The following is a 72,089-nucleotide window of genomic DNA, read 5'->3' as shown; positions in this document are numbered from 1 at the left end:
TAGTCACAGTGGTACTTCAGCCGTGCTGACAGTATGGAGCGGGTCGAGTGACACGTGACCACTTATCACTCTCAACAAAGGATAGACAGTAAGAACTTAAATATTGACTCTATTTCAATAACTTCGACCCGTTCACTTACCAACCGGGTTCACTTATTTGCATAAACTATCTTATACTCTGTGCATTTGATAATAGAAGCAAAGAAAAGAAAGTTGGTTACCCTCAACAGACTAGTTAAGACTCTGTAATTATACCTAGACCCTGTCTAGGTATTTTAAATGTAGACCCCGTCTACAGAAATCACCTTTCCTTATCTGAGTCTCCCTGAGACTCAATGGAGTATTCCCAGAATACTCCTGTCAGTTCAGAGATCGAGAGTTTAGTCAGAGCCCACGGACAGCCAGACAGACAGATTTTGTTTATCTTACCGGGTGACCGCAAACGGGTTGACCTCCCGATCTCGGTGGGACCTCCAATTGAAAGGTTGTCGCTAGCCCTTGGCTATCTGTCTTGATCAGTCTGTTTGAAGGTATGGACGTCCAGAAGACTAACTTCACCTAAGTAATAGACAAGTGCACACAGTGTAGGTGAAATCAATCTACATTTTTTATTAGCGGGAAGAGGATTAATATAACAAAAAAGAAAGGTGGGGGGCACAGAGTATCTGGGAAAAACTTAATTGTCAGTAATTGATTGGCTGAATACAAATACAAGCATTTACGTTAATCCTGAATAATGATGAGAAGCAAAATTTAACTTTCCCAGGAATAAGGAATGTGTCTATAATATTTCAAAAAACTTATCTGCTACATACAATAGAATCTGGCTAGATACTTGTCAAGGCTGTGAACATGATCTTTCTCAGGCATTGTAATCAGTTATAAGCGGGGGCAGACTGACAAATCATGGGGCCCCAGGGCAATAGGGGATCACGGGGCCCCTGTGTCCTTGCCCAAACTCAAAAAAGCCTATGAAAAAGGTACCAGGGGCATCTCATGGGGCCCCCTATTGACCCCGGGCCCTCGGGCAGTGCCCGAGTTTCCAAATGGTCAGTCCGCCCCTGGTTATAAGTAACAAACAATTATTTTCTCATGGGACAGAAATATTTGACATTTAATTGTATCATAACAGAAACAGGTGCTTGTTAATACAAAGAAATAATTGGATACTATTTCTCCCTCTACCAAGGCTAAGATAAGAAATAGAATATTGTGAGTACAGTTCTGTAACACATAACTGACAGCATATTTTCATTAACTCATTCTGGTTATAATACAAAACAATTAATCAACATGGAATATAAAATGGAGTGGGGAAAAACAAAATGACAGACCTAAAAGACATACATTTCCCTTCAACAGACACGCACACAGACACGCACACAGACACAGACATACATAGAGAAGCATTTTTCTTGAGCTCTTTCAGGCACTTTTTTTAATGCAAAAGTGCTTCAAAAACTCCTCCGTGTGAACGTCGTCTTGCAGTAAAATAAATGCTGTGTGATTGCAGCAATAGGTTTATTATAGTCAGTATGTTGGGGAGTGACTAATATTACATCTCTTCTGCTTTTCTTTTGTAGGAACGATACTTGTGATAATTTCTCTTCTATTCATCAGTTTTATTTTATTAATGTTGCTTATATATTGGATACGTTTCTGGACAGATTTGAGAAGAGGTAAGTGTCTGACAGTTTATACAACCAATATGGAGTGTAAGGGTATCAATAGGGAGAGATTTATTAGATTAATGGGGATCCAGCCATCCTAAGGAAACAAAACATTTACCATCTTCTGTATATATCATATATAAACTATTGCAGAAATTGTGGGAGGTTTCCGATATGTTTGCCGACATCCTTATTACAGAATTCAGCCACAAACCCCCCTATATAAGTGTGCGATTTGTGAGGAAATGGGATTATTTATTATTTTATTGAGTTGCACCTCTTTATAGATTTCTGTGGGGGCCGTATGGTGAGGATGACTTACCCAGCTGAGGACTGTACAATATTTCATCCTTTCCCCTCTATTTGGGTGTTTTGCGTTTTCTGTCATCCAATCCGGTGGGATTAATACATTAGTTTGTGGTTTATATATATAATAGACATAGACAAGCCACACCTTCTGTCTCTCTCCCCTCTGCTGGTCTCTAGGAGGTGCCAGTGCTTACCTGCGGTGATTCCCGGGGGGGACGTGGAGACCCCTTTATTTTCGGAGGGGGGGGGAATTCTAATGTGGTGTTGTTTGGTCATACTGCTCTCAGCAATTCCTTATCTTGATTGAGCTGTGAGTACTATTAACCCCTCGCCCTCCAGGGGATTTCCCCCCTTCCTGATCAGGCCCTTTTTTTGCAATACGTGTTACTTTAACTGACAATTGCGCGGTCATGCAACGCAGCACCCAAATTAAATTTATGTCCTTTTCCCCCACAAATAGAGCTTTCTTTTGGTGGTATTTGATCGATCACCTGTGCGTTTTTTTTATTTTTTCTATAAACAAAATAAGACCAACAATTTTGAGAAAAAAACTATATTTTTGACTTTTTGCTATAAAATATCCATTAAAAAATTTTTTTTTATATCAAATTTCATCATAAATTTCGGCCAAAATGTATTCTGCTCCGTGTCTTTGCTGAAAAAAATCCCAATACGTGTAAATTAATTGGTTTACATGAAAGTTATAGTGTTTACAAATGGCGGTATATATACTGGAATTTATTTTTATAATAGTAATGGCGGCAATCAGCAACTTATAGCGGGACGGCAGCGGGCATTCTGACACTAACTCACACTGACTAACTGCCACTGACATCCCCAGTGACACCAATACAGTGATCAGTGATAATAACAAGCAGTTTGCGAATGAATATTTACACTATGAACATTATATCTAAAGGAAATCCCTCAACATTCAATGCAGTTGTGTTTGATTGTCATGTTGCCGAAGTCATGTCATCTTAGTGGCATAACTAGAAGTTTCAGGGCCCAAGCAACCATGAACCCTGACCCTCAGCCGGGGCCCTTCGGTACGCCAAGGCCTGGTCGCAAGTGCGACCTTTGTGACCCTGGTAGTTCCACCACTGCTGTCAGTAGGTTTTTTTTATTTTTGTTATTTTATTTATTTGCCTATTCATTTATTACCATTGTTTTAATTTGTTTATTTTTGTTATTACATTTTTAAAAAATTATTTATTATAATTTTTTTTAGAAGCCCTGTTGGGGGGCTTTGGTGACACAGACCCCTGATGTTCCACCTTTGGGACCAAGAAAGGAGATTGAGGACACAGTCCTCCTGACTCCTGCCACTCCTCCTATCCAGGTGTACAGGGGGGATGTAAGAGCCCCCTGCATCATGGGGCCGGGTCACAATTGTGACCCCTGCAACCCCTGTAGGTACACCCCTGTGTCATCTGAGTCATGTCTTCTCCATCCATAACCTATATACTGTATATAAATTATGAGCAACTTTAGTGCAGACAAAATCAGGAGGAATGCAGTTCCGGCACCTCCAGCACTGAATGTATCTATGCTAAGGTGTGCTGGAGGGACAGTTGATACTGGCTGCTGGGGGATCTATTGTTGCTGGAGATCTATTTTTGTGGTGGGGGTCTATTGTTGCTGGTGGGAGAACTATTTTGTATGGAATGGATCTTCTATTGCTGGGGGGGTCAATCCTTGCTGGGAGGGATTTACTGTTGAGGGAGGAGTCTATTGTTGCTTTTGATGGGCCTTATGTTGCTGGGGGGTTGATCCTTGCTGGGAGGGATTTACTGTTGAGGGAGGGGTCTATTGTTGCTGTCTGCTGGAGGTTCCATTGATGCTGACTGTAGGGAGTCTGTTGTTGCTTGGATGAATCTATTGTCACTTGGAGGTCCATTGTTGGGGGGGGGGGGGGTCTGTTGTTGCTATCTACAGGGGATCTATCTTACTGCCTTTCTTGTTTTTTCACTATCAAATCCCATACAAATTTATATACCACCTCAAAATGATTCTTGGTTCTGTATTCTCTTAAAGGGGCAACACTGGGAGGTGGGTAGGGGGTGGAACCAAGGAACAGTGCTCGGAGGTGAGTAGGGGGCGGAGACATGGGGGGGTTGGAAGGGGGGAGTTCCATGCTTTGCGAAAAAAGCTCTGGTTGTAATAATACTCACATAATCACTCTTTTCACATTACAGAGAGGTCCACCTTTTATCATTAGAAAATAGTCCAGTCAGGGACTCTGCTTAGGCTGTGATGATGTCAAAAGTCATTCTCCTCCCCCAGTGATCAGCCTGTACATTGTAACTTTGTAGAAGGAGAAGGAGGCATTTCCTCAGTCTCTCCTCCCCCAGTGATCACACTGTACAGTGTAACTTTGTAGAAAGTCACAAGGTGAGAGCCTGAAGCAGGGGCTGATGTGTGTCAGACATTTGTGAACACAGCCAAGAACTGCACAGGATTTACATGACTGTGTTGGCCCGAGTCGGCAGATGAAGACACTGTCAGGAGGAGTCATGTGATCTCTGTGGGAGGTAATAAATACCTGGAAGGGGTACACAGATGGCATGCTGCACATTTATAATATATCTGGTGACAGATCCGCTGTATTTCCCAGCAGTTACACAGAACATTTTAGTTCTGAAGTATCAATTATCAATGAATGAATTAATCAAATAATGTGAAGAGCATATGACCACAAATATATATGAAGTGCATATCAATCTACAGTGAGGAAAATAATGATTTGATTCCCTGCAGATTTTGTACGTTTGCCCACTTACAAAGAAATGAAGGGTCTATAATTTTTATCATAGGTGTATTTTAAATGATAGAGACAGAATATCAACCACAAATCCAGAACAAACAAATGATATATAACATAAATATGTCCACATGAGCTGGTGCCGCTAGAACCTGGACGTGGAAATGCACAAAAAAGAGATCCTCAACGCACTCAAATGTGTGAAGCATATGGCAATAGATATCCATACAATGCAGTTGTTGGTGTATGGTGCAAGTCAATTAACTTACATGGGGAACCAGATGAGATGTGGTCTGTGGGAAAACCCATCAACTGTATAGGAGGCCCCAAAGCTGTTGTGAAGGACCCAAGAAAGCTGTACTGTATATTGAACATGAAGCAGGTGTTGAAACATTATGCTCTACCTATCGAGTAAAGAGAAAAACATGTATGGTGTGTCATATCCAGAAGGTGTAACAGGTAGCATTGGTTGAGGAGGGCTACAAAGTGTACACCAGATGGTGCCTGGTACCGGAACACCTCACCAAAATGTATCCGGGCCCCTCATCCTCCTGCTTTCGAGGTTGTGGCCAGGTGGGAACATCCCTCCAAACATGGTGGACCTGTCCCAAGGTTCTCCACTTTTGGACAAGGGTCCACTCTCTCATACATTCAGTCACCATGGTCAATATTCCCAAAGATGCTTCACCAACACTGTTGAATGCCAAGTGGACTATATCACAAGATAGACGCAAGCTTGATTGAGTGACAGCCTGGAAAAGATCGACCTGGCCTCGATGAAGTGTAAGCTAGCCTGGATCATGCTCAATGAAAAGAATGTGAGTGTCTTATGGAATGAACAAGCCTTATTCCATAAGATCTGGAACCCCTATCTATCTTATCTACAGGTACCAGACACCTAGGGGTGGCTCCCGGCTTTAAAGGCGATGGATTCCTGAATGGACGCACTCTTGCGTTTTCCTTCTTTTTTTCATGTTCCTCTCCCTCTTTTTTCATTTCTACTTTCCACATTTTTTTCCTCTTGGTAATGCAAACTTGTCTCTGGTGTCAGGACACCTACCCCGACTCATGTTTATCCATTTGGTCACCACAAGTGATACTTTTTTATATAGAGAGAGATGCGGTCTAATGACCCTGCAGGACTGCTGACCAAGATGGATACCCTTCATGCATAGGATTTTAGTGTCCTCTTTAGTGGAGATTAGAGTAGAATTTTTTTTATCTTACCCGCTCTTTCACCTATGTGGATCATGTTTAAGGCCTTGTTGTCAACATCCCAGCGACTGGTGTTGCTATCTGCAACCTTTACACTCAATGTTCTGTAATGCAAATCTCCATTCTATTTTTTATCGCTTGTTTCTTATTGTCAACCTAAAAAAAATTATTGAAACAGGTGTAACAAATCCACACCTCACATCTGACTCACTGCTCGAGAAAGGAGGTACCATCTTTGTTGCCTGTGGCCCCAAATGAACAAAGGATGAGAGGATGGATGGATCAGCCGGGAGGAAAAAATGCCAATGGTGAATAGTGTGTATTCCAAACCAATAAGAGCTGTCAACCAGACTGGAAATTACATTACATCACAGGAAGGAACATCAAACCATCAGAATCCAGGAAGCTGGTTTGAAGGAGGCAAACAATATCGGTCTCTGTGGCAACATTTGGAGGCTCTGCCTCTTTGTCAAGCCAGGAGACCAAAAAAACCAGCATTGAATGTGTGTATGCAGATATAAGGGGGGCACAGATGGAACCTTGCTGCGCTCCCCTAAAACCATTAACCCCTGAGTAGCCTGTCAAAGTCATGTAAGATGCATTGTATAAAATTGTAATTGATTATTACAAACCGAGATCATTAAAGTAAAGCCAACACACAGCCACAAGGCCACACCTACAAACACCTTTCTGCCTAATCTACTGTGTATATGTCAATATCCTCAGTAAGTCCATTCAGGGTGTAAGTGTTCAGTTTGTGTATCCAGTACATTTCTTGTTTACACAACTTTAGAAACTTTTCCTTATCTGTGAGGTGGCTGGGCATGGCCTCTATAACAAACTTGTAGTCCCCTGAAATTCTTATTACGTTTAAGTGCTGAGGCACACTATGCTTGGTGGAACCCTCTGCAATGAATCTCCTGTGCTCTCTCACCCTTTTTCATAAAGTGTGTTTTGTGTAGGCAACATAAAGTAAATTCCTTAAATCACATACTGGCTTGAGCATGTAATACACGGACTGTAAGGGATCGCCCGGCGGTAAAACTAGCACTCCACTGGTCAGGTGCCCCCAGAGCATGGAATCAAAGTCCCAGAGTACTTGTTCACCAGGGCCCCTGATGGTGGGGATGGACTTGGAGCACCCTGAGACCAGGTCGTAGCTACTGAGAACACCTGTCAGTGGTAGGGGTATTCGCCAGGGGCTCCCACGGGGAAGAGCCTGATATGAGGAGGTCAGGTGATCCCGTTGGGATGGATGGATGGATGAGCAGATGCGAGGTCAGACAAGCCGGGTAGGTAACTGTGGGGACGGTGCGGTACAAAGCAGCGGGCAGAGAGTAGTCAGGTCACACGCCAGGTCAGCAACAAAAGGTCAGATCTAAAGTGGGGCATCCAGAAGAGAGGTCAGGCAAAGCAAGGGTCTGGGCAGGAGAATACAGCAAGGTCAGGTACAATCCGGGTCAGCAACTCACAGAATACAGGTTCGCAGATACAGGTAAGACCAGAGAGCACTGAATGACAGCCCAGGGCCGTTTAAATATCGCGCCCTGTGCTGTCATTGGTGCCAAGCGCGCACGCGGCCTCTACTGCGCATGCGCGAACTCGAATGCCGCGGCTGGCCAGGACCTAGTGCCCGTGTCCCTGCACAGGGCGGTGCACTGCGCCTGCGCCGGGACCAGCGCCGCGGGGATCCCTGACACTGACTTATTGTGTAAATATTGCCTACTGAGTCTTTGAAGATGTTTTTAACCTGTTCATGGTACCAAAACCCAAGGGGGGGGGGGGTATTCGTCCTATCCTGGTTCTAAAATCCCTCAACAAATTCCTTCAAATTCCAAAATTTTGAGCGGAATGCACAAAGTCAATAACTGAATCTCTGACACAAGGGGATCACCTGGCATCCATCGCCACAGCACAGTCACGGTGGCGGGCGCAAGCGTGCACCCCCTACCCGGAACCACAGATCACATACTAGGTACATGATCCAGGGAGCCCGCTTTGCCACCGTACATCCATGTGATGCAGTCAGCAAGCAGTTATAGTATACATGGGTTGGCCATGGGAGATGTTTTAAACATATCACTACTCTAACAATGCTTGGACTGTAATTATGTATTCTTTTATCCTTTCTTTTGGCTCCTTTTACACAGGTGGACCGGTCAAGTCCGTCTGTCCATTTTTCAAGCAGACCGGATCGGACATCCATTTCCCTTTTATGGAGCAGTGGATGTAAACAGACTTGTGTCCATTTATACCAGCCTGCATCTGATCCACTAAAAACAAACAGATGGGGGATCCATTCCTGTCCATCTGGGTGGCTTGGATTAGATGACAGTCAGGTGTAAACGGACAGGCAGTCTGTTTACATCTGACTGCCCACAGAGGAAAGCTTGCTGTGTCTGCTCTGCATAAGTGGAGCAGACATGGACCTGTCATCTGCCTGCTCAGCGGGGATCATAGGACAGATACCTCACTGAGTCGGTGTGCTAAGAGAAGTTTATTTGACACTATATACTGTATATACCATATTGCCAAAAGTATTGGGACGCCTGCTTTTCCACGCACATGACCTTTAATGGCCTCCCAGTCTTAGTCCGTAGGGTTCAATATTGAGTTGGCCCCGCCCTTTGCAGCTATAACAGCTTCAACTCTTCTGGGAAGACCATCCACAAGCACATTTGTGAGGTCAGGCACTGATGTCGGGGGAGGAGGCCTGGCTCGCAGTCTCTACCCTAATTCATCCCAAAGGTGTTCTATGGGGTTGAGGTCATTCAAGTTCCTCCATCCCAAACTTGCTCCTCCATGTCTTTATGGACCTTGCTTTATGCACTGGTGGATATGTTGGAACAGGAAGGGGTCATCCTCAAACTCTTCCCACAAAGTTGGGAGCATGAAATTGTCCAAAATGTCACCTTAAGAGTTCCCTTCACTGGAACTAGGGGACCAAGCCAAACCCCTGAAAACAACCCCACACCAAACCCCGCCTTCCACCAAACTTTACACCTGGCACAATGCAGTCAGGCAAGTACCGTTCTCCTGGCAACCGCCAAACCCAGACATGTCCATTGGGTTGCCAGACAGAGAACTGTGATTGGTCGCTCCAGAATACACGTCTCCACTGCTCTGGAGTCCAGTGGCGGCGTGCTTTACACCACGGCATCCGATGCTTTGCATTGCACTTGGTGATGGAAGGCTTGGATGCAGCTGCTCGGCCATGGAAACCCATTCCATGAAGCTCTCTACGCACTGTTGTTGGTCTCATCTGAAGGCCACACCAAGTTTGGAGGTCTGTAGCTATTGGCTCTGCAGACAGTTGGCGACTTCTGCGCACTGTGCACTTCAGCATGCGCTGACCCCGCCCTGTCATGTGACGTGGCCTACCACTTGGTGGCTGAGTGGCTGTTGTTCCCAGTTGCTTCCACTTTGTTATAATCCCACTAACAGTTGAGCGTGGAATATTTAGCAGTCAGGAAATGTCACGGATGGACTTATTGCCCAGGTGGCCACCTATCACGGGACCACGCTTGGAGTCACTGAGCTCCTGAGAGCGACCCATTCTTTCACAAATGTTTGTAGAAGCAGTCTGCATGCCTAGGGGATGATTGTATACACCTGTGTCCATGGAGGGGATTGGAACACCTGAATCCAATGATTTGAGGGGCGGGCCCAATACTTTTGGCAATATAGTGTATGTATTTAGCAGTATATATGCGTGCTTTTGTTACTCCTTGAAAGGGAGCACCTTCAATAAGTCTCACTTTTTTTTTCTCTTGTGAAAACTACAAAAATAATAATCAGGAGGGTGCAATGCCTAGTGCATTACCAATAATATATTGTTCAAAAAACATAGATGCCAAATGGATACTCACAGAAATAGAAAGTAAAATTGCATAAAACACACAAGATGCCACAGCAAGAGGAATCGCTTGTATCCAGCAATTCAGCTGGACTGTCAAGCTGACGTGTAACCAACATGATGTTGGCTAGCATAGCTCTGAGGAAGAGTAAGCCTCCGAAACACGTCAACTTAACCTCTTGCCGCTTGGCCAATGGCCGATTGATGGCCGGCAAAATCCCTCAGCATCCCGGGTGGACGCCATATGGCGTCCTTCCAGGAATGCGAGGTTTGCGCGCCTGCAGAGCCGCGCAGTGGCGCGATCTGTCACCGGCTGTGTTCCTCGGACACGGCCGATGACAGATCTGAGTACCGGCCCTGTTGCCAGTACCATGTGACCTGCTGTGACCAATCACAGCAGGTCACATGACAGTTGTATACAATGGATGGCTTCATTCATGCCGTGCCATTGTACACTACTGCCTAGCTGTGAATGGTCCCAGCAATCACATGCATCACAAGCTGGGCCAATCACAGCCCAGCTGTGTCATGTGATTAGCCGTGGCCAAATCACAGCTAAGCACAAAAAAAAAAAAAAAAACCCCTGAATGAATCGGTCATTCTGGTAAATGCTTGCCTATTGCAAAGTAATTCTTTGCTATAAAATGTGTAACACAAAGAAAAAAAAAATACTGATCACTTCCACAAAGTAGTACAATGTTACTATGGTAACGTTGTACTACTTTGGTTATAGTGAAATATGAAAAAAAACATTTAAAAAAAAAAGAAAAAAAAAATTAAAAAGAAAAAAAATGATATATATTTTTTTCATACTGTCACCAGTCAGTGTCCCTGATCACCGCCATGCCAGTTCTATGATGACGCTGTACTGCACTGGTGACAGTATGTAAAAAAAAAAGTGAATTTTTTTTTTTAATTTTCTGAAAAATTATGACAAAAAAAATACAACTTCAAAAATCTCGCCATGCTTGTTCTGAAATACATTGGACTGTCAAAAAGGGGTCATTTGGGGGATATCTGTACTGTTCTGACATTTGGGGGATATCTGTACTGTTCTGACATTTGGGGGATATCTGTACTGTCCTGACATTTGGGGGATATCTGTACTGTCCTGACATTTGGGGGATATCTGTCCTGTTCTGACATTTGGGGGATATCTGTCCTGTCCTGACATTTGGGGGATATCTGTCCTGTCCTGACATTTGGGGGAAATCTGTACCGTCCTGACATTTGGGGGGATATCTGTACCGTCCTGACATTTGGGGGATATCTGTACTGTTCTGACATTTGGGGATATCTGTCCCGTCCTGACATTTGGGGGAAATCTGTACCGTCCTGACATTTGGGGGGATATCTGTACTGTTCTGACATTCTTGGACCTCAAGAAATTAGATTGGCCGTCAGTACTTCAGGATTGATCAATATTCAGATCTATACCATAGTTTGTGAACTCTATAACTTTCCTACAAACTAAATAATACATCCTAATTTGGGTTATTTTCACCAAAGACATGTAGCAGAATACATCTCGGCCTAAATTTATGAAGAACAATTATTTATTTCCAAACTTTTATAGCAGAAACAAAGAAAAAGGTGGGGGTTTTTTTTCAAAATTTTCGGACTTTTTTGTTAATTTAGCAAAAAATTAAAACCCCAGCGGTGATTAAATACCACCAAAAGAAAGCTCTAGTTGTGTGAAGAAAATTATAACATTTTAGTTTGGGTACAATGTTGTATGACCGCACAATTGTCATTCAAAGTGTGAGAGCTCTGAAACGTGAAAACTGGCCTGGGCAGGAAGGGGGGTAAAAGTACCCGGTATTGAAATGGTTAACAGTCCAGTTGGGGTTCATGGAAAAATGTGGTTTCACTTGCTGTGGCATCTTGTATTTTCTTTTGGCGATTTTACTTTCCACTTCTGTGAGGATCCATTTGGCATCTATGTTTTGTGAACAATAATTTGTTGGTAATGCAGTAAGCATTTGCGCCCTCCTGATTTTTCCTTTTTGTTGTCTTCCCCGGTTGAGGAGAGCAGCATCTACTACACATTCCTGGTGAAGTTCATGGTCCATTGTATATCATACATCATTTGTGGTCATCTTCGGTAGACCTTTGAGCGCTGAAATGTACAGAGTTTTTCATGTGTGTTGTACACATCTTTGTATCTCTTGGTTGACATTTGTCCTATAAGGGAAATGATGAGCAAATTATCCATCAAGATGCCCTTTAATACATTCATAAGGCTTATAGAGTAAGATGAACTAGAAATGTATTTGACTTCTTCTCATTGTTTTATAGGTGTTCTTACCATATCTGAGATCTCAGGGGATCATTGTATGACTCATATGAAGAAAACAAATCTAACTTGCCGGATAACACATTTCGGACAAAAAGAAATCCAGATAAATGTATTTGTGAAAAGACGTAATGCCATAAAAAAACAGCTTATTGCCTCCTGGGAACCTACAGAACTGACACCATCCAATAATTCTATTGTTCTGCCTCTTCTGGAAAGAGAGGCTAAACATCATACAATGTTACCTGTTGAGATGACAAAATCCTGTATAGGAATGTACGAGTATCTCTGCTCCATTACTATCACCCCGAGTGCAGATATAGATGACGGCGCCGTGCTTGGTGTAGAGGTGGAACACGCTTCCCTAAAACTGCCCATCTCTGCATGCAGGACTCTGAATGTGTACAGTACAGTAGCAGGTAAGTAGTGGGTATGCTGTAGGTACTGAAAAAGGGTTTTATACCTAGTGTTCCTAAACCCAGGACCCCGCATTCACTATATCCGGTCACCCCGGACCCTGCATTCACTATATATGCTCTCCGCGGGGCCTGCATTCAATATATCTGCTCTCCCCGGACCCCGCATTCACTGTATCCGCTCTCCACGGACCCCGCATTCACTATATCCACTCTCCCCGGACCCCGCATTCACTATATCCCCTCTCCGCGGACCCCGCATTCACTATATCCGCTCTCCCCGGACCCCGCATTCACTATATCCGCTCTCCCCGGACCCTGCATTCACTATATCTGCTCTCCCCAGACCCCGCATTCACTATATCCGCTCTCCCCGGACCCCGCATTCACTATATCCACTCTCCCCGGACCCCGCATTCACTATATCCACTCTCCCCGGACCCCGCATTCACTATATCCCCTCTCCCCAGACCCCGCATTCACTATATCCGCTCTCCCCGGACCCCGCATTCACTATATCCGCTCTCCCCGGACCCCGCATTCACTATATCCGCTCTCCCCGGACCCGCATTCACTATATCCGCTCTCCCCGGACCCCGCATTCACTATATATGGCCCCCCACAGTACACAGAACATGGAAATGCAATTATTTTAGTAAATATAAACTGCTAAATCCCTTTTCTCATCAGCAGTATATAGCAGTTTTGTGACTTCTATAAGTTTCCAGCAGAGCAATGGTTAAAGCTTGTTGGAGGAGTTTTCATTTTGCTCTAGGAGGATGCAGAACCCCTGACCTCTGTCTGGACAGTACTGATTGGCCCTGTGCTGATGACATGCACTCTCCCAAGAAAAATAAACCTCTCTAGCTACACATCCCAAACACAGCATGTGCAGAGTAACTCCACACAAAATGTCTTATTAGGATATAAGAGGGGGACACAAGAAGGGGAGGATCAGAGAGGACAGGATCAAAGAGAGTTTTTACACAATTAACCCCTTAGGTTCCACAGTGAGTATAACAAGCTTTCTGTAGTGCCTATACAAACTGATTGTACTGTTGTAGGTTTAGTAATAGTGATAAAGCGATACTAATGGTGTTATATGATAAAAGATGTTACACTTACCTGCTTTATGTAGTGGTTTGGGTCACATAGTTAGTCTGGTGAACTAAAAACAAAAGTCCATCCAGTTCAACCAAAAAATTTTATAATCCTACACCCACAGTTGATCCAGAGGAAGGCAAAAAACCAACAAAGCACGATCCACTTTGCTCCTGCAGGGAAATAATTCCTTCCTGACCCCCCGAGAGGCAATCGGATATTCCCTGGATCACTTTCCCTATAAATGTTATATCCAGTTATATTCTGTGTATCCAAGAAAGAATCCAGGACTTTCCTACAGCAATCCACTGAGCTGGCCACAACCAACTCTGGAGGGAGTCTATTCCACATTCTCACAGCTCTTACTGTGAAGAAACCTTTCCGTGTTTGGAGATTAAATGTATCTTCCTCCAGACGTAAAGAGCGCCCCCTTGTCCTCTGTGATGACCTCAGGGGGGATAACTACACCGAGTTAACTATATGAACCACTGATGTATTATACATGGAGATCATATCCCCCCTTATGTATTATACATGGAGATCATATCCCCCCTTATGTATTATACATGGAGATCATATCCCCCCCTTATGTATTATACATGGAGATCATATCCCCCCTTATGTATTATACATGGAGATAATATCCCCCCTTATGTATTATACATGGAGATCTTATCCCCCCCTTATGTATTATACATGGAGATAATATCCCCCCCTTATGTATTATACATGGAGATAATATCCCCCCTTATGTATTATACATGGAGACCGTATCCCCCCCTTATGTATTATACATGGAGATCATATCCCCCCTTATGTATTATACATGGAGATCATATCCCCCCCTTATGTATTATACATGGAGATCATATCCCCTCTTATGTATTATACATGGAGATCATATCCCCCCTTATGTATTATACATGGAGATCTTATCCCCCCTTATGTATTATACATGGAGATCATATCCCCCCTTATGTATTATACATGGAGATCATATCCCCCTTATGTATTATACATGGAGATCATATCCCCCCCTTATGTATTATACATGGAGATCATATCCCCCCCTTATGTATTATACATGGAGATAATATCCCCCCTTATGTATTATACATGGAGACCGTATCCCCCCCTTATGTATTATACATGGAGATCGTATCCCCCCCTTATGTATTATACATGGAGATCATATCCCCCCTTATGTATTATACATGGAGATCATATCCCCCCCTTATGTATTATACATGGAGATCATATCCCCCCTTATGTATTATACATGGAGATCTTATCCCCCCTTATGTATTATACATGGAGATCTTATCCCCCCTTATGTATTATACATGGAGATCATATCCCCCCTTATGTATTATACATGGAGATCTTATCCCCCCTTATGTATTATACATGGAGATCATATCCCCCCTTATGTATTATACATGGAGATCATATCCCCCCTTATCTATTATACATGGAGATCATATCCCCCCTTATCTATTATACATGGAGATCATATCCCCCCCTTATGTATAATACATGGAGATCATATCCCCCCCTTATGTATTATACATGGAGATCATATCCCCCCTTATGTATTATACATGGAGATCATATCCCCCCTTATGTATTATACATGGAGATCACATCCCCCTTATGTATTATACATGGAGATCACATCCCCCCCCTATGTATTATACATGGAGATCACATCCCCCCTATGTATTATACATGGAGATCACATCCCCCCTATGTATTATACATGGAGATCACATCCCCCCTATGTATTATACATGGAGATCACATCCCCCCTATGTATTATACATGGTGATCACATCCCCCCTATGTATTATACATGGTGATCACATCCCCCCTTATGTATTATACATGGTGATCACATCCCCCCTTATGTATTATACATGGAGATCACATCCCCCTTATGTATTATACATGGAGATCATATCCCCCCTTATGTATTATACATGGAGATCATATCCCCCCTTATGTATTATACATGGAGATCATATCCCCCTTATGTATTATACATGGAGATCATATCCCCCCTTATGTATTATACATGGAGATCATATCCCCCCTTATGTATTATACATGGAGATCATATCCCCCCTTATGTATTATACATGGAGATCATATCCCCCCCCTTATGTATTATACATGGAGATCATATCCCCCCCTTATGTATTATACATGGAGATCATATCCCCCCCTTATGTATTATACATGGAGATCATATCCCCCCTTATGTATTATACATGGAGATCATATCCCCCCTTATGTATTATACATGGAGATCATATCCCCCCTTATGTATTATACATGGAGATCATATCCCCCCCCTTATGTATTATTCATGGAGATCATACCCCCCTTATGTATTATACATGGAGATCATATCCCCCCCTTATGTATTATACATGGAGATCATATCCCCCTTATGTATTATACATGGAGATCATATCCCCCCCCTTATGTATTATACATGGCTATAGCTTTGCTTAAGAGAAGTCCCTCATGCAGATCTGTCTGGTTAAATTATTCCTCACTTCCATTGGCCTGTGGATGGTATTGTGGTGTTAAGATGTACTTTATTTTTTTTATTTAAGGAAAGTCTCAAACGCTTGAAATAAAAGGTGGAGCCTTGCCAGTAATGGTTTCCAGTGGTAGTCCCCCTCCAAACAGTGATCACAGCTTTCATGGTCATACATTCTGCTGTAGCCTCCGCTCTCCACTTTGAGTACAAATCATAAGCTACCAAACACTAGTGTTGGGCAGAACCCCCCCCCCCCCTGTTCGACTCGCAGTCAAACATTGGAACCTACCAAAAGTCTGACCGCGAACTTCGAACAGGGATGATTTACTGAGGGGTATCTTATCACATCTGAGTATGTGGTGCGATCCTGCTCAGTTACTAAGTAACTCATGAGTTCCATGATGACGTCATGATGTATTTTAGTAGTGAGACATTCATTCATGTTTCCGCTGTCAGTGGGGTTCCCGGCTCACAGCTTGATGTCAAAAGAATTGTCAGCATTGCCGGAGAATTAAAACATTTTCTTTTAAAACGGCATGGAAGCCCCTCTCCCATCCATACCTTTGGGTCTGGAATAGACTTTGAGGGGAACCCCCCACAACAATTTTTTTTTTTTTAATGGTGTGGGGGTCCCCCACCAAAATACATACCAGACTCTTATCCCAGCATGCAGCTTGGCAGGTCAGGAAAGGGGGGGATATGAGTGAGCACCCCCCCCCCTCCTGAACAGTACCAGGCCACATGCCCTCAACATGGGGAGGGCATGCTTTTGGGCAGGGTTGATGGGGACAAGGGCTTCTTCCCCACAACCCTCTGGGGGTCGGGGGGCTTATCAGAATAATCTGGAAGCCCTCTTTAACAAGGGGGGCCCCCAGATCCCAACCCCCCCCCCCCATGTGAATGAGTATGCGGTATATGTACATCGTAAAAACAAAGTGTAGTTAAAAAAAAAGACAGGAGATGGTCTTTGACAAGTGAAATTGGCCCTGTACCATGTGATCACTGTGACCAAGTACAGTGATTGTAAAAGTAAACAAAGGCTGCATGTTGCAGTCATCAGCTCTGTTTTCTTCCAGAGACGAAGCACTTGGGAGAGGAGACTGATCTCTTTCTACTATCAGTGAGTCTGTCAGTGTATTACAGTGTAACGCAGTGCTACATACAGTGTCCCTGATCACTACCCACACCAGTCCCAGTGTCCCTAAATGAGTGCAGTCAGCTAGAGATGGGCTAGATGTTCGATTCGGACTCATTAGCCACATCAGTAACAGTGTTGCCAGACCAGTGTATGCCAGCAACAGTGTTTCTCATCATCACCAGACCAGTGTCAGTGATGCCAGACCAGTGTACACCAGAAACAATGATAGTATTTCTATTTCCCACCACACCAGTGTAGGTGTCACCAACCCAGCCAGCAACAGCACTGCTAATCACTGGCACAGTGTCACCAGACCAGTATGAGCCATCCAACAGGGTTTTTAACTCTACCACACCAGTTCAGGGGTCACCAGACAAGCTCAGCCAGCAAGAGTATTCCTTACCACCACACCAGTCACAGTGTTGCCAGACCAGCATCAGTGTCCAGCAGCAGAGCCAATCAAACCAGCAAAATTGTCCGGATCACTAGCCACACCAATGCCAGTGTCAGCAGAGCCAGTCAAACCAGCAACAGATCCTTGTCACACCACTACAATGTCACCAGAGCCTGACTGTCAGTAACCTGATTGCTAGCCAGAACCAGTGTCCTCAATTCCAACCACTGCCAAACATGTCCCAAAAAAAGTACACAAGTGAGGATTTCTTTCAAATTCTGAGCATGACAGATGGGGGTAGCATGAAGGAACTCTCAGATTCGAATTCAAAATATGAACCTGTCAAAATCAGCAGTTCAGCGATGGCCACCTATGATTCCCAACTAAGAGTCAGGCATACTGAACATCCTACAGAACTGCAACAGACCAGCACCAGCAGAGAAGTACATACTGATGATGTACCGAGCACTTCTCCAGCATGTAGTGGAGTGTTATAGCATCAGCCACAAATAAATAGGGCCAGGACACCATCTCCTGCGCTCAGAGACCCAGATCAGGGATTGGTGGATTGACCAACCTCCATGTAAACTCATCCACCAATGGATCAAAGGTTGTGGAGCCCTTAAAGTCTGGGGAAGCCTGACCAGTACTGCAAATAAGAACAAATGAAAACGCACCAACCTTGCGCATAACCTCAGCGATAAAAGCGGTTTTAATAAAATAAGAAAGCATATAATATCCAAGAATGGATCACAAGAGCCCAAGTAGCGTGCAAATCCCACCGAAAGGGAGACTCTATGTAAAGTCTGACGTGTTTCGAAGGAAGAGCTTCCCCAGATTTTGGCATATTATTTGTAGTATTTTTCACCAGTTCAGTGATATTGGGAATATTATTTGAAGTCACATTTCATTGTGGTATGAGAAAAGCGTGACACTGTTATTATGTGGTTGTTATGTAGCACTTTTATATGAGTATGTGTAGGTGTGGGCGGATTTTTGTTTTTACAGTACAAACAATGGCCACTGCCCCCGTCTATAACTGGCCTTCACAGCAAGGAGCACATGGAAGGGCGACGCATGTCAAACAACAAACGAGAAAAGTTCCCGGCTCAACTTACCAACCAGCCTGCAAACAAACCCGTCTAACAGTATGCGTTAAAAACGTGGGTTCAGTTAGCACACATTTGCAAACGCATGTGTAAGCTACAGAGCCTCGTCATAGCACCCCGATATTCTGTAGTCCTAACTCTACAAATTTTGAGAGCCCCCATAGTAGAGGCACATGTATTTAATGGATAAACCGAGGGTAGGTGGACCTGGGGGAGCCCACCCCTTCTTAAAGTTACAGGAGCGTACTGGACACCCAGCATGCAGCACAATGGCAGCTAAAGTGTCCAGCACTCCCTCACCAACAATTCAATGGTACAAAAAATGGCCATTGCCCCAGTCTATAACTGGCTGTTCGTTTTTACCCCTTTTTTCTATATTGAGTTGATATTCCAGTTTTATTTAACTGCTCGTGGGTTTATACAGTATTTATATTTAGTTAACCAGTTCCACACTGCACTATAGAGTATGTCCGACAAGGGAGAGACCTGTGTATAGACAACTCAGATCTCTCCCCTGTCAGCTCCTGCACACTGCTTTGTATGGCTCTACATAGCAGCATGCTTACAGGGAAACAAACACACAGCCCCCATTGTAAAACAACACACAGTTAACCTTTTGATCTCCCAAGATATTAACCCCTTCCTGCCCAGTGCCATTAGTACAGTGTCAGTGCTTTTTATTAGCACTGATAACTGTATTGGTGTGACTGGGGATGTCAGTGACACCAAGTCAATTCCCCCCCAGTGTCAGAATGCCCACTGTAGTCCCGCTATAAGTCATCGATCAAATTCATTTTGGCCTAAAGTTATGATGAAATTTGATTTTTAACATTTTTTTACTGGACGTGTTTATTAGCCTTAGACTCCTTAGTACCCCTAACCACACGTAGAATTAGACCCCGACCGCTTCAACCCTGGCAGAACAACCAAACTAAAAATCTTAAACGACACAGTCGTGCGCTTGAACGATTATGGCGCAAAACCAGATCCCCTCGAGCGTTCTCCCTCTACAAATCCGCCTTCCTCACCTACACCTCCTCCCTCCACGCCGCCAAACAAGCCTACTTCGTAACCCTCATCAACACCCTCTCCACCTGTCCTCGCCGGCTCTTCTCCACCTTCAACTTCCTACTCTCTCCCCCCCACCCCCACCCCGTACCTCACTTACTGCCTACGAGATTGCCAATCACTTCCAAAATAAGATCAATGCAATCCGTAAGGACATCGCCAATGCTCAACCTACCTCCCCACCTAGCCTCCCTCCCACTATAACCCCATCAACTCTCCCCTCCTCTGACCTCGCAACTGCCCTACCCCCCACCACACTATAACCTCCCCAACACTCCGCTCCTTCAGCCCTGCTACCACTGAGGAGGTCACTAAGGTCTTCTCAGAAGCCCGCCTCACCACTTGTCCCCTTGACCCTGTCCCCACACAACTCCTCCGGTCACCCTCCTCCTCCATCCTACGCTCCCTCACCCACATCTTCAATCTCTCCCTCTCTACTGGCACATTCCTCTTCACCCTAAAGCACGCGCACATCACCCCCATACTCAAAAAACCCTCCCTTGACCCCACCGACCTGAACAACCTTAGACCCATCTTCCTGCCTGCTGCCATTTACTTATAAGCTCCTTAAGCGCTTAATCTACAATCACCTGAGCTCCCACCTCACTGACAACAACCTCCTCGATCCACTACAGTCTGGCTTCCGTCCCCTACACTCCACAGAAACCGCCCTACTCAAAATCACTAATGATCTGCTAACCACCAAAGCTAATGGCCACTACTCAGTCCTCTTACTCCTCGACCTCTCCGCGGCCTTCGACACAGTCGACCACCCCCTCCTCCTTAATCAACTACACTCCCTCGGCCTCAGAGACTCCGCTCTCTCCTGGCTCTCCTCCTATCTATCCCAATGCTCCTTCAGCGTTACCTATAACGCTGCCACCTCCCCCTCTCTCCCCCTCTCTGTTGGGGTCCCCCAAGGCTCTGTCCTCTGGCCCCTTCTCTTCTCCATCTACACCTCCTCCCTCGGCAAACTGATACACTCCCACGGCTTCAACTATCACCTTTACGCCGATGACACGCAAATTTCTCCACCCCTCGCCTCACCCCTTCAGTCTCCGCCGTATCACCCACCTACTGAACGACATATCAGACTGGATGTCGCTCCATTTCCTCAAATTGAACCTTTCCAAAACTGAGCTTCTGATTTTCCCCCCAGCCCGTGCCCCCACCCCCCCCCCACCCTCTCCATCACGACCAACAATGCCACAATCACTCCCACCCCACAAGCCAAAGTCCTAGGTGTCACTGTAGACTCAAACCTGTCCTTCCAACCCCATGTCCAATCGTTGGCAAACTCATGCAGGCTTCACCTCCGCAACATCTCCAAAATACGTTCGTTCCTAACCCCAGACACTACTAAACAACTCGTTCACTCCCTTATTATCTCACGTCTGGACTACTGCAACTCCCTTCTCACGGGCCTACCTCATCACAGGCTATCCCCGCTTCAGTCTATCCTGAACTCAGCGGCCAGACTCATCCACCTTACCAACCGCTCCGCTTCTGCCACCCCCTTCTGTCATTCCCTGCACTGGCCTCCACTCAGTGTCCTCCACCCCCCTCTGTCATTCCCTCCACTGGCTCCCGATTGCCCAACGCATTAAATTCAAACTACTAACATTGACATACAAAGCCATCCACAATGCTGCCCCAAACTACCTCACCGACCTGATACCCAAATACCACCCAACCCGTACTCTTCGCTCCTCAAAAGACCTCCTACTCTCTAGTTCCCTGGTCTCCACCTCCCATGCCCGATTGCAGGACTTCTCCAGGACTTCCCCCATCCTCTGGAACTCACTACCCCAATCCATCAGACTGTCACCTACCCTCCTCACCTTTAGGCGCACCCTGAAAACCCATCTCTTCAGGGAAGCCTACCCCGCCCTCACCTAACAGCCGATCTCCTTCACTCCTCCCACCACTCCATCCCCCACAGCCACTTCCTCCTGTACCACCATCTCCTCCCTCCTAGATTGTAAGCTCGAAAGAGCAGGGCCCTTGAATCCCTCGTGTTTTGTTTTGTTACTGTATTGTCTCATGTTCTGTCCCCCACTATAATGTACAGCGCTCAGCAAACCTATATAAATACTGTATAATAATAATAATAATTAGCAAAAAGTAACAAATGTTGCTTTTTTGTTTTCAAAATTGTTGGTCTTTTCTTATTTATAGCGCAAAAACAAAAAAATGCACAGGCGATCCAATACCACCGAAAGAAAGCTCCATTTGTGGGGGAAAAAAGGAAACAAATTTCATTTGGGTGCAGGGTTGCACGACCGCGCAATTGTCTGTTAAAATAACACAGCAACGTATCGCAAAAAATGGCCCAGTCAGGAAGGGGGGTAAATCCTCAGGAGGGCGAGGGGTTAAACATTTTAGTTTGAGAAAAATGTGTTAAATTAGCGGTTCCTAAGAGAGTGAGTTACACTAGGATGGATCTCCTTAATGGGCACACAGACGGCACTAACACCTGACTGGCCGACTTCTTTCCATTCCTTTCATCTGTTTTTATTTTGGTACAATGACCTGTGCAGAGGCAGCCAGAAAAGAACGTGGAGTTGATGGCGTGAGCAGAAAAAGCAATAAAAGCTGCATTAGGATAATGAAACCTCCACCTGTACATAGTGTCATCCTGACCTTTGGTGACGTTATGGTTACTCCTTCTCCTTGTTTTACAGTTAACACTATTATATCAGACGTCATCGGGGAGACGTGGCTTCCTCATATGGAGGAGACAACTCTATCCTTTCAGATAACCGGATTCAGACCAAAGAAAATTCACATAAATTTATACCTGAAAAGACAACATGACATGATAAAACATCTCATCCACTCATGGGTATCTGTGGACAGTCCATCGGGTGGGAGCAATAATACAACGTATGATAGAACGTTACCAGTGGAAATGGAAGTGGAGATGACAGAAGCAGAAGATGGAAACCACAAATGTGATTGCAGAATTTCTCTAACTCCAGACGCAGATACAGATGACGGAGCCGTCCTGACTGTGGAAGTCGCTCACGCTGCCCTGCGATGGCCCCTCTATAGATATCACATTCTGAATGTAATCAAAGGTGAGATCTGATTACCTGCACCTGAATAAAATGTGAGACATTTCTAGATGTACTGTATGAATGTGAAATCTACAGTTGCAAGAAAAAGTATGTGAACCCCTTGGGATTACATGGAGTTTTGCATGAATTGGGCATAAAATGTGCTCTGAACATAATCTAAGTCACAACAATAGAAGAACACAGTCTGCTGAACATAATACTACACAAACATTAGATGTTGCCATGGTTTAATTGCACATAACATGTAAACATTCACAGTGCAGGGAGGAAAAAGTATGTGAGGCCCTAGCTTAATGACTTCTCCTAGAGCTAATTGGAGCCAGGAGTGAGCCAACCTTGACTCCAATCAGTGTGATGATATTGGATGTGTTGCTGACAGCTGTCCTTCCCTTAAAAAACACACACCTGTTTCGGGTTTACTGGTTTCAAGAAGCACTGTCTGATGTCAACTATGCCTCGCAGAAAAGAGCTCTCAGAAGACCTACGATCAAGAATTGTTGACTTGCATGAAGCTGGAAAGGGCTACAAAAGTATCTCCAAAAGCCTTGATGTTCATGTGTCCACGGTAAGACAGACTGTCTACAAATGGAGAAAGTTTAGCACTGTTGCTACTCTCCCTAGGCGTGGTCGTCCTGTAAAAATGACTGCAAGAGCACAGCGCAGAATGCTGCATGAGGTAAAGAAGAATCCCAGAGTGTCAGCTAAAGACCTACAGAAATCTCTGGCACATGCTAACATTTTTGTTGACACATCTACAATAAGGAAAACATTAAACAAGAATGGAGTACATGGGAGGACACCACGGAGGAAGCCATTGCTGTCCAAAAAGAATATTGCAGCACGTTTGAAGTTTGCAAAAGAGCACCTGGATGTTCCACAGCACTACTGGCAGAATATACTGTGGACAGATGAAACCAAGATTGAGTTGTTTGGGAAGAACACACAACACTATGTGTGGAGAAAAAAAGGCACAGCACACCAACATCAAAACCTCATCCCCACTGTAAAACATGGCGGAGGGAGCATCATGGTTTGGGGCTGCTTTGCTGCCTCAGGGCCTGGACGGATTGTTGTCATTGATGGGAAAATGAATTCCAGAGTTTATCAAGACATTTTGCAGGAAAACGTACGACCATCTGTCCGCCAACTGAAGCTCTGCAGAGGATGAGTGATGCAACAGGACAATGACCCAAAGCATACAAGTAATTCAACAAAACAATGGCTGCAACAGCACAGAATACACCTTCTGGAGTGGCCCAGTCAGAGTCCTGACCTCAACCCGAATGAAATGCTGTGGCATGACCTTAAGAGAGCGATTCACACCAGACATCCCAAGAATATTGCTACACTGAAACAGTTTTGTGAAGAGGAGTGGTCCAAAATTACTCCAGATCATTGTGCAGGTTTGATCTGCAACTACAGGAAACGTTTGGTTGAGGTTATTGCTGCCAAAGAAGGGTCAACCAGTTATTAAGTCCAAAGGTTCACATACTTTTTCCTCCCTGCACTGTGAATGTTTACATGTTATGTGCAATTAAACCATGGCAACATCTAATGTTTGTGTAGTATTATGTTCAGCAGACTGTGTTCTTCTATTGTTGTGACTTAGATGACGTTCAGAGCACATTTTATGCCCAATTCATGCAAAACTCCACGTAATCCCAAGGGGTTCACATACTTTTTCTTGCAACTGTATACTGTGTATATCCACGCATGAGACAGGAAACCCCCAGATATAGTCCAAGTTTGCTTGTCCTGCAATTTTATTCAGCAAGACAGCAAACAAATGCAGTGTTTAGGTGGGAGGGCTTTGTACAGCATGTCAGGACCATCAAACCAACAAAGGTTCTGCTTGTTCAAGCCGCTTAAGTCTAGGTGCACACCTATGCGTTTTCCGTAGCGTTTTGCAGAAATGCGCAGCAGTCCATTTAACATGATTTCCTATGGGACAGGTTCACATTTCCGCATTTTCACCCGGTGCGTTTTTTTGGAAAGGGTCAGGGACTTTTTTAAATGCAAAATGTTGCGTTTTCGGTTGTATAGACTTGAATGGAGATGCTGCAGAAAGGCATTTTTGATGTGTTTTGCATTTTATTTTGCTCAGCAACAAGTTGAAAAAAACACAAAATGTGGCCAAAAACACATGTGCAGAAACGCACCGCAAAAAGCATTGCAGAAACGGTTCAAACGCAAATCGCCTAGGTGTGAACTTAGCCTTAAGCGGTATTAAACCCAAAAGCAAACATTTATTATATTGCAGCTTACCAATTCTTAGATGTCACGGCTGCATTTGTTTTAGGCTTTCTTTCTTCTATTTTTCACCTGATGATCCAGCCAATAAGTCAGCTTTTTTTTTTTCAACAGAACAAGCTGCCCTGCAGATATAGTGATTGAAAGGTTAAGACAAACCTTTTGCCACTGATAGAGGTGCTTACACTGATCAGCTTTTATTTCTTCATGTAAAACCTTTAGGCTGGGTTCACACTGCCACGACTTGGGATCCGACTTGTGAGGCCCCAGGTCGCATGACATGTGAAATCCCATGTTAGTCAATGAGAGCCGTCTTAATTAGCACGACTGAAGTCGCTCCGACGTTAGACAAGGTTCCTGGACTACTTCAAGGCGACTTCTATCCGACTTGTGTCCATAGACTTTAATGGGAGTCTCCTCCAAGTCGGATCCTCATCTATATTGATGTGAGTTGGATCCGACATTATAGGAAGATTACCCAGACATTCCCTGAAAGTTGCTTCAGAGTCGCTGTGTGCAGTCCACTTTTCTTTGGTATCAAGGGGGTGTTGACAGACACCATCTGACCAATTAGGTGGCTGAGGAGTGGCCCCGGGATGTGACTGTGTTTATGACTGTATCCCAGGTACAGCTTTCTAATAGTATCAATATCTCTAAATACCTACAGGTTACAGTCTGCTAACCTGCATATTATTGTCCCGCATGAAATTAGCTTTGACATGGATATAAATATGGCATGTCTCGGATGTCTACTTTACCCAGGAGGGATAAGGTGTTCCAGTGCTTCCTCATATCCTCTAATATAGGAATGTTTGGGCTTAAAACGCCACAAATTAACTGAGGGGGTAAATATGTCCTTGTGCTGGCTGTGCTGGTATTATTTCATGAGTTATGAAATATACTGAAGTTTTAGAGTCTTGGGTGCTGACCAGTCTATCAGGAATTGCTCATTTATGATAGGAGGGAGAGCTGCCAGAGATCTGTTAAAACTACAGTCACTCAAGTGGGAAAGTCAGACATTTTATTAGGGTTTTCAGACTGAAAGTATAACTAAAGGCAAGACTCTTCTTCTTCTTTTTTTTTTTTTTTTTTTTTGTTTTGGACAGAGTGAAGAAGGATTAGAGCACGGGTCAGGTATTATTGCTGTCTGTGTCCCCATTAGGGAGATTCACCCCCTCTATGTGTCCTGTTTACCATTATCATTGAAAGTAATAAATAAAAGAAGATCCCACATTTTGGGTTGTCTCCAGAAAAATAATAGAAGGGAAATATTCCAATGGGGGCGCTAGTTATGGTGACCTGGGGGTCCCCTAGGGATTCCCTTAATTTGCAGGGATTTCCTCTCACTTCCTGCTTTGGCTGTGGGACTGAAATTGAAGAGAATTCTCCCCAATGGGACACAGGTGGCAGACAATAAACTGACAAGGGTTATACCCCTCCCTTGCTGTATCCAAAATGCAGAAAAAAAAATTGCCTCTAGTTCCACTTGAAGTGTGGATTCTGCTAATAGGCATGAGAGGGCTGCATCTGTCCTGATCTGATAGAAGGTTCTGGCATCAGGTAACAGTTGTGTATTGCACCAAATGCTTCCTGGGGGGATGAAGAAAAGAGGACCACTGCTGATATTCACCAACTTGGCTCTGATGAAGAGGAGATCACTCCTCGAAACACGTCAGCCATTTCCAAGTGTCCTTTTCACATGTGGGACTCGTGCACTATGGACCATTGTTGGTCATGATATGCCAGTTTACATTTGTCATTTGTGAGTATACATCTACTATTTTTTAGGATTAAAGTTTATATTGAGGTAATGCGCAAGGCTTGTGCGCCCCTTTGTTTTTCTTCTTTTCTTATTTTCTATTCACCAACTTGTGTTACAAACTGTCATGATGGGGGGGATTTGTACTGTCCCGATATTTGGGGGGTATTTGTACTGTCCTGACATTTGGGGGGGATTTGTACTGTCCCGATATTTGGGGGGTATATGTACTGTCCTGACATTTGGGGGGTATTTGTACTGTCCTGACATTTGGGGGGGATTTGTACTGTCCCAATATTTGGGGGGTATTTGTACTGTCCTGACATTTGGGGGGCATTTGTACTATCCTGGCATTTTTGGGCTTCAAGAAATGAGATTGTTTGTCAGGACATCAGGAATGATCGCTTTTCAGATATATATCCCATAGTTTGTAGATCCTATAACTTTCCTGCAGACTAAAAAATAAACACTGACTTGGGTTATGTTCACCAGAAAATGTAGCAGAATATATTTCGGCCTAAATATATGAAGAAAGATTATCTATTTGCAAAATTTTTAATATAAATGAAGAAAAACGCATAAAAAAACCCATTTCTTATGGGTACAGTGTTGCATTACCGCGCGATTGTCATTCAAAGCGTGAGAGCGCTGAAAGCTGAAAATTGGCCTGGGCAGGAAGGGGGTAAAAGTGTTGGGGTATTGAAGTGGTTAAAAAAAACAAACAAAAAACAATTTCCCCACCCACAATTTGATGTGGACGGGCGAATCATTCATGCTGTGCCTTTGTATTCTGACAGCAGGGAGATTTCCCCATCATCAGAATATCATGATCAGTGCTGCTGGCTGTACCCGGCAACACTGATCGATCAAGAAACACATGACAGGGTGGTTACAGACCAATTCTTATTTCACCATGTTGTTTCTATGCATTGATCTGTTGCTGCCATCTGCTGGCCAGAATTTGCATCCTGCACGCCTCTGCTCTTGTTAGTCAGTTTCCTCTGCTGGGCGTGGTTTTAAGCAGCCTTGGTTGTGTCACTTCCTGCAGCCATTTCTATGTGCTTCATAGCTGTGTGACAGGACATTCAATACCCAGGGCTTGTGAAGGCATCAGTTTTTTACCAGCAGTTAGCCTCAGGAAAGATATCACAGGACAGCATCAATACCTCTACTACCTTACAGTATTGTATCACTGTTTGTCGCTGTATTTGAATCAAATAAACCCACGCTGATTTCATTCCTGTGTATACGTTTGGATCCGTCTAACCTAAGCATCTGCCGGTCCGGTCTGCTCCACTGCTTGGATACGAAGGTAGGAAGTTACGCAGCCATTGTCAGTTATACCTTCATTCGCCTTCATGTGGGGACAGAACAGTCAAAAACTGCCTTAAAGTCCATACCCTGCTACAGATTCCCTCAGAGTCCAGTACCACACTCAGGAATCTCCCTAGCAATAGTCCCACTTGCAGCAAATCTGCCTGGCTACAGTGCATGTTCCACAAGCCTATGCGGAAGCACTGCACATACGCAGTATCTATACTCTCGCCTGGAAGTCCTCCACAACTCGCCAAGCCATTCCTAACGTCCTATATTCTCCTTTGCTCGCATAATAGAAGTACTGTTTATGCACGCTCCTTACATTGCCGTGGCCGCCCCAAAACCCTGCAATTCACTCTAAACATCTTAGAAATTTTGTCAAGGTGCCCTATCGGAGCCGTGCTGCGATTTTAAGCCCCCAATTCAAAAGTTCATTTTCTTAAAGAGACAGCGCACCTTAAGTCAAAATGGCCGAAAAGAACTTTGCACAGTTCCCCAGTGATGAAATACAGCAAAAGCAACCTGATACTGAAGGGCAGGGAACAGAATCCACACTTCCAGCAGAACAAGTCGTGCGACCAAGACGCTCTCTCAAACCAATGGTAAAGGTCATTGAAAACTATCACACCACGAAAGATGAGCTATGTAATAACCTGGAGAAGCAATGGGAACGAGTTTCCTCCCTCATGTCCGGACTTAAATCCTCCTCAGGTGATGCCACAGCTCAAGAAAGATACAAGAGACTGTCCACAAGGTATATAACCTTTCTAAAAGACTATAATATCAATGAAGCCCTATCAGAACTGAGCAAGGCAGAATCAATAGACAGACAAAGAGACTTCATGTTGCTGGATGTTAAAGGTAAGGCATTTGCAAGAAACTAGATCACACAGATCAAATTCATCTAAACATTCCTCTCGGTCATACAGATCATCGTGCTCAAGAAGCTCAGCCTTGAGCGACAGATTACTAGAGGCCCGCATAAACGCAGAGCAATCCAAAGCGAGACGCTCCTTCACCGAAAAAGAAGCTCTTGCAAGGGCAGAAGTAGAGACAGAGGCCAAGAGGGCAGAAGTAGAGGCAGAGGCCAAGAGGGCAGAAGTAGAGGCAGAGGCCAAGAGGGCAGAAGTAGAGGCAGAGGCCAAGAGGGCAGAAGTAGAGGCCAAGAGGGCAGAGGCAGAAGCAGAGGGCAGAAGCGGAAGCAGAGAGACCATTTTCAAATCAGAGATGCAGGAGGAAATTGCGTTCGCTAAAGTAAGACTACTTGAGCAAGCATTGAGCCAAGGTCTTGATCCAGTCTGCTCGCCACCACAGGAGATAGATGATTCAGTTGATCACACCAGTGACTATGTACTGAATCAGTTATCTGCGCCACCCCCAGTTTGCAGTACCGTCCAAGCCGACAACACTGAAACCTCCAAGTCAGCTCTACCTGTGGTACCAGTGCCACCCACAGCACCCGAGCAACCTAATAACCGTCACCCGGATGTGCCCTCTCAAGGACGGTTACTACAGCAAGATCGCTATCCGGTGTTTTCTGGCCTACCTCCACAGCTCAAGCAGCAGTCATCACAATCTACAGAGGCTAAACGACAGCTCAACCCTGCAGCTACATCATTCTACCCAGAAGCATCTCACCCTTTCACGCCAGGCAGCCCATACGCCCCAGGGGCATCACAAGTCATGGCAACAAGCAGTGAGAAATCAGATATGTCTGAGTTTGCCAGGTTTATGGTGAGCAGAGAGCTAATCAACACCAGTCTCTCAAAATTTGATGACCGTGCAGAGAGCTACAGAGCTTGGAAGGCAACCTTCAAGGCCGTCATCGCTAACCTCAACTTAACCGCAGAGCAAGAGTTTGACCTCTTGATCAAATGGCTGGGCCCAGGCTCCACAAATCGTGTCAAGAGCCTCAGAACTGTCTATGTGGGACAAGCAGAAGCAGGTCTAGCTGCCGCCTGGGAGAGACTCGAACGTACCTTCGGCAGTGCAGAAGCAATAGGGAAGGCCCTATTCAAGAGACTGCAGAACATTCCAAGGATCAATCTCAAGGATGTCCAAAAGCTTCAGGATTTAAGTGATCTGCTCATGGAACTGGAGCTTGCCAAGGGTGACCCTCGTCTGTCCGGGCTGTGCTACCTGGATACAGCTCATGGAGTGAACCCAATTGTCATGAAGCTACCATACAGTCTGCAAGAAAAGTGGGCGGCATCAGTCTCAAGGTACAAAAGAGAGCACGACGTCACCTTTCCCCCATTTATTCACTTCTGTAGGTTCATCGATGAACAGTCCCAGATGAGGAATGACCCCAGCCTCGACTTCCTGGAGTTCAACACTACAGCTACATCATCATCAAGGTATGAAAGCATCATGCATAAACACAGAGACTTCAAGAGCAGCGTGAGTGTTAGAAAGACTAACCTACCATCTCCTGCAGTACCCACGGGTAAACAGTACACTACCTCATCAGGAGATAAGACCTTCAATCGTGAATGTCCCATTCATAAAAAACCACACTCTCTGAACAAATGTAGAGGGTTTAGATCCAAAACCATACTGGAGCGCAAGAAAATCCTCACCGAGCTTGGGGTATGTTTCAGATGCTGCGCTTCATTGGAGCACATGGCTAAGGACTGTAAATCTGTCATCAAGTGTGAGGAGTGTCATAGTGAAAGACATGCCTCAGCTATGCACCCAATCCCACTCTCCAGAGATTCACCCACTGCCGTCACCACCAGTCCTGCTCCAAGTCATGGCGGGGAGCCCCAGAATTACGCTAATGCAGCCACCGCTGTTTCCTGCTCATGATTGGATGTATGTGGGGAGGGCTAGTGCGAGAAATGTTGTGCCCGAATATGCCTAATCAAGGTCTACCCAGAGGGACTACCAGAAAAGGCAGTAAAAATGTATGCCATCATCGACGACCAAAGCAACCGGTCCCTAGCAGGTCCTAAATTCTTTAAAACCTTTGGAATAAAGGGACCATCTGAACCCTATACCTTAAACACCTGCTCGGGCTGCAGAGACTAGCGGCAGAAGGGCACAAGGATTCATCGCTTCTCCTGTCAGTGGGGATACGGAAATACCCTTACCGACGCTGATCGAATGCGATCAAATACCCAACCATAGGGATGAGATTCCTACCCCAGAAGCTGCATTTCATCAACCTCACCTAAGGCACCTAGCCAACGTTATCCCACCTATGGACATCAAAGCCGAGATTCTACTCCTGCTCAGCAGAGACAATCTAAGGGTACACAAGGTGCGTCAACAGTGTAATGGTCCTGACTATGCGCCATATGCCCAGAGACTGGACTTGGGATGGGTAATCATAGGAAATGTATGCTTAGATCAACCAGGAATCGACTCCTTCAAAACGTACGTGCGTGCAGATGGACGCACAACTTGCATTAAGCTGTGTCCTCGTCACTATGAAGTGAAAGAGAAGTCTCCAGGCCTCATACAATGACCTGACGTCATTACTCCCCTCTTTGCCGACAACTTGGGGAGATTAGTCTTTCATACAGCCAAGGATGATGATAAAGTAGCCTTGTCAATAGAGGACAGAGAATTTGTCAAGATAATGGACAGTGAGTTCTTTAAAGACGAAACCAATCACTGTGTTTCTCCATTACCCTTCCGAGCTACCAGGGTAAGACTCCCGAACAACCGGGAACAAGCTCTGTCTAGATTTAACTCTCTTCAGCGTACCGTGAACAGCAAGCCTGAAATGAGAGAACACATCGTTGCCTTTATGGATAAAATATTCCGTAACAACCATGCAGAACCAGCTCCATCTGTAAGGAAGAACGACGAGTGCTGGTACTTGCCTTCATTTGGAGTATATCATCCACGAAAACCTAATCAAATTAGGATTGTCTTTGACTCAAGCGCCAAACATCAAGGTGTATCTCTTAACGATATTCTTCTCACAGGTCCTAATCTGACTAATAACCTAGTCGGAGTGCTGATGAGATTCAGGAAAGAGCTTGTCGCCATCACTGCTGACATTGAACAGATGTTCCACTGTTTCGTAGTCTGAGAGGACCACTGGAATTTCCTCAGGTTTCTGTGGTACAAGGACAGTGACACCAACGCAGAGATGATGGAGTATCGTATGAGGGTACACGTGTTTGGAAACAGCCCTTCACCAGCCGTAGCGACTTACGGCCTTCGGAGAACTGCATTAGAGGGGGAATCTGAGTATGGTACAGACGCCAAAGACTTCGTGGAAAAAGACTTCTACGTGGATGACGGGCTCAAATCGGTACCAACCGAAGAAGCGGCTATCGATCTGCTCAAAAGGACTCAAAGTATGTTATACCAAGCTAAACTTAGACTACACAAAATTGATTCAAACAGCCTGACCGTAATAAGTGCCTTCGAGCGAGGTGATCATGCACCTGGATTCAAAGACATTAACCTGGGACTGGATAGTCCACCTGTGCAGAGGAGCTTGGGCCTCAGATGGGATCTCTTGGCTGACTCCTTCAGTTTTCAAATAAGTTGTGCAGACAAGCCATTCACAAAACGTGGTGTCCTATCAGTGGTAAACAGCCTATTTGATCCGCTGGGATTTGTAGCGCCCATCGCCATACAAGGTAAATCCCTACTGAGACAACTTTCTGAAACCATCAAGGATTGGGATACCCCACTTCCCTCCGATAAAGAGCCAAAATGGGAAGCCTGGAAGCAATCTTTGTGTGCTTTGGATGAGATCCACATCCCGAGATGCTATATTAAAACCTCACTTACTTCTAGCGTAAAGAAGGAACTCCACATGTTCTTGGACGCCTCCACAGAGGCCATAGCAGCGGTCGCCTATCTGAAGGTCACAGAACCCAACAAGCAAAATCACGTTGGATTCGTCTTTGGTAAGGCTAAGTTAGCCCCCAAGCCTGATCATACTATTCCCAGACTCTGTGGGACTGTGTTAGCAGTGGAGATTGCAGACTTCATACAAGAAGAACTAGGTGTCAACATAGATGAAGTTCAGTATTACACGGACAGTAAGGTCGTTTTAGGTTACATCCACAATCAGACGAGACGATTTTATGTGTACGTCAGTAACTGCATAGATAGAATCAGGAGGTCCTCCAAACCTGAACAATGGTACTATGTACCATCCAAACTTAATCCAGCAGATCATGCCACTAGACCTATGTCTGTAGGTTCCTTTACTAACTCTACTTGGCTTACAGGTCCGGAGTTTCTGCTAGGACAGGCGGACGAATGTGTACAGGAAGTTTTCAGCATCCAGGATCCGGATAATGATCCAGAAATCTGCGTTGAAGTTAGTGCATTGGTCACTGGAACAAAGCAAACTTCCAGCCTCGGTTGCCAGCGCTTTGAACATTTCTCCAGTTGGATGAGACTCCTCAAAACTATCCCAAGGTTAGTGCACATTGCGAAATGTTATCACAATACTCACGAAGATAAGGATTGTCACGGTTGGCACGTCTGCCATAAACCCTTCTCTGCGGAAAACATCTCTCATAGAGAGTCCCTCATAATACGTCACGTCCAACAAGGGGAATTCAATGTAGAATGGAAGTGCTTGTACAACAAACAGCAGATTCCAATAAAAAGGACTCTTGCCAACTTAAATCCAGTTATTGACAGTTTTGGCTTGCTCAGAGTTGGTCGTTTGAATCAAGCCCACCTAGGAGTTGCAAACAAAATCCTCTCATCATTCCCAGCAAACACCATATCACCGTCTTGCTGATCCGACACTACCACAAAAAGACTGAACACCAGGGCAGGCAAATCACTGAGGGCAAGTTAAGGTCTGCTGGCCTTTGGATTATAGGTATGAAAAAACGTGTGGCTCAAGTACTGCATGACTGTGTTCACTGTCGCAAAGCTAGAGGAAAACAACTACACCAACAAATGGCTGATTTGCCTGTGGACAGACTATGTACAGAGCCCCCTTTCACCTACGTTGGCCTAGACTTCTTTGGGCCATGGATGGTGTCCGCACACAGGACCCGTGGCGGTCACGCAAACAGTAAGCGTTGGGCTGTACTATTTACTTGCATGAGTGTACCAGCCGTTCACTTAGAGGTCATAGAATCCATGGACACATCCAGCCTTATTAATGCCTTAAGACGGTTCTTCGCAATCAGAGGACCAGTGAAACAGTTGAGGTCTGACCGTGGAAGCAACTTCATTGGAGCCTGTAGAGAACTGAACATCAACACCAAGCCCATTCAAGATCACTTGGCGGAAAAGGGTTGCACCTGGATTTTCAATCCTCATAGTTCCCACATGGGGGGCTCCTGGGAGAGAATGATCGGGATCTCACGCAACATCTTGAATTCTATGTTGATGGATGTAAACTCTTCAAGACTCACACATGAGACTCTAGTCACCCTTCTCGCTGAAGTTTCAGCCATCATCAATTCTAGACCCCTCGTGCCAGTATCTATGGATCCTGAAACACCAGCCGTACTGACTCCAGCTATCCTACTTACCCAAAAAACTGAGAATACGCTAATGCCTAGTGGAGAATTTACTCATGCGAATATCTACCAAAAACACTGGAAACGTGTACAATACCTAGCTGATTACTTCTCGAACAGGTGGTGAAAGGAGTATCTCAGTATTCTTCAAGGAAGAAGAAAGTGACAACACCACAAACCAAACTTGAAAGAAGGTGACCTCGTGTTGATGAAGGAGCAACATACCGCACGGATTGACTGTCCTATGGGACTAATTACAAAGGTTCTTCCTAGCAAGGATGGCAAGGTCCGTAAAGTGGAGTTGAAGATCGTCAGAAAGGGTGAGCTTAAAACGTTCGCAAGGCCAATTAACGAGCTCATTTTGATACTACCCACCGAGAACGTTCCTGCCGGGTGAACTCTACTGAACTTGAACTTTGTGGATCTTCTCTATTGCAACTCGGAATCTACTATATTGTTATGTTTATTGCATTCTAACATGTTCTTTGTTACAGGTTGTTTTATATTTTATGGACATTCGTCATAGTGAAATCCCTTATGGAATTTCAGATGGGGAGTGTGCTGTTCTCCTCATATTTGTTATTTAACTGTGCATTGCATTGGATTACCAATTCTTATTTCACCATGTTGTTTCTATGCATTGATCTGTTGCTGCCATCTGCTGGCCAGAATTTGCATGCTGCACGCCTCTGCTCTTGTTAGTCAGTTTCCTCTGCTGGGCGTGGTTTTAAGCAGCCTTGGTTGTGTCACTTCCTGCAGCCATTTTTATGTGCTTCATAGCTGTGTGACAAGACATTCAATACCCAGGGCTTGTGAAGGCATCAGTTTTTTACCAGCAGTTAGCCTCAGGAAAGATATCACAGGACAGCATCAATACCTCTACTACATTACAGTATTGTATCACTGCTTGTCGCTGTATTTGGATCAAATAAACCCACGCTGATTTCATTCCCGTGTATACGTTTGGATCCGTCTAACCTAAGCATCTGCCGGTCCGGTCTGCTCCACTGCTTGGATACGAAGGTAGGAAGTTACGCAGCCATTGTCAGTTATACCTTCATTCGCCTTCATGTGGGGACAGAACAACAAAAGGCCCCATTCACTAAACTATCAGCAGTATTTAGTAAATGATCACGGCAGGCTCAAAACAATAGCTATAAAGCCTCTAAAAAAAAGTTACTATACACAAATATAAATAGGAAATACTGCGCCAAACCCACATGATAGGATTAAAGTGTTACTGAACCCACAACAGTCCAATCAGTCTGTAGATGCAGTAAAGCATGCTTGTTATACTCACTGTGGAACCTAAGGGGTTAATCTCTGCATTGTGTAAAAACGCTGTTTGATCCTGTCTTCTCTGACCTTCTTCTTTCAGTGTCCCCCTTTTATCTCCAGATAAATCATATCATGTGGAGTCACTCTGCACATGCTCAGATTGGTGTGTATTGTTAGTTTTTTTTTCTCTTGGGAGAGTGCTTGTGATCAGCACAGGGCCAATCAGCACTGTTCACAAAGAGGTCAGGGGTTCTGCATCCTCCTAGAGCAAAATGAAAACTCCTCCTACAAGCTTTAACCACTTGAGCTCCTGAGGATTTACCCCCCTTAATGACCACGCCTCTTTTTGCTACTCGGCGCTGCACTAATTCAACTGATAATTGCGCGGTCATGCAATGCAATGCTGCACCCAAACGAAATTTACGTCCTTTTTTTCACACAAATAGAGGTTTCTTTCGGTGTAATTTATATTCAAATGGTTTTTATTGAAGAAATTTTCAACAATTTATCACAACATGTGACACAAATATAGAACGAGAAATGTTCACAATAAATTGTATAATCAAGAAAACAAACATACATTAGAGAAAACGAGTTCCCACTATTTAGCTGGGAACGATGTAGCAGGGCCTCGGATACTTGAGAGGTATGCTCAGAGGATTGTGAACTTAGTATGGTTGGATATGTGATAAACCGAAGAGGAGAGAAGGGCTAGAAGGGAGGGAGAGGGGGGGGGGCACCAGTCAAATGTGTTGACAGTAGTATGGTGGTATATTATTATAGTTGTCAATTAACAGGGCAATTAGGGTCTTGAAGCCACCGAGACCATTGAAAGCAGAATTTGTGATATGAAAAATTTTGGATTGCTGTTCTCTTTTCCATCTCACAATGGAGATTAAGCTCAGTAATGAGGGTTGAGAGCGAGGGGGATGTGGTGGATTTCCATAGTTTAGTGATAATGTTTTTTGCTACTGCTAGTACGTGAATTATGATAGTACGAGAGTCCACGGGAAAATTTTCTATTCCTATATGAAGGAGAGCTATTGCTGGGTTTGGAGTCGTTGGAACGTTAGATATGGTGGAGATCAATTGGAATACTCTGTTCCAATACGATGTGAGAGATTTACATGACCAAAGTATATGGAGGATCGTTCCTATTTCTCCGCATTGTCTCCAGCACTTGGGCAAGTGTTGTGTGTAATAGAGGTTGAGTTTAACAGGTGTTAGGTACCACTGATGTAAGATTTTCATGTATGCTTCCCAGTGGGAGTTACATTTGGATGCTTTGTATGTGATATTGAAGGTTTTCGACCAAGTGTAAGGAGAGACTGGTTGGTGGAATATTTTTTCCCAGTTAGTCAGGGAAGTGGTATGTATATTAAACTGAGTGTTATTTATAATCGAATAGAAGGTTGAGATTCCCTTCTTGGGGTAATGTGTTCTCTGAAAGAAGAGGTATGCCGTGGAGGGAATTGTTAGTTCTAGAGATATATCCATTATATGTAAGGAGTGAGCAATTCTCATGTATGTGAATTTTTCATTGTCAGGGAGGTGAAACTTTTCTTGGAGGTTAGCAAAGGATTTTAGTTTATGATCTGTATATAAGTGTCGAATACGGGTTATACCTTGATTTTCCCATTGTGTCAGGTTTAATGACGGAATGATGAGGTGTAGTGTAGAAATTGGAGTAGGAATGTTTGTTGTTTCATTGTCTGGGTAATTAAAGGACAAGAGGTCAGACCAGGCCTGTAAGGAGGCTTTTATACATGGATGTTTAGATAATGGAAGAATTTGGCTATTTAGAGGAAGGAATAATAGATTGTCAGGAGTATGTGGGAGATGTGACGGAATTTTTAAGTGGGTCCACAATTTATCTCTGGTAGGATGCCACCAAAAGAAGAGCTGGTCTAGGAGCGCAGCGTTGTAGTAAGATTTTAAGTGAGGAAGACCTGCTCCTCCTCTGGAGGGAGGTCTTATTAGTAGATTTGTCGTGCATCTAGGCTTTTTTTTATTCCACATAAATTTATTTAGTATCGCTTGGAGTTTGGAAAAAAAGGTATTAGGAACTGGAATAGGAAGAGTACGGAAAATGTGAAGTATTTTAGGTAATATGCACATTTTTAAAGTTGCTATTCTACCCATTGTCGATAATGTGGGTGTGTGTAGTTGTTTAAGCTCCCGTGGAATAGAGTCAAGTAGAAGTTTGTAGTTAGCTTCATATAACTGGTTAGTTGAGGGTGTAAGCTTTATTCCCAGGTATGGAATGCTGTGTAGTTCCCAAGTGAAGGGGAAGTGCTTGCTCAGCAAATTTTGGGTCTTAGGAGGAGTGTATAGGCTTAAGATGGAAGATTTTGGTTCATTGAGCTTGTAGTAGGAGACTTCTGAGTAGTTGTGGAGGTGCCTGCGTATCGATTGAAGAGATTTGTAGGGATTAGTAACCATTAGGATGATATCATCTGCAAAAAGGCTAATTTTATGATCCATTCTGGAATGTGTAATACCTGTGAATGTTGGGTCATCCCTGAGTTTAGAGGCCAAGGGTTCAATTAATAAAGTGAAAATTATGGGCGAGAGGGGGCAGCCTTGTCTGGTGTCATTAGAAATTTGGAAGGGTTTTGAGAGTGTACCATTAGTTAGAACTGTAGCAGATGGTTTGGAGTAGAGGGCGAGTATTGCCGATAACATCCAATCTGTAAGACCAAATTTTTGGAGTGTGAGTTTCATAAAAAGCCAATGGATTCGATCAAATGCTTTTTCAGCATCTAAAGATAAGAGTAATGAGGGTTGTTTGGTGGTTTCAAGTTTGTGGAGGAGGGATATTATTCTAGTAGCGTCTGGTGCTTGTCTACCGGGGATAAATCCTACCTGGTCAGGGTGGATTAGTGTGGGGAGGTAAGGAAGTAATCTTTGGGCAATTATTTTGGCGTATAACTTTATGTCCGTGTTTAATAGAGAGATCGGTCTATAGTTTTGAACCAGTTGGGGATCTTTGTTTGGTTTGGGAATGGATGTAATTACTGACTGTAGCATTTCAGAGGGGAATATCCCCGTAGAGGCAACATGGTTAAATAATTCAGATAAATGCGTTGTGAGGTTGGATGCCATTATTTTAAAGTATTCGTTGGTAAAACCATCATTTCCTGGGGATTTGTTTAGGGGTAGTGTTTTTATGCTACGTTCAATTTCTGCAGGGCAGATTGGTATCGATAGCGAAGTAAGTTGGGATGCTGAGAGACGTGGTAAGTTGGTATTGTCTAGGAATTTTTGAATGGTAATGGTGGTGGGTTGGGTCTTGTCAATATCATCCTTGAGGTTGTATAGTGTGTGGTAATATGTCGCAAAAGCGTTGGATATGTCTCGAGGGTTTGTAAGTAGTGCGTGAGTAGTGGGGTGTTTAATCATGGCTATCTTAGTTTTAAGTCGCTTTTGTTTAATCATTTTTGATAGGAGTGCATTTGCTTTATTACCGAGCGCGTAGAATTTGGATTTAGCTCTCTGTAGGTTAAGGTCGTATTCGTGTAACAAAAGTATTCGTAGTTTGTTTCTGTCAGAGGCCAGGGATGCGGCTGTGGTGGCATTTGGGTCGGTTTTGTTAATTTCTTCATTTCGTTTAATGGAGGAAAGAATTTGATCGATTTGATGGGATCTTTGTTTTTTAATGCGGGAGTTTATTTGTATGAGGATACTTCTCATGTAAGCCTTATAGGTGGGCCAGAGCGTGGTTATAGGCATGTTCGGAGTTGCGTTAGTTTAAAAAAATAGGTTATGAGCTTCTAAAATATGTTTCTGGTGTTCAGGGTTCTTCAGGATTGCAGAATTTAGTCTCCAAATAGGCGGGATTGCCAAGCGTTGGTTTTCGTCTACTGAGATGTGGATTGGAGCGTGGTCTGACCACGTTATCATGCCAATTGTGGATGATGATATATGTTGTAGTGTCCATTTGTCCGCGAGGAAAAAATCGATTCTGGAGTATGAAAGGTGCGGAGGAGAGTAGTAGGTGAAGTCTTTCTCATTGCTATGTTCTATGTTGACATCTCCAGATGTCATAGAGGTCATGGTTATGTAGGAATTGATTGAAGGCCTGTTTAGGCGATCTTTTATTAAAGGATGAGTCCAGGTGCGGGTTGCCAATGATATTGAAGTCTCCTCCAATGATAATTCTTCCTTGTTTTAGTGAAGAGATAGTGTCAGGGCTCCCAGGTGTGACCAGAGGTGTGTGACTGAAGCAGGGAAACGCAGACTTCAGAAATGTGATAAACAATATAATTTATTAACACTAACCATACAAACATAAACGCAGTGCAATACTAAACATAATACAGTGCAAACAAACCAAACCACCCACAGATAACAGTACATACAAGCAAGCGTCATCAGGCAGGCCGGGTCAATATCAATTGGGCAGGTAGGTACAGGGGGAGCAAGCAGAGAATGGTCGGGGTCACAGGCCAGGTTCAGCAGGTAGCAAGCAGCGAGGTACAGAGGGTCAGACAGAGGGATGGTCAGAAGCGAGCCGGGATCAGAGCAGGAGAAGTCAGCAGTGGTTCAGAAACAGGATGCAGGACAGAAACAGGATGCAGGACAGAAACAGGATGCAGGGCCCAGGACAAACACAACACCAAGGCAGAGTCTGTGGGTCTGGCCATCCCTTAAATACCCCAGCATCATCAGTTACAGGTGTTAGCTGGCTGCAAAGTTGAGTCTCTGATTGCTGGGAACACCCGCTGGCCAGCCCTGGTACTGCAGATCAAAAGGCAGGTGAGTCCCACCATAGCTGGCCAGTCCATTCCTGACAGTACCCCCCCCTCAAGGAGCGGCCTCAGGACGCTCCAAACAGTCCTAGCTGGGAAAAATGTTCCACCGCCCGGGTCTGGTAACTGGCGGGATATCAAAGACTGGCACACCGGGCAGGACTCCGGGCAGCGGTACACCGGGCAGAGGCACATCGGGCTGGACTCCGGGCAGAGGCACATCGGGCTGGACTCCGGGCAGAGGCACACCGGGCTGGACTCCGGGCAGAGGCACATCGGGCAGAGGCACATCGGGCTGGACTCCGGGCAGAGGCACACCGGGCTGGACTCCGGGCAGAGGTACATCGGGCAGAGGCACATCGGGCAGGACCCCGGGCAGAGGCACATCGGGCTACCAGGCGAAGCAGCAGGCAGCGGGCCCCCGGGCGGAGCGGCAGGCAGCGGGCCCCCGGGCGGGGCGACAGGCACCGGGCCCCCGGGCGGGGCGACAGGCACCGGGCCCCCGGGCGGGGCGACAGGCCTCGGGCCCCCGGGCGGGGCGACAGGCCTCGGGCCCCCGGGCGGGGCGACAGGCCTCGGGCCCCCGGGCGGAGCGGCGGGCGCCGGACCCCCAGGCGGAACTACAGGTCTCGGGCCCTCAGGCGGAGCGGCGGGCGCCGGACCCCCAGGCGGGGCGACAGGCCTCGGGCCCCCAGGCGGGGCGACAGGCATCGGACCCCCTGGCGGGGCGACAGGCCTCGGACCCCCAGGCGGAGCGGCGGGCGCCGGACCCCCAGGCAGAACTACAGGTCTCGGGCCCTCAGGCGGAGCGGCGGGCGCCGGACCCCCAGATGGAGCGTCAGGTCTCGGGCCCTCAGGCGGAGCGACAGGCATCGGACCCCCAGGCGGGGCGACAGGCATCGGACCCCCAGGCGGGGCGACAGGCATCGGGCCCCCAGGCGGGGCGACAGGCATCGGGCCCCCAGGCGGAGCGGCGGGTGCCGGACCCCCAGGCGGAGCGGCGGGCGCCGGACGCCCAGGCGGAGCTACAGGTCTCGGGCCCTCAGGCGGAGCGGCGGGCGCCGGACCCCCAGATGGAGCGACAGGTCTCGGGCCCTCAGGCGGAGCAACAGGTCTCGGGCCCCCAGACGAAGCGGCGGGCACCGAGTCACCAGGCACGACAGTGGGCACCGAGTCGTCTGGCAAGACTGCGGGAACCGAGTCAACTGGCGGAACAGCGGGCATCGAGTCAACTGGCGGAACAGCGGGCACCGAGTCGTCTGGCAAGACTGCGGGCACCGAGTCGTCTGGCAAGACTGCGGGCACCGAGTCGTCTGGCGGAACAGCGGGCACTGAGTCGTCTGGCAAGACTGCGGGCACCGAGTCGTCTGGCAAGACTGCGGGCACCGAGTCAACTGGCGGAACAGCGGGCACCGAGTCGTCTGGCAAGACTGCGGGCACCGAGTCGTCTGGCAAGACTGCGGGCACCGAGTCGTCTGGCAAGACTGCGGGCACCGAGTCGTCTGGCAAGACTGCGGGCACCGAGGCAACTGGCGGAACAGCGGGCACCGAGTCGTCTGGCAAGACTGCGGGCACCGAGTCGTCTGGCAAGACTGCGGGCACCGAGTCGTCTGGCAAGACTGCGGGCACCGAGTCGTCTGGCAAGACTGCGGGCACCGAGTCGTCTGGCAAGACTGCGGGCACCGAGTCGTCTGGCAAGACTGCGGGCACCGAGTCGTCTGGCAAGACTGCGGGCACCGAGTCGTCTGGCAAGACTGCGGGCACCGAGTCGTCTGGCAAGACTGCGGGCACCGAGTCGTCTGGCAAGACTGCGGGCACCGAGTCAACTGGCAAGACTGCGGGCACCGAGTCAACTGGTGGAACAGCGGGCACCGAGTCGTCTGGCAAGACTGCGGGCACCGAGTCGTCTGGCAAGACTGCGGGCACCGAGTCGTCTGGCAAGACTGCGGGCACCGAGTCGTCTGGCAAGACTGCGGGCACCGAGTCGTCTGGCAAGACTGCGGGCACCGAGTCAACTGGCGGAACAGCGGGCTTCGAGTCGTCTGGCAAGACTGCGGGCACCAAGTCAACTGGCGGAACAGCGGGCATCGAGTCAACTGGCGGAACAGCGGGCACCGAGTCGTCTGGCAAGACTGCGGGCACCGAGTCGTCTGGCAAGACTGCGGGCACCGAGTCGTCTGGCAAGACTGCGGGCACCGAGTCGTCTGGCAAGACTGCGGGCACCGAGTCGTCTGGCAAGACTGCGGGCACCGAGTCGTCTGGCACGACAGCGGGCACTGGATCAGGTACCGGATCATCTGGATCAACAGCGGGCATCGAGTCAACTGGCCTAATAGGACCGTCGGGCTGGATCAGTTCATCATGCTGAGTAGCGGCATCCGGCTGAAGAGAGGCATCCGGCTGAAGAGAGGCATCCGGCTGAAGAGAGGCATCCGGCTGAAGAGAGGCATCCGGCCGAGTAGAGGCATCCGGCCGAGTAGAGGCATCAGGCCGAGTAGAGGCATCAGGCCGAGTAGAGGCATCAGGCCGAGTAGAGGCATCAGGCCGAGTAGAGGCATCAGGCCGAGTAGAGGCTTCAGGCCGAGTCACGGAAGGCAGGCTCACCGGTTTGGACACTGGCAGGATGGTATTGGTTGGAAAGAATTTTCGCTTTTTTCTGGTTTTAACTACTGGAGCACTGCAAGTAAACGCAGGTCTGCAAACGAATGGAGCAGCTAGAGACAGAGAAGAACTGGAGGATGGAACAGGAGAGGGAGCAGTTGCTACAGAGGGCTTTTTTACAGGGTTAAAGGCAGGATAGGTGCAGCGAGTGGGAACAGGGGACTGACATGCGGTAGATAGCCAAGTATACTGGGCTGTAACTGGAGGAGCTGTTGGGAATACAGGAGAAGAGTTAGAAGCAGGACTGGGTCTTTGTAAGCTGACTGAGGCTGGGTGCAACAAGTCTGTCCATGTCTGCAGTAGGGGTTGAACAAAGCTGAGCTTACACAAAGCCTGTCTGGTCAATGACTGCACTGCGTTTATACAATCTCTTAGTGTCTGTGGTGAACATGTGGAATAACGCTCCAGAAAGTAACCCACATCATCCTCTAATAACCACACCAGGGACTCTACCTGGTCTGCACTAAATGGTGGCAAAAATTCATCCCTGCATTCGGGGGAACCAGATGAAACCAACTCAGCACAAACCTCAATCAAAGGCTGCACCATAGAGAAATCTGTGCCCTGATCTACTAGAACATGAGCGAGCCGTATACATTCTAGCAGTTCATCCCGGGTATACTCCTTCAGAGTCTGATAAGCATATTTTCTGTCATCAAACACTAGCAGAGATAAATACTCAACCTCATCCAGATCCATCCTTCCCAGCAACAAGCCAAGATGGCTTCCCTGTGCAGCCACTTCTGGTCAGGATTGGCCTTGGTGTAATGTCAGGGCTCCCAGGTATGACCAGAGGTGTGTGACTGAAGCAGGGAAACGCAGACTTCAGAAATGTGATAAACAATATAATTTATTAACACTAACCATACAAACATAAACGCAGTGCAATACTAAACATAATACAGTGCAAACAAACCAAACCAAACCACCCACAGATAACAGTACATACAAGCAAGCGTCATCAGGCAGGCCGGGTCAATATCAATTGGGCAGGTAGGTACAGGGGGAGCAAGCAGAGAATGGTCGGGGTCACAGGCCAGGTTCAGCAGGTAGCAAGCAGCGAGGTACAGAGGGTCAGACAGAGGGATGGTCAGAAGCGAGCCGGGATCAGAGCAGGAGAAGTCAGCAGTGGTTCAGAAACAGGATGCAGGACAGAAACAGGATGCAGGACAGAAACAGGATGCAGGGCCCAGGACAAACACAACACCAAGGCAGAGTCTGTGGGTCTGGCCATCCCTTAAATACCCCAGCATCATCAGTTACAGGTGTTAGCTGGCTGCAAAGTTGAGTCTCTGATTGCTGGGAACACCCGCTGGCCAGCCCTGGTACTGCAGATCAAAAGGCAGGTGAGTCCCACCATAGCTGGCCAGTCCATTCCTGACAGATAGTGTTGTAAAGCTTGTTAAAGAATTTCAACTGGTTTTTGTTGGGACCATATACAATCACCAAAGTGTAGAGGTTATTATTCAGTTGGCATATTAGAATGTGGTAGCGACCTTGAGGGTCAATGGTTTCTGATATGTGTCGGAACTGTATAGAGTCTTTTATGGCTGTAATGACCCCGTTCTTCTTTTTTAAGTTCGTGGCCATGAAGATGTTTGGGAAACAATGGAGGTGAAATTTGGGTATCTTATTAGCAGCAAAGTGGGATTCTTGAATAAAGACTATATCGGTCTGGAATTTCCTAGTTTCTTTTTGGAGCATCGATCTCTTGAATGGAGAGTTTAAGCCACGGACATTAAGGGATGTGATGTTGATCACTGTGCAGGTCTTAAAGTGCTAAGCGAAATGATTGAGGTGATATTTGAAGGGATGTGAGATTGTGCGAGCATCTCCATGTGAGGGAGGAGGTAATCAGAAGTGAGAAATCGGTTTAGGTTCGGTTGCTGGATTAAGGTGAAGTTTCCATGAAAGTTCATCATTAATCTGTAGGTGTTAAGGCGGATTTGAGCGACTGGTGATGGTGCCAAGGAAGGAGGTGAGAGGAAAAAAGGAGGGGGGTAAAAAAAAGACTTGCGGAAAATGCAAGTGGTCTGAGTAGCTTGTATTGCTACTTCAGATGGGGGGGGTTCAAACAGGCTTTGGCCATAAAAAAGGTCAAGCCAAACAATTCCTGGTAACATATAACTTCCAAAAAACTAAGCCGATCGCCAGAGATTATTGAGGGGAAATGACATCTTTGAGGTGCTACGTTGATGTTATAGCGGGTGAGAGTAGTGACACGCTTAATCAGCTTCCATACTCTGAGAATGAGTAGGTGCGTTTTGTGGTGTGTCTTCAGGTATTATTTTCCAGGCTTTAAGCAGGTCCAGGCCTGCTTCGAGGTTTTTGATGGTGAAGGCTTTACCGTGTTGTTTTACGGTTAGTTTCGTGGGGAATCCCCATTGGTATGCTATACCATGGTTCCTTAAGGCTTTAGTAATGGTAATCATCTTTTTGCGGTTAAGCAGCGTGGTCTTCGAGAGGTCTGCGAATAACCGGATATTTGCATGTGACGGTGGGAGTGTAGATGTATTTCTGGCTGCCATCATAATTTTATCTTTTATGTGGTATAAATGAATCCGGGCTAAAACATCTCTAGGAATGGAGGCCGGTAGGAATGTTGGTTTAGGTAGGCGGTGGGCTCGGTCTATAGCCAGCTCCAGATCTGAGATGGATGGAATGAGGACTTTTATATATTGTTGTATATAGGACAGTAATGCTTCATTAGTGACACTTTCAGGTAACTTGATATTGTTACGCCTTGAACGATCTTCCAGGTCGGCTAGTTTCAAATTAATTTGTTCGATGTCCGAGGTATGATCTGTGTGTGCGTCAATCAAATCATTGTGCGCTATAATGACGTCGCCCATTTTATTTATATATGTTGTATTCTTTGTTCTTGGTGTTTGACCACGTTAGTGATGTGTACCAAAGATGATGATAAATCATTATGCAGGGTTTGTTTAAGAGATAATAGCATGTTCTTCATGCATATCTCAGTTACAGGTTGATCTGTTGCTGGGAATGCCTCTATGACAGGGAGGTCTGTGTGTAGCTGTGGGGGTGAATCACTGAGGGCCTGGTATGTCTGCTGCTGCTCAGGGTCCAGTCTGATTCTGGACTTGGCTGGGCTTCTTGTGGTGGGGGACAGAGGGGGAGACAACTCACCAGGGTCCCCTGGATATAGTGGATATCGCAGCCTGTGGTCTTGTTGCTGGGCAGAGTAGTCCCCTTGCTGCCTGCTGTCTCTCATGTCACTGCCGCCGGCGCCATCTTGGGTCCCTGCCGTGATAGCAGGGAAGAAATGTGTCAGTTTCCCCGGCTGCCCCGGGGTTTTCCTCCTGCGGGGCATGTCTGGGGAGGTTCGGGCACCTCTAATACAGGTCACTGTGGTGTCAGAATCCCCTGGGGTCTGTGTGAGCCGCGATCGTTCTGGCGGCTGGACGGAGCGGTTCACACTACACGTCCATACGGGAGCCGGCCGCGCATGCCTCTTTCGGTGTAATTTAATCACCTGTGCGCTTTTTATTTTTCACGCTATAAACAAAAAAAGGCCAAAAATTTTGAAGAAAAAACAATATTTTTTACTTTCTGCTATAAAAAATATATTGTAAACTCAAAGTTGGTTATAAATTTAGGCCAAAATGTATTCTGCTCCATGTTTTTGGTAAAAAAAATCCCAATAAGTGTATATTGATTGCTTTGTGTGAAGTTATAGCGTCTACAAACTATGGTATAGATACTGCAATTTACACCATTTTTCTGCTATACAGCGCAGCGCTAGTTTAACGGACAATTGCGAGGTTATGCAATACGGTACATAAATGAAATTTACATCCTTTTTTTCCCCACAAATTGAGCTTTCTTTCGGTGGTATTTGATTGCCTGTGCGGTTTTTATTTTTTGCTCTATAAAAAAAAAAGGCTGACAATTTTGAGGAAAAAAAAACAATATTTTGGACTTTTTGCTATAAAACATGTCCAGTAAAAAAAAAATGCAAAAATCAAATTTAGTCATAAATTTCTGCCAAAATGCATTCTGCGACATGTCTTTGCTAAAAAAAACCCAATACGTGTAAATTAATTGGTTTACGTGAAAGTTATAGCGTTTACAAATGGCGGGAAAGATACTGGGATTTTTAATTTTTATTTATACTAATAATGGCGCCGATCAGCGACATATGGCGGCGACCAGCGACTTATGGCGGGACTGCGGCGGACATTTTGACACTGGGGGGGGGAACTGACTTGGGGTCACTGACATCCCCAGTGACACCAATACAGTGATCAGTGAAAAAAAAACACTGAAACTGTACTAATGTCACTGGGGAGGAAGGGGTTAACATTTTTAGAATTTGCTGTGTAAGGGGATGAAGAGAACCAAGATGGCGACGGAGCAACATACCATCAGAGAGCTCCGTCGCCCCACTGCCTAATCCGCTGCCATCCGGGCGGCAACGGACACTACGAGGGCCCCGACACACCTGCGGCCCCTAGTGAAGCATCTGGGAGGGGTCCCGAGCAGTTTTGGCCCCCTCCGAAAATCGCGGCCTACTAAAACCGGCGAAGCCGCGGCCTCGATTTATTCGCGGGCCGACTTGCGCCACCGCCGCCGAATCGCCGCTCCGTTCCTCGGCTCCTGCCCTCTGACACACAGCGGGGTGGTCCTCCCCAGGCGGCCCCTGACCCTCTCCACCGTCTCCAGGGCCACAGCAACCTGACGCAAGGCGACAACAACCACCTCACCAAAGATCTGCCTTGCAAGGACCACCAAGCTGACAGCAGCCCAGGACCACCCCAGGATACCTGCACGACAGCACCACCAGAACGGGTAAGCTGCCCCCACCGATCCCCACAGACTTGCCAGTCTCCGCAGGGCCCTCCTCACTAGCCCTGTGTCCATCCCTGACCACCAGGAACCAGCTCAGGCCCACTGATCGCTGCTCCGCTGCCCAGCCCATACATCGGCTCTGGGCCTACCCCTGGACACCCTGCACCTAGCTACCGGGCACCCAGCTAACACCCCTAGACACCCAGCTACCGGGCACCCAGCTACCACCCCTGGACACCCAGCACCCAGCTACCAGGCTCCCGGCCACCACCCCTGGACACCCAGCTACCGGGCTCCCAGCTACCACCCCTGGACACCCAACACCCGGACCACCCAGCGAATCGAGACGTCGCCCAGCGAATCTCCCGGACCCGTACCACCCAGCGAATCTCCAGTCACCGAGCCGCCAGCATCACCAGACGCCGTGCCTACCAACGCCCCCAGACATCGCACCCTACGACCCCTCCACTCGCCGATCCACCGGACCCACTGAAGACCCCTCGGACGCCAGCATACTGCACCCACAAATTGCAGCCAGCCAGCTGCTGGACTTTACTCCCACTCTCCCCTACAGAAGGACTCTAGTGGACTCCTCCACGGTGATACAGACTCTCCACATCACCTTGCCCTGACCCATATCCCTTCACCTCCCCTGACCCGAACAGCACTGCACTCACCCCAGCATGCCACCTGCACTTCTCCTCCTCGTTTTCCTCTCCTCCATCCCAAAAATCGCCTCCCTCTACCCGCCCTCCCCCCCAAAACTGCTCTACATTGCCCCTTCACTTCTGCCCTCTCCCCTCTACGGCACTCACCACCTCCTCCTGGTACTCCACTCCCCGGTCGACCCACGTGCCACCACTACCAGACCCACACGCTCCTGCACCTCCCATTCCCATGCCACCCTCCTCACCCTTCTCCTTCTCCGCTGGGGACATCTCCCCGAACCCTGGCCCCTCACCACCTCCCCCCCCCAGGAACCCCCCCTCCAGGGACCCCCCTGCTCCCGCCAGCCGCCGCAACCCCCTCAACCTCATACCTGTGCACCTCCTCCCCGCATCCATCCCCCCTCTCTCGGTTGCACTTCTGAACGCCCGTTCGGTTTGCAACAAACTAACTGCCATCCATGACCTCTTTATCTCCCGCTCCCTCAACCTCCTAGCCATCACCGAAACCTGGGTACAGGCCACTGACTCTACCTCCCCTGCGGCACTCTCCCATGGAGGTCTCATCTGGTCCCATTCATCTAGACAAAGGTGGTGGTGTCGGCCTGCTCCTATCACCGCTGAGCACCTTCCAGGTCCTCCCTAACCCCCCCTCCCTAACCTTCTCCTCCTTCGAGGCTCACTGCATCCGGCTCTTCTCACCCACCCCCCTAAGGATCGCAGTGATCTACAGGCCCCCCGGATCCATAGCCCGCTTCCTGGATGACTTCGCCGCCTGGCTTCCCTTCTTCCTCTCCTCTGAGCTACCGACCATCATCCTCGGGGACTTCAACATCCCCATCAACGACAACACCCCAGCTACCTCCCAACTCCTCCACCTAACCTCCTCCTTCGCGCTCACACAACACACTCAATCCTCCACCCACATCAATGGGAACACCCTGGACCTCGTCTTCTCCCACCTCTGTACCCTTAACCACTTCACTAACACCCCCTTCCCTCTCTCCGACCACCACCTCCTCACGTTCTCCATCTCCCCTTCCCCTAATTCCCCCCCCCCCGTGCGCCAAACCATCACCAGCCGCAACCTCCGCAACCTGCACCCGGCCCCCCTCCACTCGGCTGCCGACCGCTTACACGACAGCATCCTTCCACTGTCATGTCCTGACCTAGCCACCACCACGTACAACGACTCACTATCAGCTACCCTAGACTCTCTGGCACCCCTAACCACACGCAACATCAAACCCAGACCGCTCCAACCATGGCAGAATGATAGCACTAAATGCCTCAAACATCGCAGTCGTGCGCTGGAGAGACTATGGCGCAAAACCAGGTCCCCTCATGCATTCTCCCTCTACAAATCTGCCTTCCTCACCTACACCTCCTCCCTCCACGCCGCCAAACAGGCCTACTTCGTTGACCTGATCAACACCCTCTCCAACTGCCCTCGCCGACTCTTCTCCACCTTCAACTCCCTGCTCTCTCCCCCCCCCTCCTCCACTCAGTACCTCACTTACCGCCCACGAGATTGCCACTCATCTCCACAACAAGATTGACGCAATCCGCAAGGACATAGTCAACTTGCAATCTACCTCCCCATCTAGCCTCCCCCCTTCCATCACCCCCTCATCTCTCCCCCCCTCTGACCTCGCAACGGCACTGCCCCCCACCACACCCAAGGCCCTGCCTACCGCAACCCCCCCATCACTGCACTCCTTCAGCCCTACTACCACTGAGGAAGTCACCAGAGTCTTCTTGGAAGCCCGCCTCACTACCTGCCCCCTGGACCCTATCCCCTCTCAACTCCTCCGGTCACCCCCCTCTTCCCTCATCCGCTCTCTTACCCACATCTTCAATCTCTCCCTCTCTACTGGCGTCTTCCCCTCCCCCCTAAAACATGCGCACATCACCCCCATACTCAAAAAGCCCTCCCTGGACCCCACTGACCTCAACAACCTCAGACCAATTTTCCTGCTGCCACTCACTTCCAAGCTCCTTGAGCGCTTGGTCTACGATCGCCTAAGCGCCCACCTAACTGACAACAACCTCCTTGACCCACTACAGTCCGGCTTCCGTCCCCTACACTCCACCGAAACCGCCCTCCTCAAAATCACCAACGATCTACTAACCGCCAAAGCCAAAGGCGACTACTCTGTCCTCCTTCTCCTAGACCTCTCCGCGGCCTTTGACACAGTCGACCACCCCTTCCTCCTTAATAAACTACTCTCCCTTGGCATCAGAGACACCGCTCTCTCCTGGTTCTCGTCCTATCTATCCCAACGCTCCTTCAGCGTTTCCTACAACGGTGCCACCTCCCCTTCCCTCCCCCTCTCTGTCGGGGTCCCCCAGGGCTCTGTCCTTGGACCCCTTCTCTTCTCCATCTACACCTCCTCCCTTGGCAAACTCATACACTCCCTCGGCTTCAACTACCACCTCTACGCTGATGATACTCAAATCTACCTATCCACCCCTCACCTCACCCCCACATTCTCCGCCCGCATCACTCACCTCCTAAACGACATCTCTGACTGGATGTCGCTCCATTTCCTCAAGCTCAACCTCTCCAAAACCGAGCTTCTTGTCTTTCCCCCTTCCCGCGCCCCCCCCCATCCTTTCCATCACTACCAACACCACCATCAATCCCGCCCAGCAAGCCAAAGTCCTTGGCGTCATTCTGGACTCAAACCTTTCCTTCCAACCTCATGTCAAATCACTTACAAACACATGCAGGCTCCACCTCCGGAACATCGCCAAGATACGTACCTTCCTTACCCCAGACACCACTAAACTACTCGTACACTCCCTGATTATCTCACGCCTTGACTACTGCAACTCCCTCCTCACCGGCCTACCCCAGTGCAAACTCTCCCCGCTTCAGACCATCCTGAACTCAGCTGCCAGACTCATCCACCTCACCAGCCGCTCCACCTCTGCCACCCCCTGTTAGGAATGGAGATTTTTTATTATGTATTGATGTCATACATATCCATCAGACTTATGCATAAAAGTATAAATAAATAAATAAATAAATACAAAACTCAACAGAAAGGAAACTAAAATGTCCCAACAGTCCCTGGGGAAAAAAAAACAAAAAAAAAAAAACAAAAACAAAACTCAAACATAGCCTGAACGGCTCATAAATAAAAGTCCATAACCTGAAAGGAAAAAAAAAACGGAAACTATATACAATATTTACAGTACAAGGCCTTTATGGCCGAGACCACATGACTAAGAGCCTTTATGGCTCAGACAAAAACATAAACCATATGCAATTTCCATATTCAAACCTGCTGCTTACGGCCTATATGGCCTAAACTATATACAAAGGACCTAACCATACTATTATATACACCACAGGGGAGGGCTAAGGAACCCGCAAATCTTCCACGTCTGACCCCTACAACCTACCATGCAAAAGGCTACCAAAAAGATCCGAACGCAAAAATCTAGGGAGTGCTGAAGGCAGAAACTAGGGACAGATCCCACCACCCGAGATCAACAGACCGCAGCAACAGGCTTGATGTTCCTCCACGCCTCCATCCAAGCTCTGCGTCGCAGCCTGTCTTTCTCAAGACCCCGAATTTTCCCCACCTCACCAAGGATGTCACTCGCCACCACCTGAACAGGGAGGACCTTCTGCCGAATGGAGACCTGACACCGTGCCATCCAAGTGTAATAACGGACAACTAAGCTGACTAAAAACAGGGTGTCCAAATTAAAACCCATGCGACTCTCGAAAGCTCCGTACACCCACTCCGCATACGACATGCGATGGAGGAAAGGAACACCCAGAGCCCCTCCCACCTGTTTATACACCTCTACGTTAAAGGGGCACTGAAGCAAGAAGTGGTCCATAGTCTCCACTTCACCCCCACACTCCGACCTCGGACAACCACGGTCATCCGCAGGACGGTACTTCAGGTTACCCCTCACGTAGAGCCTGCCATGGAAGGCGAGCCAGGCCTGGTCCCGCAACTTCAGGGGGATCCGCTCCAGATTTATCAACCGCAAACCCTCCCTCATAACATGGCCCGGGCAATCTCTCAAGGCCAGCGGCGCATGGAAAGCAGATGCCACAATCCTCTCACCCAGGAGCCTCCTGGGGAGGGACCGGACCTCCTCCGCAGTCACATGCCACCGCCGGAGTAACTTCAGGCACAGGGCCACATAAGCCGGGAGCTTACCATGCTTGACCCGCAGGCTTCTCACTGGCCCGCCACTCTCCCAACTGTGCAGAAAGGGTCCAAACCAGATCCGGAACAGTCCTACCCATGCAGGCGGTCTCTCTGCCAGCATATTACCAAAGTTATGTTTCAAGAACATCAGAGAGAAAAAGACCACCGGGTTGACCATACCTAGGCCACCCTCCCGCCTGGATGAGTAAGTCACGTCCCTCTTGACGAGGTTCAGCCGATTCCCCCATAACATCTGGAAGAAACAGCTATAGATCCTCGTATAGAGCGATTCTGGCAAGAGGCAAACGAAGCTGACGTACAAAAAGACTGGGAGCAGGAAAGTCTTGATCAAATCAACCCTTTCCCTCAAGGAGAGCCGCCACCCCTTCCAACATCTCACTTTGACCTCGGCATCCGACAGCTTGGATTCCCAATTTTGCTTGCTGTAATCAGCAGAGCCAAAATTGATGCCCAACACTTTAATGTTCGGCTGAGGCACCGGGAAGGCGTCCGGGAGTGAGAAGCTCTCACCCTCCCTACCCATCCAGAGAACTTCACATTTGTCCTGATTGACCTTGGAACCTGATGCCTCGGCATACTGATCCATTACTGAAACCACCTCCTGCGCCTCCTCCGGTCCAGAAATGAAAACAGAAACGTCATCAGCATAAGCCACAACTCTCAAAGGCGGATCTCCAGTGGCACCCACCAGCACCCCACTCACCGCCCCGCCATCTAGCCTCCTGACGAAGGGGTCAATGGCAAAGGCATAGAGCAAGGGACTCAGCGGGCACCCCTGGCGCACCCCAGATCCAACCTCAAAGGGCTGCCCAACCCAACCATTCACCAACATGAAGCTCTCCGCCCCTTGGTACAATGTCTTCAACCAGCCGATGAACCTCCCCTCCAAACCATACCGGTCCAGGAGATGCCAGAGGTACTTGTGATCAACTCGATCAAAGGCCTTTGCCTGATCCACCGCCAGCAAGTACTTTCCCCATCCTTCAGCCTTACATCGCTCCAGAGCCTCCCGGACAGCTAACACCGCTGTGAAGGTACTCCTGCCCCGGACCGAGCAATGCTGCTGACGAGAAAGCAAACTGTCTGCCACTGACGACAAGCGCCAGAACAAGATCTTCGCCAGAACCTTTCTATCGACATTGAGGAGGCTGATGGGGCGCCAGTTCTCAATAGCCGAAGGATCTTTACCCTTTGACAGGAGAATAACTGCAGACTGTCTCATGGAAGGAGGGAGAGATCCCTCATCCAGACAGCTGTTATACACTTCCGCGAGACGAGGTGCCAGGCGGGATTTAAAAGCCTTAAAAAATTCGGCAGTCAGACCGTCTGGCCCAGGAGTCTTTTTAATGGCCAGACTATCAATCGCTCTGGACACCTCTTCTGCAGTAATCTCCCCAGTCAAACTCGCCAGAGGGACATCACTGTCCAGACCAGGCGTGGATTCCAAAAAGCTCGACATCCCTGTCCGGTCAAGGTGTTTCTCACTCAGTAAATCCGCATAAAAGGACCTGGAGACCTCCAGAATCCCTGACCTGGATTTAGCCAGGGACCCTGTACTATCCCTCAGAGCAGAGATCGTCTTAACTGCTGCACTCTGTTTGCAATTCTGGAAAGGGTCAGGCGAGTGGTATTTCCCATAATCCCTCTCCAGAACCAAAGAGGCACGCCGATCATACTGGAGTTCCCTAAGGAGAAGCTTCACCTCCGAGATTGCCCCCGAATCTCCACCGCTAGAAACAAGGCGGTCGAGCTTCCTCCGCAACCGCTGGTAGGCGTTATACTGTTTAAACTGCCGTCTCTTACCAATAGCCTTGAAAAACCTGCTGATCCGCACTTTGGTGAGCTCCCACCACTCAGACTTACTGCCGCAGAAATCCAGCACTGTCTCCTGCGCCTGAAAGAACTCCTCGAAAGATCGTCTCACCTCCTCGTCCTCCAGCAGAGACGAATTCATCCTCCAGATGCCCTTTCCTCTCAGCGGCGTGTCTGAAATATTCAAGGTGACAGATAGCATAAGGTGATCGGAAAACTCCACCGCCTGACACTCAGGTGCCGAGAAGGCAGAGTTCTCCTTCAAAAAAAACCTGTCTATCCTACTCTGGCTATTACCTCTCCTAAAGGTGAAACCCGTGCCGTCTGGGACACTTTGAATCCAAGCGTCAACCAGACCTGCCTCCCTGACTATAGCATTTAGAAAATTGCTATCATATCCCAGCCCGTCAGTGAAGCCTCTCCTGTCCTTGGGCCTAGTAATGGTGTTAAAATCACCTCCAAAGACTACCAGCCGGGATGTAAAGAGGTAAGGTTTAATCCTCGCAAAGAGGTTCTTCCTGTCCCATTTGGACTGTGGGCCATAGATATTAATGAGACGGAGCTCATGCCCCCTTACGAGAACATCCAGAATCAGACATCTTCCGATCTCTACCTCAATTATCCGCCGACACGTTACCATGCCGGTAAAAAGCACCGCAACTCCGCTGTAAAGCTCAGCCGCAAGAGACCAGTAGGAGGGCCCACGCCTCCACTCACGCTTGGCCAGATGGACATCAGCCAAGGTGGGCAACCTGGTCTCCTGCAAAAAGAAAATATCAGCTTCCATCCCACTGATCAAAAATAAGGCTGTTTCTCTAGCACTTACAGACTTTATGCTGGCAACATTAATGGTTGCCACCTTTATCGGAGCGGGAACTGCCATTAAGATAATTGAGAGGGACGTTTCTTAATCCTCCTCTTGACTTTCTTGGCAGGGTCCCTCACTCTCTTAAGAGACCCCCCAGCATCCTCGTCCTCCATCGGGGAAGCGGGATCACTTGACCCCTCCTCCTCCCCCGACAAAGCCCCAAACCTATTCCCCAGGGCCACCTCCCCCGCCTCTAAAGAGGACACCGACCCTGCTGAGGACAAAACTGGCTTACTCCGCCTACCCACCAGGGACCACCCCTCCTCCACCCGAGCCCCTACCGGAGCAGAACCTTGGGACTCACGGGACTCCCTACCGGGCCTCCTACTCCGCCGCAGCGGCAAGAGCAAGGGGGGAGCAGACACTGAGGGACTAGACCTAGCCTCAACCATCCCGGCCCCTTTAGCAGCCTCCCTCAGCTGTTTCTTAGTCCTGGGAGGAGGAACCGGCACACAAGGGGGAACAACAGGGGACTCCAAAGGGGTAGACGAAACAGGGGGGACAGAGACAGGAGGGGCCACAGAAACCTCCCCTTCCCTCACAAGGGCCGCCACAGCAACCGAAGCCGCTCTCTCCAATGCCGCCTCCGCCTCTTCAGCATCTACCCGATCCAACTCTGCTTCAAGCTCCCCCACCGGAAGGTTGTGGAGGGCCTCCGGGCACTGGTTGTATGAATGCCCAAGCTCCCCGCAGAGATTGCATCGGACAACATTGCAGTCCCTGGCCAGGTGTCCTATTTCCTGACACCGGGAACATCTAATGACGGGGCAGGTGGCCGCAAAATGCCCCTTGCCCCCACACCGGTGGCAGACCCTTGGCTGACCCGCATAAAAAATTATCAGGCGGTCCTTCCCTAGAAAAGCGGAAGAGGGAATGTGCTGGAGCACATTTCCAACCACCTTTAAGCGGACGGTGGTCGTCCACCCACCTGTCCATATTCCCCTCTCATCCTTGATCTTCCCAAGGGGCCCCATCACATCCCCATATCTGCTTAGCCAGACCACAATATCTGATGCAGGGATGGATTCATTTCTCACCAGCACCGTTATTTTTTTAATCAGGGACTGGCGAGAGACGAGCCTCGGGGTTAGGCCCACCCACCTAGGGCTGGTGACAAAGGTGGCCTCATACCTCTGCCAAAAGAGGTCCAACAATTCTGGCCGCATGAAGGACACGTCATATTCTCCAGTACCAACTGGAGCAATAAACGCAAAAATATCTGCGGCATGGAAGCCCATTTCTAATATGCGGTCTATGACCTCTCTCCTGCTAAGGGGGGGGCCCTCCCCTGACCATTTCAACTGAACAACATTTCGCCTTGCGGCGGAAGTGGGTAGGTTACCTGCCCTTGCCCGGGCCGATCCCACTGACCCCTGACCTCCCCTAACTGCAGCAGAGTAACTGAGCCCCGATCCAGCCCCAGGGGCACTCAACATCAAGGGGGCATGACCAGGGGAAGCCGCCACACCAGCAGCAGCAACTGAAGGGGCAGATGCTGATGAGCCATGACCTGGGGGAGCCCGGGGCTGGGGACCACCCATACCAGCAGGAGAACCCACCTGAGCCGGACCCGCAGGAGCCTGGACCTGAGAACTTGGAGCCCCCTGAGGAGAAACCGGGGGACCTGCTGGTTGCACACCAGAGGCCACCATGCCCCCCAAAGGGGCGGGGCCCAGTGGGACCACCACCGGAGGGGAAACACCCTTAGCCAGGACTGTAGGGCTAACCTGCAGCTCAGACAATTTTGCAGGCATTATACCCGCTACCCCAGTGTCCAGAACCATCTCACCAACACAATCAGCAGAGTCCTTCTCCCCTTCCAGTGGCTCCCCTGCCTTTGCCAACACGTCCTTGGGGATGCGTTGCAGCATGACAAAGGCAGCATGCTCTTTCACCACCGGCTTAGCCGGCTTGCGGGGGATGACATCACTTTCAGCTTCTTCCTCTGAGTCCTCGGACGTAAACCTGAAGTCGGCTCCACGCAGCTCTGCAACCGCCTCTGCCAGGAACTGCAATCCGCCCACTATCTCCTCCTCCTCCACCTGGGTCCCCCAATCCACAGGCAGCTGCCCAGGGGGGAGGGACTCTGATGATCCTGCCACCACGCTGTCTTCCATGATAGACGCCATTTCCTCTGAGGGTGCTGTGGGCTCAACCTGCCCCTGCTCGCCTTCCACCAGCAACTCCCCCGACAATTCCTCCACCGAAGAGGCCTCCTCCACCGGACCCCGCATCGCCGCAACACTGCGGCTTCTTGCAGCCTTAAATCTCGCTTCATTCAGATACTTCTCGCTTAGGACGCCGCTCTGGCGCTGCAGCACCGCCACATACCTCCCCTGCTGTGACACACGAAGTTCCAGCGCCTCCAGGTCCGGTTTCATGGCCTGCCGCTTAGTAGACCATACACGGTCGTAGGATGACCGGAGCTTCTTTAGCTCCAGAGTCAGCTTCTGGAGCTTGGCTTCCTCCTTCTCTATTAACCTGGCCCGAGCGGCCACACGGTCCCGGTAGGCAGAATAAACTTCCCCCTTCCTAGGGGCCATTCCCAGGTCCTCTACTGGTGGAAAAGAGAGGCCGGTACTAGGCCCCTCCAGGGCCTTCTCCCCGCTGGACCCAGGCCCAGGATCCGCCATCCTGCCTGGGCTGGGCAGGGCACTTTAGCCCCAGGCTTCTCGGGCCTTTCTGGAGCTCAGCAGACAAGTGCAACACACCCTCTCTCAGGAATGAATTCACCAATAATGGTGGGACTCAGCTGCCTTGTGATCTGCAGTACCAGGGCTGGCCAGCGGGTGCTCCCAGCAATCAGAGACTCAACCTTTCAGCCAGCTAACACCTGGAACTGATGATGCTGGGGTATTTAAGGGATGGCCAGACTTGCAGACTCTGCCTTGGTGTTGTGTTTGTCCTGGGCCCTGTATCTGTCCTGCATCCTGTTTCTGTTCCTTTGCTGACTTCTCCTGCTCTGATCCTGGCTTGTGACCCTGACCATTCCTCTGTCTGACCCTCTGTACTATGCTGCTTGCTACCTGCTGAACCTGGCCTGTGACCCCGACTATTCTCCGCTTGCTCCTCCTGTACCTACCTGCCCAATTGATATTGACCCGGCCTGCCTGACGATGCTTGCTTGTATATACTGTTATCTGTGGGTGGTTTGGTTTGGTTTGTTTGCACTGTATTATGTTTTAGTATTGCACTGCGTTTATGTTTGTACTGTTAGTGTTAATAAATTATATTGTTTATAACATATCTGAGGTCTGCGTTTCCCTGCTTCAGTCACACACCTCTGGTCATACCTGGGAGCCCTGACATTACACCAAGGCCAATCCTGACCAGAAGTGGCTGCACAGGGAAGCCATCTTGGCTTGTTGATGGGAAGGATGGATCTAGATGAGGTTGAGTATTTATCTCTGCTAGTGCTTGATGACAGAGAGTATGCTTATCAGACTCTGAAGGAGTATACCCGGGATGAACTGCTAGAATGTATACGGCTCGCTCATGTTCTAGTAGATCAGGGCACAGTTTTCTCTATGGTGCAGCCATTGATTCAGGTTTGTGTTGAGTTGGTTTCATCTGGTTTCCCCGAATGCAGGGATGAATTTTTGCCACCATTTAGTGCAGACCAGGTAGAGTCCCTGGTGTGGTTATTAGAGGATGATGCGGGTTACTTTCTGGAGCGTTATTCCACATGTTCACCACAGACACTGAGAGATTGTATAAACGCAGTGCAGTCATTGACCAGACAGACTTTGTGTAAGCTCAGCTTTGTTCAACCCCTACTGCAGACATGGACAGATTTGTTGCACCCAGCCTCAGTCAGCTTACAAAGACCCAGTCCTGCTTCTAACTCTACTCCTGTATTCCCACCAGCTCCTCCAGTTACAGCCCAGTATACTTGGCTATCTACCGCATGTCAGTACCCTGTTCCCACTCGCTGCACCTATCCTGCCTTTAACCCTGTAAAAAAGCCCTCTGTAGCAACTGCTCCCTCTCCTGTTCCATCCTCCAGTTCTTCTCTGTCTCCAGCTGCTCCATTCGTTTGCAGACCTGCGTTTACTTGCAGTGCTCCAGTAGTTAAAACCAGAAAAAAGCGAAAATTCTTTCCAACTAATACCATCCTGCCAGTATCCAAACCGGTGAGCCTGCCTTCCGTGGTTCAGACTGATGCCTGTACGCAGCCTGAAGCCTCTACGCGGCCTGAAGCCTCTCCTCGGCCTGAAGCCTCTCCTCGGCCTGAAGCCTCTCCTCGGCCTGAAGCCTCTACGCGGCCTGAAGCCTCTCCTCAGCCTGAAGCCTGTACTCGGCCTGATGCCTGTACTCGGCCTGATGCCTGTACTCGGCCTGATGCCTGTACTCGGCCTGAAGCCTCTACGCGGCCTGAAGCCTCTACGCGGCCTGAAGCCTCTCCTCAGCCTGAAGCCTCTACGCGGCCTGATGCCTGTACTCGGCCTGATGCCTGTACTCGGCCTGATGCCTGTACTCGGCCTGATGCCTGTACTCGGCCTGATGCCTGTACTCGGCCTGATGCCTCTACTCGGCCTGAAGCCTCTACTCGGCCTGAAGCCTCTACTCGGCCTGATGCCTCTACTCGGCCTGATGCCTGCATTCAGCCTGATGCCGCTACTCAGCAGGATGAACTGATCCAGCCCGACGATCCTATTAGGCCAGTTGACTCGATGCCCGCTGTTGATCCAGATGATCCGGTACCTGATCCAGTGCCCGCTGTCGTGCCAATTGACTCAGAGCCCGCTGTCATACCTGGTGACCCGGTGCCCACTGCCTTGCCAGATGACGCGGTGCCCGCTGGCAAGCCAAATGACCTGATGCCTGGTGACCCAGTGCCCGCTGTCATACCTGGTGACCCGATGCCCGCTGTCGAGCCAGACGATCCAATGCCTGGTGACGCGGTGCCCACTGCCTTGCCAGATGACCTGATGCCTGGCGACCCAGTGCCCGCTGTCATACCTGGTGACCCGATGCCCGCTGTCGAGCCAGACAATCCGGTACCTGATGCCCCGGTGCTCACTGTCGTGCCTGTTGACTCGGAGCCCACTGCCTTGCCAGATGACGCGGTGCCCGCTGTCGAGCCAAATGACCTGATGCCTGGTGACCCAGTGCCCGCTGTCCAGTCAGACGATCCAATGTCTGACCCAGTGCCCGCGGTCATACCAGTTGACTCGGAGCCCACTGCCTTGCCAGATGACGCGGTGCCCGCTGACAAGCCAAATGACCTGATGCCTGGTGACCCAGTGCCCGCTGTCATACCTGGTGACCCGATGCCCGCTGTCGAGCCAGACAATCCGGTACCTGATGCCCCGGTGCTCACTGTCGTGCCTGTTGACTCTGAGCCCACTGCCTTGCCAGATGACGCGGTGCCCGCTGTCGAGCCAAATGACCTGATGCCTGGTGACCCAGTGCCCGCTGTCCAGTCAGACGATCCAATGTCTGACCCAGTGCCCGCGGTCATACCAGTTGACTCGGAGCCCACTGCCTTGCCAGATGACGCGGTGCCCGCTGTCGAGCCAAATGACCTGATGCCTGGTGACCCGATGCCCGCTGTCCAGCCAGACGATCCAATGTCTGACCCAGTGCCAGCGGTCATCCCAGTTGACTCGGAGCCCACTGTTGTGCCTGGTGACTCGGTGCCCGCCGCCCCGCCTGGGGGCCCGAGACCTGTCGTTCCGCCTAAGGGCCCGAGACCTGTCGCTCCGCCTGGGGGTCCGGCACCTGCCACTCCGCTTGAGGGCCCGAGACCTGTCGCTCCATCTGGGGGTCCGGCGCCCGCCGCTCCGCCTGAGGGCCCGAGACCTGTCGCTCCACCTGGGGGTCCGGCGCCCGCCGCTCCGCCTGAGGGCCCGAGACCTGTCGCTCCTCCTGGGGGTCCGGCGCCTGCCGCTCCGCCTGAGGGCCCGAGACCTGTCGCTCCATCTGGGGGTCCGGCGCCCGCCGCTCCGCCTGAGGGCCCGAGACCTGTCGCTCCACCTGGGGGTCCGGCGCCCGCCGCTCCGCCTGAGGGCCCGAGACCTGTCGCTCCTCCTGGGGGTCCGGCGCCCGCCGCTCCGCCTGAGGGCCCGAGACCTGTCGCTCCACCTGGGGGTCCGGCGCCCGCCGCTCCGCCTGAGGGCCCGAGACCTGTCGCTCCAGCTGGGGGTCCGGCGCCCGCCGCTCCGCCTGAGGGCCCGAGACCTGTCGCTCCAGCTGGGGGTCCGGCGCCCGCCGCTCCGCCTGAGGGCCCGAGACCTATCGCTCCATCTGGGGGTCCGGCGCCCGCCGCTCCGCCTGAGGGCCCGAGACCTGTCGCTCCGCCTGGGGGTCCGGCGCCCGCCGCTCCGCCTGGGGGCCCGAGACCTGTTGCTCCGCCTGGGGGTCCGGTGCCCGCCGCTCCGCCTGAGGGCCCGAGACCTGTCGCTCCAGCTGGGGGTCCGGCGCCCGCCGCTCCGCCTGAGGGCCCGAGACCTGTCGCTCCAGCTGGGGGTCCGGCGCCCGCCGCTCCGCCTGAGGGCCCAAGACCTGTCGCTCCAGCTGGGGGTCCGGCGCCCGCCGCTCCGCCTGAGGGCCCGAGACCTATCGCTCCATCTGGGGGTCCGGCGCCCGCCGCTCCGCCTGAGGGCCCGAGACCTGTCGCTCCGCCTGGGGGTCCGGCGCCCGCCGCTCCGCCTGAGGGCCCGAGACCTGTCGCTCCGCCTGGGGGCCCGATGCCTGTCGCCCCGCCTGAGGGCCCGAGACCTGTCGCTCCGCCTGGGGGCCCGATGCCTGTCGCCCCGCCTGGGGGCCCGATGCCTGTCGCCCCGCCTGGGGGCCCGATGCCTGTCGCCCCGCCTGGGGGCCCGATGCCTGTCGCCCCGCCTGGGGGCCCGATGCCTGTCGCCCCGCCTGGGGGCCCGGTGCCTGTCGCCCCGCCTGGGGGCCCGGTGCCTGTCGCCCCGCCTGGGGGCCCGGTGCCTGTCGCCCCGCCTGGGGGCCCGGTGCCTGTCGCCCCGCCCGGGGGCCCGGTGCCTGCTGCCCCGCCCGGGGACCCGGTGCCTGCTGCCCCGCCCGGGGGCCCGGTGCCTGCTGCTCCGCCCGGGGGCCCGGTGCCTGCTGCTCCGCCCGGGGGCCCGGTGCCTGCTGCCCCGCCCGGGGGCCCGGTGCCTGCTGCCCCGCCCGGGGGCCCGGTGCCTGCTGCCCCGCCCGGGGGCCCGGTGCCTGCTGCCCCGCCCGGGGGCCCGGTGCCTGCCGCTCCGCCCGGGGGCCCGGTGCCTGCCGCTCCGCCCGGGGGCCCGGTGCCTGCCGCTCCGCCCGGGGGCCCGGTGCCTGCCGCTCCGCCTGGTGGCCCGCTGCCTGCTGCTTCGCCTGGTAATCCGATGTGCCTCTGCCCGGAGTCCTGCCCGATGTACCTCTGCCCGGAATCCTGCCCGATGTGCCTCTGCCCGGAGTCCTGCCCGATGTGCCTCTGCCCGGAGTCCTGCCCGATGTGCCTCTGCCCGATGTGCCTCTGCCCGATGTGCCTCTGCCCGGTGTGCCTCTGCTCGATGTGCCTCTGCTCGATGTGCCTCTGCCCGGAGTCCAGCCCGGTGTGCCGCTGCCCGGAGTCCTGCCCGGTGTGCCAGTCTTTGATATCCCGCCAGTTGCCAGACCCGGGCGGTGGAACATTTTGCCCAGCTAGGACTGTTTGGAGCGTCCTGAGGCCGCTCCTTGAGGGGGGGGTACTGTTAGGAATGGACTGGCCAGCAATGGTGGGACTCACCTGCCTTTTGATCTGCAGTACCAGGGCTGGCCAGCGGGTGCTCCCAGCAATCAGAGACTCAACCTTTCAGCCAGCTAACACCTGGAACTGATGATGCTGGGGTATTTAAGGGATGGCCAGACTTGCAGACTCTGCCTTGGTGTTGTGTTTGTCCTGGGCCCTGTATCTGTCCTGCATCCTGTTTCTGTTCCTTTGCTGACTTCTCCTGTTCTGATCCTGGCTTGTGACCCTGACCATTCCTCTGTCTGACCCTCTGTACTATGCTGCTTGCTACCTGCTGAACCTGGCCTGTGACCCCGACTATTCTCCGCTTGCTCCTCCTGTACCTACCTGCCCAATTGATATTGACCCGGCCTGCCTGACGACGCTTGCTTGTATATACTGTTATCTGTGGGTGGTTTGGTTTGGTTTGTTTGCACTGTATTATGTTTTAGTATTGCACTGCGTTTATGTTTGTACTGTTAGTGTTAATAAATTATATTGTTTATAACATATCTGAGGTCTGCGTTTCCCTGCTTCAGTCACACACCTCTGGTCATACCTGGGAGCCCTGACACCCCCCTCTGCCTCTCCCTCCACTGGCTCCCCATTGCCCAACACATTAAATTCAAACTGCTCACTCTGACCTATAAGGCCATTCACAACACTGCCCCTAACTACCTCACCGACCTGATTCCCAGGTACCACCCTACCCGTACCCTTCGCTCTTCACAGGACCTCCTTCTATCTTGCTCCCTGGTCTCCTCCTCCCACGCACGACTGCAAGACTTCTCCAGGTCCTCCCCCATCCTCTGGAACTCACTACCCCAATCCATCAGACTGTCACCTTCCCTCCTCACCTTCAGGCGCTCCCTGAAAACCCATCTCTTCAGGGAAGCCTACCCCACCCTCACCTAACAGCTGCCCTTCCCTCCTCCTACCACTCCATCCCCCACAGCCGTTTCCTCCTGTGCCTCTACCCCCTCCCTCCTAGTAAGCTCGAAAGAGTAGGGCCCTCTTACCCCTTGTGTGCTGTTTGATGTTACTGTACTGTTTCATGTATTGTCCCCCCTTCTGTTGTACAGCGCTGAGCAAACCCTTTGGCGCTATATAAACTCGATAAATAAATAAATAATAAATAAGGGGAGTGTTTTACTAGGGGGCAGGGGTGTGTACTGGACGGGGGGAGGGAAGGGGGAGCTGATTGAGGGAGAGAAACTCTTCTCTCCCTCTGCAGCTTGTCGGCGAACTGTCACAGAGCAGGCTGTGTGTAAACAATGCAGCCCTGCTCTGTGTCAGTGATTACCGCTCATCGCGGGAAAACGTCCGGTAAAAAACGGCCGTGACCCGGCGGCGGAGACCCGCTGCTGACACCCGCTGGACAGGCAGGGCGGGCACGCGCCTCGCGCACGCCCCCTACCTGTTTTGAAGGTAGCCTTTTTAAAATGTGCTTTTGCCTACGAGCGCCGCCCTGCCACTGTTTATATGCGGTGGCTGGGCGGCATGTGGTTTACCAGTGCTCTGCCGGACACTGATAGAAGTTGGACGACTGCTCTAACTGCTGATGAGAAAAGGTATTTAGCAGTCTATATTTACTAAAATAATTGCATTTCCATGTTCTGTGTACTGTGGGAGACTGGATATAGTGAATGCAGGGTCCGGGGAGAGCGGATATAGTGAATGCGAGGTCCGGGGAGACCAGATATAGTGATTGCTGGGTCCGGGGAGACCAGATATAGTGATTGCTGGGTCCGGGGAGAGCAGATATAGTGAATGCGGGGTCCGGGGAGAGCGGATATAGTGAATGCGAGGTCCGGGGAGACCAGATATAGTGATTGCTGGGTCCGGGGAGAGCAGATATAGTGAATGCGGGGTCCGGGGAGAGCGGATATAGTGAATGCAAGGTTCGCGGAGAGCAAATATAGTGAATGCGGGGTCCGGGGAGAGCGGATATAGGGAATGCAGGGTCCGGGGAGACCGGATATAGTGAATGTGGGGTCTGGGGAGAGCGGATATAGTGAATGCGGGGTCCGGGGAGAGCGGATATAGTGAATGCGGGGTCCGGGGAGAGCGGATATAGTGAATGCGGGGTCCGGGGAGAGCGGATAGAGGGAATGTGGGGTCCGGGAATTAGTAACACTTTAAGTGGAATTAGCCTTTAGTATAGAAACAATGAATAATTGTGTCTTTCCTTGTACAGTTAAACCGCAGATATAGTGAATGTGGGGTCCGGGGAGAGCAGATATAGTGAATGCGGGGTCCGGGGAGAGCGGATATAGTGAATGCGAGGTTCGCGGAGATGGGATATAGTGAATGCAGAGTCCGGGGAGAGCGGATATAGTGAATGCGGGGTCCGGGGAGACGGGATATAGTGAATGCAAGGTTCGCGGAGAGCAAATATAGTGAATGCGGGGTCCGGGGAGAGCGGATATAGGGAATGCAGGGTCCGGGGAGACCGGATATAGTGAATGTGGGGTCTGGGGAGAGTGGATATAGTGAATGCGGGGTCCGGGGAGAGCGGATATAGTGAATGCGGGGTCCGGAGAGAGCGGATATAGTGAATGCGGGGTCCGGGGAGAGCGGATATAGTGAATGCGGGGTCCAGGGAGAGCAGATATAGTGAAAGCAGGGTCCGGGGAGAGCGGATATAGTAAATGTGAGGTCTGGGTAGAGGGGATATAGTGAATGCGGGGTCCGGGGAGAGTGGCTATAGTGAATGCGGGGTCCGGGGAGAGCGGATATAGTGAATGCGGGGTCCGGGGAGAGCGGATATAGTGAATGCGGGGTCCGGGGAGAGCGGATATAGTGAATGCAGGGTCCGAGGAGAGCGGATATAGTGAATGCAGGGTCCGGGGAGAGCGGATATAGTGAATGAAGGGTCTGGGGAGAGCGGATATAGTGAATGCGGGGTCCAGTAACACTTTTAAAATCATAAAACAGTTATTATAATCCCAGAAAAAAAAGACCAGAGACCATTAAACAAGATTGCAGACAACAGTGTTGTGCGTGATTCTTGTGAACGAAGTCGTAAAACCTGCGGAGACGTCAAGCACAGTACGATGATGAGACCCTCAGCCTTAGTAAGACATTTAAATTGTGTAAATGCTTCAAAAATGACCATCTGTCCATCAGTGATGATCCCGGGATTGGTGGTTCCCAGCCCACAGCAGTCATTCCCGTGTACATTCAGCACGTAGAACGCCTGGTCCTGGATCATCTGTGGGAACGGTGAACGTAATGATGAGGAATGAAGCCGGCTGTCCTAGGATGGGTCAGGCTGACAAATCTTTCTATGCTGAAGCTGTATCAGACGGATTGCTTTCAACAAACAAATATAAGAGACATTGATGACATCACAAATTATCATGAGGAATAATGTATGTTTATTATAGTCACAAAGTGAAAGCGATCACATTTTCAGTACCTAAATGTGAGGAACAAAATGATTTTCGCAAACCAAGATGGTCAGAAGAGCAGTTTGTTGCACTGGAAGGAGAAATCCAGAGAAGTTTTCCATTCCCACTAGGCTCAACCAATCAGAGGTGGCCAGGTGGTTCTGCACACCTGAATATAAAATAATAGGATCTAGCTTTAGATCCATCATGTTTCAGGGGAAAGGAAAGGGAAAGGATCCTCTGAAATTTGATTTTCACAAATCACAAGGCATTAGTTACACGCTGGGATAAATGGATAAATGTAGCAGGGGAGTATTTAAAAAAAATAAATGCAGTTTCCACTACATGAAATTTGTTCTTTTATTATATAAACTCAAAAGTCGCGGTTTGACTTGAACGCCCCTCGTTAGGTGAACAATATTGTACTATTGACAAGCAGAGGATGGCAGGCACCTTTAGCCCAATACAGACAAGAAATGGCGCAGTATTAAAAAAAACAAACACCTCCATCCAGATTACCAGATCTATTTGTACCCTGTTCTGTTACAAGAGACTTTAACAAATAACACGTGTGTTCATTTTCAGGAGATAAACCCAGTTTATGGAGAAGATGGAACAAGCATGTTATTAAATGAATCTGTAATATTTATGGAACAAACCTGATCGGGATCTTCGATGTACAACAAATCCCGTGCTGGAGTCCTGGACACATCATAGACTCTAAAGTTGGATTGTGAAAAACATTTTGTTTTTTTGTGGTTTGGCGTTACTACCCATTAGCTGACACTCGGATTGCTACACACAGCCAAAAACACTTCATTTAAGAACACCGGGCCTGTGTAGTGCGCTCTGTCCTTCTGCCCCATTGTTGGTCCTCATCATAACTCGCTGGTATTTGTAGCTATATACCTGTCTCCAGCTGTCATCATCCGAGATGGTTATATAGCACCCCTAGAAGTCACTTCACTAGGATTAGAAGAAATTGTAGCGGAGATAAATATTTTATAGATCAGACAGATTTATTAATCAATAGGTTTATGGAGAAGGGTTATAGCAAATCTTTTTTAGAGAAACAAAGAGTATACATTCAGGGCAAGGATAGAGAAGCTCTTTTGGGGAGTAGTACCAAAAAGAATAAATTATTTGATGAGGTAACATTTGTAACGGATTATAATGCTCAATATAAGGATATAGAAAAGATTTTCAATAAATATCGGTTCATTTTGTTAAAAGATGAAGTGTTAAAAAATACCATCTCAACAAACCCAGATTTGTATACAGGAAGAATAAACCTTTAAGAACTAAAATTAGACATAACGTTATAGATCCACCAAAATCTGTTAGTTTATTTCCCGAATTGGGAGGTTTTATTATTGTAATAGGTGTAAAGTATGTAAAACTGCCCAAAATTATTATAATAGAAAGAGGAGGAATTTTAGATCAGCATCAACTAAGAAAGAATACAGTATTAAATCTCTGATTTCTTGTGACTCTTCACATGTGGTTTATGTGTTGGAGTGTCCGTGTCACTTCCAATATGTGGGAAGAACGGGGAGTATGAGAACATATTAATATTAAAAAAGGTTTTGATAAACACAGCGTTTCGAGGCACTTCAAATTGAAACATAATAGTGATCCCAGTTTATTGATCTTTTATGGAATTGAGAAAATTAATTATCATTGGAGGAGTACTGATATTTTGTGTATAAAATTTTACATTGTAGGATGCGGCAAAGTCTTTAATTTGAGCTTAAAGGTGTCAAAGAGAGAAACCCATTGGATATATGAAGTTGACACTTTGCGACCCGCAGGGTTAAATATTGATGTCGATTTGAACTGCTTTCTCACAGATTTCTAGAAAAATTTTATGACTGTTTGGAGGAGTTATTCTTTAATGTGTCATTGTTCAGTTTGCAGTGGGTTGTGTTGGTTGCCTCTGTATGATGCAGAGTTTCTTTTTATTGCACTGCGTTAACCATTTTGTTCCCACCATTGCGATTCATTATTTTGTATGTGTATTTATATGTCAATCTCACCTGTTATTTCGTTGTTGGGTTTGTTTGTATGTTATTATTAATATTTTTTACATATTATTACTCTCCTTTTCTCTCTCTATACCTCCTCCCTGGGCCAACTGATAACCTCCCATGGCTTCCAATACCACCTCTACACTGATAACACCCAGATCTATCTCTCCACTCCCAGCTCACCCCCTCAATCTCCTCACGTATCACAAATCTCCTAAGCGACATATCAGCATGGATGTCACATCACTACCATAAACTCAATCTTTCCAAAACCGAGCTGTAATATTTCCTCCCCCTGATCCCCCACTCATGACTTTACCATTAAGATCAACAGCACAACCATTGGTCCTTCCCCTCATACCAGGGTGCCAGGCGTAATCCTAGACTCTGACCTCTCCTTTGGACCCCACATCCAATCACTGGGTAAATCCTGTCGCTCAACCTCCGGAACATCTTCAAAATCCGCCCCTTTCTGACCAATGACACGACAAAACAACTTATCCATGCCTTGGTTTTATCCTGCCTTGACTACTGCAACTCCCTCCTCACTGGTCTACCGTTACACAGGCTATCCCCCTTCAGTCTATTATGAATGCTGCTGCTAGACTCCTCCACCTTACCAACCGAGCAGCGACTGCTGCCCCTCTCTGCCAATCCCTTCACTGGCTTCCATTCTGTGTCCTCCACCCCTCTCTGCCAATCCCTCCACTGGCTTCCACTAACCCAATGTATACAATTCAAAATACTAACCACAGCTTACAAAGTCATCCACAACACTGCTCCTAGCTACATCACCAACCTCATCCGCAGATATCGCCCGCTCCGCTCCTCCCATGATATCCTCCTCTCCTGCTCCCTCATCACCTCCTCCCACGCTCGCCTCCAGGACTTCTCCAGAGCCTCCCCCATCCTCTGGAACTCCCTACCACAGTATGTCCGGTCAGCCCCCACACTGCCTTTAGGTGATCTTTGAAAACACACTTCTTCAGGGAAGCCTACCCCACCACTGCCTAAGAACTGTACTTGAATCATCTCCATCAGATCATCCCCCGCAGCTATCACTTTTTGTATTACCTCCTCCTTCCTTTAGATTGTAAGCTCCATGAGCCGGGCCCTCCTATTCCTTCTGTACTGAAATGTATTGTAATTGTACTGTCTCCCTTATATTGTAAAGCGCTGAGCAAACTGTTGACGCTATATAAATCCTGTATAATAATAATAATACTGTTGTATTTTAATTTTTGGAGTTTGATCATGAAGGATTTTATATAATTAGTGGCATGTTGAGATTGGAGTCCTTCTTTAACGTGCGCTGTTGTTTCATTTTTTTTTTACATAGAACATGGTGTAAAGCAGAGTTCCTCTTTAATATGGACTGGCCCTTTAAAATACCCGATCAGGCATTGTATTAATTTATTGAGGTTTTTTTTACCTATTTTTAGGTTAGTTTGATTGATTTAGTGGTTACAGTTTAAGATTTTTTTTGCAGAGATTGTAATAGCAAGATTTAGGGCTAATTTGTCTCCATATGCTACATTGTGTGGGTTATATATTGCCTACGATTGGTGACTCACGTCCTTGCACTCCGTGAGGAAGTCGAGTGACGAAACGCGTAGGGTGAAGCTTTGGAGTGATGTTGCCATGTCCAATGAGCTTCCGGCATCTGCGGACACCTTTTCATGCCAGTGTCGGCTTTGACACAATGGAATGTGAGTGCATTAGATGGAATGTTTTTATGAATAAAATTGCCGTATGATTTTACACTATTAGTTTCCTCTCTCTTCCTTTATGAGTTTTTTTATTTCAAGAAGAAATTTATGTTCATTGAATCGCTTCCCAATTGCCGGTCATCAATCTGCAGATCGTTGCTCCCTTAAGCGAAAGTGTGTGTGCTGGTTTATAATCTGACCAGCAGGTTGCTCTGGTGAGTATTGAATTTTCAGAATATATATATTTTTTCATGATTAAGTTGGACGCTCTATTTGTTTGATGAAATCAATTTTTTAACATTTTTTCTGCACATAAGATCATATTTATTGGACTTTGTTCTATTTACTTTTTATTCTTTTTTTGCACTTGATATATATTTTCATTCACAGTTTGATGATTGATTTTTATTATTATTCATTGTTTGTTTAGAGCGCTGCCTTTTTTCTGTTTTGTAATTTTTTTACCTTGTTTTGAGGGTGGGGTTTTAGCTGCTCTTTTATATACATATTATTTGTTTAAGTGGGTGTTTCCAGCGGCGCTATCCATACCTTAAACTGACAACAAATCCCGTGCTGGAGTCCTGGACACATCATAGACTATAAAGTTGGACTGTGAAAAACATTTTGTTATTTTGTGGTTTGGCGTTACTACCCATTAGCTGACACTCGGAGTGCTACACACGGCCAAAAACACTTCATTTAAGAACACCGGGCTTGTGTAGTGCGCTCTGTCCTTCTGCCCCATTGTTGGTCCTCATTATAACTCGCTGGCATTTGTAGCTATAATAGCTGCTGCTGTAAAAATACCAAAAATAACAATCTGTCCAACACAGTGGGGGGGGGGGGTATTAACAAAGCTTGGTGCAGGCATAGAGTCTGTGGCACTCATCTAAACCAGTGGTCTCCAAACTGTGGCCCTTCGATTGCTTTTATCTGACCTTTGAGGCACTATTTCACCCAGTGATACCAATAATTGGGGCATAATTCTCCCCATAGACACCAATGAAGGGGCACAATTTATTCCAATGACACGAATGATGGGGCACAATATCTCCCAATTACACCAATGATGAGTTACAATTCCTCCCACTGACACCATCAATCGGGCGCTATTCCTCCCACTGACACCAAAGATGGGGCACTATTCCTCCCACTGACACCAAAGATGGGGCACTATTCCTCCCACTGACACCAATGATGGGGCACTATTCCTCCCACTGACACCAATGATGGGGCACTATTCCTCCCACTGACACCAATGATGGGGCACTATTCCTCCCACTGACACCAATGATGGGGCACTATTCCTCCCACTGACACCAATGATGGGGCACTATTCCTCCCACTGACACCAATGATGGGGCACTATTCCTCCCACTGACACCAATGATGGGGCACTATTCCTCCCACTGACACCAATGATGGGGCACTATTCCTCCCACTGACACCAAAGATGGGG

At 48.6% G+C, this 72,089-nt stretch overlaps 1 long non-coding RNA gene across 1 annotated transcript; it reads left to right on the top strand.

Moving 5' to 3' along the window:
* Positions 1–22,594: 22,594 nt before the first annotated feature.
* On the top strand, positions 22,595–70,682 carry LOC149431197 (uncharacterized). Its single transcript, XR_016309359.1, has 2 exons — positions 22,595–22,964; positions 67,480–70,682. It is a non-coding gene; the product is annotated as an uncharacterized LOC149431197 (long non-coding RNA).
* The last annotated feature ends 1,407 nt before the right edge of the window (positions 70,683–72,089 follow it).

This window comes from Staurois parvus, unplaced genomic scaffold (assembly GCF_062004578.1).
Source record: "Staurois parvus isolate SC_StPar_1 unplaced genomic scaffold, SC_StPar_1.0 ptg002356l, whole genome shotgun sequence".
In the NCBI taxonomy this organism is placed as follows: Eukaryota; Metazoa; Chordata; class Amphibia; order Anura; family Ranidae; genus Staurois; species Staurois parvus.
This window is presented reverse-complemented; position numbering and strand designations above follow the sequence as displayed.